Source organism: Nyctibius grandis, chromosome 3, assembly GCF_013368605.1.
Source record: "Nyctibius grandis isolate bNycGra1 chromosome 3, bNycGra1.pri, whole genome shotgun sequence".
Taxonomy (NCBI): Eukaryota; Metazoa; Chordata; class Aves; order Nyctibiiformes; family Nyctibiidae; genus Nyctibius; species Nyctibius grandis.
This window is the reverse complement of record NC_090660.1, coordinates 72,926,600-72,998,688: the sequence shown is the minus strand read 5'-3', so window position 1 is coordinate 72,998,688 and position 72,089 is coordinate 72,926,600. Positions and strand designations below refer to the sequence as shown.

The following is a 72,089-nucleotide window of genomic DNA, read 5'->3' as shown; positions in this document are numbered from 1 at the left end:
GCCAATTATTCCTCAGTCACTGACTGAGACCTTGCATCTTTTACCACATGGTCGATATGGGGTAACTTAGTGAAAGAGGCACTAACAGCTCACAGGCAGATATTAACCACATGGGAGCTGACCTACAGAGAGACCATGTACTATCTCACCTCTCAGTAACTTGCCTTCTGACCATGATTTAAAAACTGAGTATCAGAGAGAAAGTACCTCTCTGAAGCATTTCCTGGCCATACTATTAAATAGAGGAAAGGTAATAACCATTCAGGATGTATATGGCTCTTCCTATTTTCTCCAGATTGCTTACCATAGAAGTTAAGCACAAGACCTGTGTCACAGCAGCAGATGAATGTGAAGGCAAGAAATGCACAATATAAATATATATTAATACTTCCTACTGGTACTGAGAAACAAATTATAATTACATTTGCTGAGCACTGTTTATGGGGGACACTTCTAGTGACCATCTCAGTACTGCTGCAACAAGCCTGGGATTTTGCAAAACCAGAAACAAGAGATGATTCTCATCCCACCTTCCCTTCCCAGTCTCTGAGGTGATCAAATGTAGATGAGGACAGGAGAGAGCAAATGCACAAGCCAAATGCTTACTAAATTACAAAAGTGAAGGCAGAGCACATTTAACATCACCAGCCCAAACTTTTTTGTCTGCTGGAAAAAAGAATATCTACATAGGAATGGGTCGAAGGGAGGATACTGACCTTCATCGCTAAAAATAACAATCGGCACAATCTTTCCCTGTTCTTAAGGGAAGATACCTATTTCTCACCTAAGTGAGCTACCTTTCTTACAGGTATCTAAAACCGCAAATTAGGAGCCCTCTGTCACAAAAGCAACAATGTGTAAGAGAAGGGAGAGCCTGGGCTCTGATATCTAGCCGCATGCCCTACCACAAAAGCCATACATGTGAGATGACATGCAGTGTGCAGATTTTCTTTAATTATCTTTCTACAAATTAGTACCTCTGTCTCTCAGAACTCCTTAATATAATCGCTTTCACTGGACTCTAATTTAAGGTGTGCGGCTGCTGTTCTGTGTGATATTTCCACATAAATATGAGGAAAAACTTCTTTACACTGAGGGTAACTGAACACTGGAACAGGCTGCCCAGGGAGGTTGTGGAGTCTCCTTCTCTGGAGACATTCAAAACCCGCCTGGACGCGTTCCTGTGTGATATGATCTAGGTAATCCTGCTCCAGCAGGGGGATTGGACTAGATGATGTTTCGACGTCCCTTCCAATCGCTAACATTCTGTGATTCTGTGATTTCTTCCAGGTATGAAAAAGGCTGTAGAAAGGAGTCATATCAGACTGTGGAAAAAAAATTTTTTTCTTGTACTGTTTCCTGGGAGTAGTGGCATTATTAACAAGAATAATAATGGTAATCATCATACAGGATATGTATACCTTTATTTATTTCATCTGAATTGTCTACTATGGTTTTCTCAAGCCTGCCAATATAACATTCAAAGAGCCAATTCAATTACTGAAGTATTTTCTATTAAATTAAAAGCAATGTACTTCTCAAAGAAATCATTTATTATTTATAACTAAAAGACAAAGAAACATCTAACCCACAACATCTTTACAAAATCTTACAGCTGAACTGTTAGGCTGTAAACAGAGCCATGTTAATGGGCTCATTCTATAACAAATTACTTAAAGACAGCACAGCAACAACAATGGTAGATGTTAAACTCTTAATAAAATCACAAATCCAAACTGTTCATGAGATGTTAGACATGTAAGTGAAAATTCCCCTATTCATAAGCATCACCAAAATGTCTGGTGTGGGATTAAAGTGTAGTACATTGCCTCCCTCCCCCAAATTCTCACTGTAGCATGAGAGGGAGAAGGTCTGGTATTTATTGGCTCCTGCTATAATATACTACATATATAAGGGGCAACAATCAATACTTGCCTCACAGTGAGGAGAGAGGAATTTCATTCCTGTTTTATAGGAAGAAAAAAAAAAGTAGAAATCTATAAATCTTTTCAGCACCAAAGACCCGATGCTAAAGGTTTTTGTCACTGATATTAGCCTAAGTTTAGGCCCATTCTAACATATCCTGCTCAATAAAAAAACAAGGTTAAGGAGGTTTATTGAAACTGTTAATTTTCATTAACAGGAAGAAACTGAGCCAATTCCTTGGAGTCTGACCAAATAAGTTGACTATAAGACAGTTCCCGGAAAAAGCCTGGGTGTAGCAGTATGTTGTGGGAGGGAAGACCTCCCCCTAAGACTCTCATTTGTCTCTAAATATGTCATCCTTCAAACAGCAAAAGTGAAAACTTAGAAAGGAAAGCCTGGAAGAGGCCTCCAGCCTTCATCTGGTTCATCTTAGCCTACTACTCCTGCACTGCTTTTGACAGATGGCTTCCCAATCTCCTACAGACTTCGTATGACAAGTTCTCACAGGTTTTTAAGAAAGCCTGCTTCCCAGGCTTGGTTATCCTTAGTTTTTTCCTTTGAGTCCTAATTGAAGTCTCCCTCTCTGTAACTTAAAATCATTACTTCTCGCCTTACACATACAGGAAAAGCAAATTGGAACCCTAACCCCTCTGAAGAAGCTTTTTTTTTTTCATATTTGAAGACAAGTGAAACCCAAATTATTCTCTGGAGAGTATATTTTCTTGACATCTGTACGGATGTTTTCTGGAGAACATCTTCCCTACTCTCCTTTAAACTCTATCTTGTCAGTCAACACCTTTTTCAAACACAGTGACCAAAACTTACAACACACTGTTCATCTTGCACGACCACATCTAGCAGATAAGATTTATACATCCATTTTTTGGCAACAGCAGGTAGCTTGTTGACTCATGCAGTTTGCATCCTGTGGATCTTTTTCTATAGATGAGCTTGTTCTTCCCCTTGTATTTATGCAGTTGATTATACATGCCTAAAAGTAGACTTTTCAGAACTGAATTGCATCTTACTTTTTCCCCTAACTCATTTCAAATTCTAATCCTCTCCTCCAGGACATTTCCCACCTCGATGTCATCCATAGATTTAATAAACATATTTTTCATTCTATCACCCCCATAATGAAACAAAACATTCAGCAAGTTGAAACTCAGGACAGGAACAAAATAACCTCCCAAACCAATGCAAAACACAATGTTCTAACTTGAAAACAAACTTCTCTCAGCAAAATTTTTCAGTGTTTACACCTGCATTATAGTAGTTTTGTCCAGAATGTGAATCTGTAACTTACTTCTAAATATCATGCAAGTCAACATCAGAAGCCTGAGTTCTGAAAGTTAAGACTCAGAATATCTATTGTTTTCTCTCTCCCCAGAATGTTTGTCCCTTTAATAGAAATATATTAGACTGATTTAATGTACTTTATTCCCAACAACTCTCCATGATAACTGCATTGCACCTCATTAATTTCTAGGTACTTGCAAATAGCTATTATAATAATTTTCTGTTTGTTTGTTTGTTTGTTTAACCAGGAATTGAAAATACATTGGTTTCTAATTCACAAACTCCTTATTTCCCCCTTTTAAAGACAGAAATCTTATTTGTCTTTTCCCAGACTTCTAAAACCTCATCTACTATTCATGAGATTTCACTTTTTGGAAATTGCTTCATCTTGCCTTTTAAGGAGCTTTGGATAAATATTAGATATTTTCAATTCGGAGGGATCTAAGTCTTCTGAATACTCTCTAACCTGTACTTTCTTTATGTCTGAGAAGTGCTTCTGATTTATCGTCCTTTTTTGTTAATTGTATTAATAACATAAGCATGGTCTTTTTTTGGTGAGAACTAAAAAAAGGAACTCCAGAATTTCAGACTCCATCATATTTGAGAGCTTTCCCTCTGCTTTGAGCAGTGGACAATTTTTTTCTTGCTTGTCTTCTTACTAACAACATAAGATAATTTCTTATTATCCTTTATGCCCTATGTAATATGCATCTTGATTTATTGATCTTGTCCTTTTGACTTTGTCCTTACAGGTAAATCTTATTGTTTTATACTTATGTCTAGCAACTTGATCTGTTTTCCATTTTTGCACAGGTCCTTCTTTTACTCAAGGTCATATGAGTACTCGTGAGTTGTCCACACTTGCTTTTTTACTCTACGTCTAGCCTCCCCCTACACTGGGCGGCTTTCACTTGTGGTCTCAGAGTAACTTCTTTAAAGGTCTGTTGTTTCTCTTGAGCAACATTTTCCTGAAACTTAGTTTCTGTGAAATCTTATCAGTTAGTTTTCTGAGATGACAATGTTCTCCTTGCCTTACCTCTGTAAGTTACTTCAGGTTGTTTGTACAGGAGTGCATCATAAATAACCAAGAAATACTGACTTATGATTTTTTAAGACTTTGTTATAATGTTTTGCCAGTGATAAATGTGGCTTTTTTTGTTTGGAGCACTACCAATGGACAAAAAATAAGTTTTTCCTGGTTAAAAAAAAAGGGAGTCTATTTTTTATGTTATATAAAAGCTAAATTCAATGTTTCCAACCACTGTGTTACAGAAATGGTTATAGCAGGGTAACAGCAGAATAAGAGAACATTTTACTGAGCAGAAACAACTATCTCACGTTCTTTCTTTACCCACCTTCACAGACATCCTGCATTTTTAGAAGATTAAGGAACAGATACTGAGAGGCATAAAAGCAGCTTTAATCATAGCGAGGAAAAGATATCACATGAACAGCTGCAGCTAAAAATGAAATGACTCAAGCAATCAAATGTATTCCCTTAGACAACTCAGGAATACATAGAGCACTCGGGTAGTCTGCAATAGTCCCTTTCACAGTGTCATCTCCACAGCTACTGGGCAGAGCAAGCAAACACCTCCGACCAGCTCAGGCTTTTGGTACAGGCACAGAAATCCACCCCAGGAATTCTGCAGCATTTCAAGGTCAGTCTCGGTGGCAAGGGCAAGAGATTTCCGCAGCAAACGTTCGTCAGTCCTGCGGCTGTAATAACGCGTTGCCATCTGCAACCCCACACCCCCCGAATCCCCTGTCGGCTTCCAAGTTGGAGGCGCCAGGGCTTTTCGTAATTACGCGGTCACACACACGCGCACGCTGCCCAATTTATTTAACTCTTTCTCAGCACTTTGCTAATGAAACAGGGACAAAAACCACAAATGCACGGAGTTCAACAGGAAACTTAATGAGAGCTGAGCAGCAGAGATGAGCTCTCGCTAGTCCGGACATTGCCGAGCACCGGCAGGATGGAGAGGGGAGCCCGGAGGAGAGCGGGAGGGGAGCAGTGCCATATGCCACAGAGCAAGCAGCTGTAAACGTGGGAGAGGCTGCCGGGTCCCAGGGCCTGCTGAAGCCAACAGCTAACACCAGTTTGTGAGTCGCTACCCAGACAATGCCGTGCTCCAGGTTCAGGCTCCGGTGGCATATCACAGCTGAAAGAGAGAGAACAAAATCAGCACTGCAGCAACATTTGTTGACTCTCTTCCCAACTTCTGGCATTTCTCTTAAACAAAAAAAAAAGGCATTTTGTTCTGCTCAAATCTCCTCACTTGCATTTCTAAGCCCCCAAGCAGGCACAGATTACCTCAGGTTTATTTCTAGTGCAATGTGCCTTCCTGAAGCCTGGAGCTGGAAAGTTTGCCCGCCTCTCTGCAGATCCCACAGAGCTTGAGCAGCAGCATGGAGATTTTGCATAACCTCAGCCCAGAGCACTTTCACTCCAGGCTCGCAAAGGTGATAGCTATCCCGCAGCGTGCCACAAGCTGGTGGTGCGAGAATTAGAGGTGGGGGTGGAGGTACAAGGATAGCATTCAAAGCCACAGCCAAGCTCAACTTTCCGTAAAAATTGGGTGGTACAGTGAGGGATGTTGATGAGTGGTGGGAAGTTTGTCACATGGACATTCATGAGACACAAAGAAATGATTCACATCTGGCTTGAGTTAGCAAAGGGCCCACCATTCTCAGATCACCCAAAGGCAGCAAGCCTGTCCAGCTGGCTGGGAGCAGTTCACTGCAGCATTCATCGTTCACTGCAATTTCCAGTGCTTCCACACTTGCATCAGTCTGGCAACATTCAAAACAAAACCTTTTGCAGGGCTGGTGAAACTGCCTAGCCAACATTACCAACGCAAGCTCATAAATGCAGCAGGATAACCAAGGGAGAATCGTGGCTTCACAGTAAGCACTTCTGTCTTCAAAGCATTGCTTTAGGCTTGGCTGGGGTTTTAAATGTGGGCAGATATTTCAAGTTTCACTGCATAGTCAGTTCGTTTCAGCTTAGCCACTAAATATGTGAAGTTTAACAGCAATATTCCACTCTCCAGCCCAAGCAGCTTTGCCTTACAAACCACTTTGTTTGTCACAGCTACAGAGAAGGAAAAGAAGGAAAAGTTTCTTTTAATAAGAGCTCTTAAATATCACAAATCAGACGCCATTCAGGACAAAACTTTCATCAAATTCAGCTCTGATGTAAGACAAGACCTGGGCTAAATGGATGCATTTTCACATACCTCTAGATTTTCTTCAGTTACTGAATATCCTTTTCTTTTCTTTTCAACTTGATGACAGTTCCTGAAATAGCATATACTGGTAGTAAATTCTCCTGAATTATCATACCAGCTATCGCAACTGATCAGTTTAATTTTGACTGATATGTTAAAGTGATTATAGAGGGACTAGGCTCCTGAATGTAATTGAATTCCAGTAGAATTGCGGCACTTAGTTCCTTTCAATATGTAGAAGATTCCAGACCTTCAGACTAAATATTAAAGCTGTTTAAAAAAAAAAGATTGCTACAAAAAAATTTCCAAACTACCCCCCATTTCACTTCAGAAAGTTCTCTCAAATTTACGTCATTTTTCACCACAGAAAACAGATTACATTCAAAAAATAAAATCCTGAGGAATGAGGGAAAGTTTTTATTGAATATAAATCACGAAACATTTGTTTAGCAGAATATACATAGGCCATCAATTTTCATATTTTTGATTAAAAATTCTGACCTGCTAATGAAAAATTAACAGATAACTGATCTTCAATGAATTTAAAGGTAAGATTAAATATTTAATGATTATCATAATATACCTTTCTAGGATTGTAGATGTTTCAGAGCTTTTCTTTTCTACTATGTGAGCTCATGTAGATCAACGTGGGGTTTTTGGCACTTAAGAAAATTGAAAATAATTAATCTGTAATGGCATTGATGGAAAAAAGTGTTCAAAACGTCAATAAAAGTGCTGCTTTAACAGTACTTCAAATATTCTACTTACGCAACTTAAGAGTCACATTATCTGCCAGACTACACACTTTTCCATTAAGATCTATGAAAATCTGCAGGTGTGTAATTACCTGCTCTCCCATTGTTCCCTGGCTGCAGCAGGAGTAGTTTGAACACTACCATATAAAAATTAACGTACAATTTAATGTAACGGTTATGCAGATGAAATGAAAACTTTCCCTAGTTTCTATTTTGTATGAAAAGTCTCACACAAATAAAGCTTTAGTTGCTTTTTCACCAGAAAGAGTTGTTTAAATATTTTCATTAATTTCAAAACATTTCTGATGTATAAAAAGAGTTAAATATCACCATTACAATAATCAACGTAAGACAATAAAATATCTGGAAAAATACTATGAGGAAAATTACATCTCATGAGAACAGTTTAAATACAAGCTCTTTTTTCCAAAAAGAAGGAGACTGTTCAATAAAGTCTTATTGCAGGAGATCACGAGTTTTCATGGAAACAAAGCATGGTTGAAGTCAGAAGGGACCTCTGGAGGGCATCTGGTCCAAGCCCCCTGCTCAAGCAGAGCCACCTACAGCCAGTTGCCCAGGACCGTGTCCAGACACCTTTTGAATGTCTCCAGAGAGGGAGACTCCACAACCCCCCTGGGCAACCTGTGCCAGAGCTTCATCACCCTTGCAGTAAAGAAGTGTTTTCTGATGTTCAGAGGAAACCTTCCTTCACCTGCTGGCAACACGTTGTCCAATGCAGCCCAGGATGTCATTCACCTTCTTTGCAGCAAGGGTACATTGCTGCCTTGTGTTCAACCTGGTGTCCACCAGAACCCTGCCAAGCTGCTTTCGAGCTGGGTGGCCCCAGCATGTATCAGTGCATAGGGCTGTTCTTCCTTGTGTGCAGGACTTTGTACTTCCCCTTGTTGAACCTTACAAGGCTCCTGTCAGCCCATTTCTCCAGCCTGGCAAGGTCCCTCTGGATGGTAGCATGGCCCTCTGGCATATCAGCTAGTTTGGTGTTGTCAGCAAATTTGCTGAGGGTGCACTCTGCCCCATCATCCAGATCATTAATGAAGATGTTAAACAGGACTGGACCCAGTATTGATCCCTGGGGTACACCACTAGTCACTGGCCTCCAACTAGACTTTGCACCACTGATCACCACCCTCTGGGCCCAGCCATTCAGCCAGTTTTCAATCCACCTCACTGTCTGCTCATCCAGCCCATACTTGAACAGCTTCTCTATGAGGATTTTACAGGAGACAGTGTCAAAGGCCTTACTGAAGTCCAGGTAGACAATATCCACTGCCCTCCCTTCATCTACCAGGCCAGTCACTTCATCGCAAAAGTTTATCAAGTTGGAAGTCAGGCATGCTGACTACTACTGACGATTTTTTCATCCTTAATGCACCTGAAAATGGTTTCTAGGAATAGCTGAACCTAGGATTATGACTTTCCCAGGGATCAAGGTGAAGCTGTCCAGCCTGTAGTTCCCTGGGTCCTCTTTCTTGCCCTTCTTGAAGTCTTAGTAAGTCTTTTCTGTTGGAGTTTCATCAATGCCAGAAGGACTCAGACAACACAGTTGGATGTTTTTGGCCAAGGACATTTAGTGTCCTGGGCATGAACAGAATGCAAAGAAAGTCAAGAACTCTGGGATTCCTTCTGGCATTGATTCAAGGTCCAACCAGCTTTTTTGGCAGACTTCTCATTTTTCTGTTCCATGCCTTGTCCTTTCAAGGCAGACCCACAAAATGCAACCAGTATTTACCTGTCTTGCTCATAAACCCTGAATTAATATCTTTATATGTCTACACAAGGACTCAGAAGGGAATCCTCCTAGGTCTTCATTAACTCCACCCATTGCTTGGTCTTTGGTACCATGATTCACCCAAGATCAACAGTCCAGTATCCACTTCTGGGAGCAGGCATCTGCTTTCTTTCCTTACAGAGGAGACCTCTCCTCTATTTCTAAAGCACTGTAGTGTGAAAAAGCAGGGGAAAAAAATCACATCTTTTTGTAACAGCTCAGTGGTTAAATATCCTGTTCACAGCTCAATGATGCTTAGTTGTATTCATTATTCAGGCTTAGGTGTTAAAAGTCAGAGCATCAGGGGTTGAGGCACCCTCCACCCTTGCCATAGAAGCTATCCTACGTTACAAAAGAAGAATTAATTAGCAATGGGACTAGGAAAAGAGGGGGTGGGGATAACAACATGGGATAGTCTCCAGGACACACCTGGACCTGTCCAAGGGAAGGATTTTTAAGTTTCACTCAGTGGTCCCTTTTAAACATTTTATTCAGTCTTTTGAAGGAATATCTAATCAAAGCACCCTAGGATTTCGTAGTCTCTCTTCTGAGATTAGCACAAACTATCTGCTTGCATCTCAAGTGAACTGGATGTGATCCCTCTCTAAAGGGACACAGATCATTTCTGTCAGGCCCAGCTCCTTGATGCAATGTTGAAGGATCATGTTATGTTTCACTTGCCACGGTGCAAAGCACTGGTCCCGTAGCATCTTGCAATCCCAATCCCAAAGCTCATATTCTTCCTGAATCCTTCAAGATAGAGATTGTCACACCACTGCATCAGCATTACAGACAGACAGATGAGTCCCTCAGCAATCTGTATCTCTTACAATCCTTTGTGAAAAGAGCTTGATGCTTTCAAAGATATCCTGGAATATATTTTACATTATTGTTGCCTCCTTAGATAAAAGGGCACAATTAGACCTTTCACTTGGCAGATGTCCGTTATGTGGAAATTACCTCCCAGCTCTCAAGATACCTATGGCCATCAGAGGTAGAGCATGCCCAAACCTGTTGCAAAAATGTGAGATGACTGGTATCAACTGCTTTGTTGGCCTTGTAGACTTTCTGATCAATGTACTTCTTTTTCTGTGTAGAGAGCACAACATGTCCCATCAATGCCATTACAGTTAGTGTTGCTAACTTAAGTTTTATGGAAGTTATTTATAGCTTTCCACATTACCACTTAGGAACTGTAGAAGCCCTACTTGTCTTGTTTCAAGGCAAATTTAGGCTTGTTCTGCCTATGCTCCAGACTAACCAAATTAAAAAATCCGAAAGCTGTTAGCAGGGGATTGCACCCAGACTAATAAACTCTGTAAAAAAATCCAAAAGACAACCCAGATATTCCCCAATTTAGATTACAACCAGATTGTTATTAAGCTACTTGACCTGGATGTAGCACAGTCTTTGCTGTTCACAGCTGAATGTCACTTTCGATCCTGAAGAGTGTAAGTCCCAGGCTTTCCCACAATGTGTCTGACTACAAGTGGATGCTGCATGAGGCAGTAGTAAAAGTCTCACAGCAGGAATTTCCTCCCTCTTTATACCTGCTGCTGTTCACCACCAACCCTGACCAGCTGAAAAGACATCATTTCATAGGAGGTTGCCAAATTTTGCTGATTTTGCTGAAGCAAATTGGCTTATTTAATTTTGATCTTTTCGCAAAGCTAATAATACGAAAAAAGGGAGTGGAAGCCAGGTGATGAGGGAATCATGCTGAGAGCTTTAAATATATAGAATAGAACTAAGAGAGCAATACGTGTATTTAGTAGCTGGAGGAACCTTTTGGAGCACAAGAGAGAAAGAGAGACGAAGATTTAAATTCAATTCTTTTCTTTTCGTATTATGTAGGACTGCAGCATCAACAACCAGCAATTGAGAGAAGAGATACATCATTAAACTTATTTATAGCATTAACTACTTTGCATTCATCCACACAAGTGAAACTGTAAAAAGAAGAAAAAATTATAAAGGGAGTGTGTGATTCTTTCATTAGCTTGTCTGTAATGTTGGATTGGTCCCTAAATTAATGTGTAAAAGAGGGCAGGAAAAAAAAAAAGAATTCAAAGCTTTGCCATTGTAATTACAGCTCTTTAAATATCAAAAGACACAAAGAAAGATTCCTTTTGAAAAGAGTACCGATTCTCTTGGCAAGCCACTATTAAATACTTGCATAAATCTACAGTCTGTATCCTGCAAGTTGAGATGACATTGCTATCATGACTTACAGGTCTTTTCATGTGACTATTGGTGGACTTCAATATTATTTACATATTTTATCAGGACACCTTGATGAGATAAGACACCTTCCTTCTGTCAAGGGTGAAGGGGTAGGAAGTAGCAACTGAGAAAGTTAGCAAGAAAAAGGGCCTTGATCAGAGAGGTCAGCTGATTGACTCGGGCTGTTCCAGGTACAGACTCCGAAAGTCTCTTTGGTACAGCTCAGACATCCAGGTGCAGTTTCATCATGGATTTATCAGTAGCTCCTCCATAGCGCTGCCTATGTGCAAGTACCATGTCACAGCAGCAGACATGTAGCTGCATCCTTCTGTCTTCCAGTTCACACTGTATTTGGCCCCAGAAAGCCACCAAAACTACCAGACAAAACACATTAGTAAAATACCCTCTTAATACGCAGAACAGAGTGGATTACCAGGCATTGCAATTTCTAAATTAAATGCCACAGAGCTCAGCTCTCACCCCCAATATGCCCCTTCTCAGGCAACCTTTGCCCATAGTCTCCCAGCGAGTCTCTGCCTTTGGAAGGGTGGCACAGATAGATCTCATACTTGACACCTGTGAGGATAAACCAATGCCCTTTGGTCCTATACATTTCACAGATTGCAAGCTTCCTTGGGTCCAGTCCTATATGAGAGCAGTAGCTCCAGGCATTGTCTAAAAAGGCCAAATCCCACACTGTGTGGGGTTTCATAGACCAAAATAATGATGCACTGCTCCTGAAATAATTCAGAAGCAGGCTTTTTATGAAGCTGAACAACTGCTTCTTCAATGTTGAGGTCAATACGTGTGTGAGCAGGTTCTAAGGGTTTTTCAAGGGGCTGGCTATTTCCTTAGGCTGCAGCCTCACAGCTCTCAGGCTGCCCAGCAGAAGTTGCCCTGTTGATGCTCAATAGCCACAGATGCCACATGGAGCACAGCAGCATTAAGCCTTGGTAATAGCACAGCCTGTGTTCTGATTTGACACTTTCAAAGAAAATCCAGGGCACAGCTCATCAAATACACAATGGAAGGAGAGAATGCTTTGGTGAAACACAGCAACTTTTCCCCAGCTGCTAGAAATATAAGCCAATGCCCAGAAATGGGCACTTGCAGGACAATTTTTATGAAGCAGGGAAGCTGGCTGCCTGAGTGCTCTCCTCTTCTTGGTCTTCAGGCATGCAGTCAGAGTAGACCAGATAAGGCACCATCTCTTCTCACTTCCAGGTTTTAATTTTTTTTAAAGGTAATCCAGCTCCAAGGAGGGAGGTACAGTGTGACCCAGATAGTCCCCCAATGGGTATGACCTGGACTACTGGAGGGAAACAGGAAAGGACCACCTCAGACTTCATAGATGGGACATGGCAGAAATGTAGACCGCAGAAGTAGCGTGGGGCACACCACAGAGACCTTCTTCCCATAGCTCATACTCAGGTATTGTGGGTGAAACAGCTAATTATTAAGTAAGTTCAATAAATTTACAAAGCCAGCTACACAGTTTGGGCAGTATCTCTGTCAATGGTTCATATTTGAGCAAACTAGATTTAAGATTCAGTAGGAAGAAAAGCGGCTGCTGTCACAGATGCCCTTACCATCAAAAATACCCAGTACTTTTTCTACTAACTTGCCTGCTAGTGATGAAGAAAAAGTTCAAGAGCAGACCCTTGAGGTACACTGTATTGCCTGCTTCTAAGATTGAGTTGACATCATTTAGTACAACCTATGTGCATTCTGCTTCGCAAGCTAACAAGCCAATTAATTATGAAAGGCAACAGGTTTTGGCCTAAAGCCAAATTACAGTGGTGTCATTAGTCTCTGCTTTGTAACAAAATCAAGAGTCCTGCCTGGATTACATTCTCCAAGCTCTTCAGTTCAATGATACTGTGCTGTAGGACTCCAAGTAAGTGCTGACACTTACACACACACCGTAACAGCAGGCGCAATGATAGCAATAATCATCCCATATTTGTAACAGATTTTTCACCTTTAAGTGTTCAGAATCTCTTTGAAAAAATGTGACCTCAAACAAACAAGCCTCTCCTGCATGTCTACCCACCTGAAGACGAAGAGACATCACCTAGGCTAATACATAAAGTTTAGCCTGGAGGCTGCCTATCCACCAGCAGCGCTCCTACCCCTAACCACAGCCTATCCCTGCCCTCAGCATTGCCCCCATCTCTGCATGCCCTTACCTTGGATTTTGTAGATTATGCCTAAAGGTTGATTGCTCGCAAATTTAATTTCAAGGAACAGTATTATTAGAAAACAAGCAAAGACTCTACACATGACAAATATTTTGTTTCAGTGAAGATACTGATTTTATATTTAAATTAGAATATTATTTACACTACAAAGCAGATCTGTTGGGTGTACAATATACATTTTAAAACTATACACATGGTGGGGGGAAATCAATAAACTCTGAAGCAGAGACACAATTTCAAGCAAGATGGTGATGCCCTAAAGATTTTGCCCAGTTAGGCAGCACCTCTACCACAATACTTGTAGGTTTCCCTCCTGAAATATCTTCACTTTCCACCCCATTTCATCACCCAGCGCTGCTGTGATACCCCCTGGAGTCACTCGCTGAATTGCTGAGCAGGCTGGAGAAGCTGCCATGAGCCTCCCAACCCATCGATGCACCATGCGTGGCCCAGTGATACGAGCGAGCTGGCTGCAGCAAGCCAAGCAAATTGCTTTATTCATAAACTGTAAAGGCTCAGTCTGAGTTTCATTCAGTATTATTATAAAGCGTCACAGTTTAAGCTAGCAGGATCAATGGCTCATCTCATCTGATTTCTGTGTAATGTGAAACAATGAGAATTCACCCTGTGACTTCTGTGTTGCTATTGCTGCTTCTGATAAAATATTATACAAACATATTAAGGAAACCAATAGAAAACACCTGAGATGTCTATCTACATTAAAGTTTTATTACTTCTGGGATCTCAAAAGGCTTAGGAAACATCACTGAACATTGTTTCATACATACTTGTGAAAGGGTAACATAATAAAACCAGGTCAAACAACACTGAATATTAAATTTAATGTAAAGTATGTAAAAGAAATAAATACAGGAGGTGCTGGAAGAATTATTAAAAGCAAAAGAACAAATAACTGTGCCTGTGATTGTGGGGGTTTTGCTGAGTTTTTTTTGGGGTAGTTTGCTGTTTTTTTAACTGGCACACAAAATCATTTTACATCCAAGGAAAGACGCAATTAATTTTCCTCATTTTTTTCTGACTAAATTTGCAGCAGCTGAGAGATTCGTTATTTCTAACCCTCTTTAAAAAGGGACTTATAATGTTGCCATCTGTTGGCATATGACAGATATAGCATCCCACGATTTCAGACAGAGTCACAAAGATGCAGAAAATTAAAGGGACAGATGTGAGAAATACGTGCTCTCATTTGGTTCCAGTGTTCACATCTGTTCTCCTCAAAGATTTTTTCAATCATATAAATCTATCCTCAGAAGCTAGTACCTTGAAATGTTATGGCATTTCTGGTAATCATAAAAAAGCATATTCTAGTAGAGTTTACTGCATTCCAAAACATCACTGGATTCATAAAAATCTGCTTTCCATCAACAGGACACAAAGTACATAACAACATTACTTGTCTGCTTAACTTCCCTCTCCTTCACAAATCACGAGCAAAAGGGTAGGTGACTGATGCAGCTGTAACAGAACTGCAAGCACACAATTTCAACAGGTATCTGCAGATACTGTATGCTTACACAACACCTCGAAAGGGAATCAGCATCTCTTTCTCATGGTCACTGTACACTGCCCTGTCCTGGTGTGGATCACAGAGAGCATTACCCGTATCCTGCTGGTGTAAGGGCATTTCTTCTCACTGAAATGGTTGCCTGCTGTTGCAAGCACATCTGTCTTCATTTGCAACGTCACTCATTTCTTCTTACAGTGCTTTTGACAGGCTGGCTGCTAATGCTTCCATCAGCTGTAAAGATTTTTCCCTCTCCCTGCTTCCCTGTCCCAGCCCCTCTACTCATGCAGCACCAGCCATCTCTGGCCCTCTAAGTCCCTTTACTGTGTTGGACAGTCTGAGACCTCACCCCTCCTCACAGGCAGGAGATGAAATAACCACAAAACCAGACCAATAATTTGTTACTCCTCCCTCTCCTACCCTCATCTTCTACCTGTTACCCATCTCTTCCTTTGGATTTGAACCTTGCATATAATTTTCATCCAACAAGGATTAGAAAGCACATTTCCCCCCCCTCATTATTCTGTTAATTGGAGTGGGGTCTAAGGGTACCTGCCTATTTGTGAGACACACACATATGCTTCTATGGGCAAACTTGTACCTCCTTTTTTATTCACAGATAGGTTTTAATGGTGAATAGAGAAATGATGCTCATGGTTTTATTTCACCTTGGATGCAGTGAACCCATTTTCACCTTAAGTACAACATACCTCCTTCTCTGTAATACACTACATAAATTGTCTCTCAAAATGGCAGTGCCGTCAAAAATTAAAAGGTATAATACAAAGCAAACAATATTGGAGCTACATATGCACGCTGATAATTCACGTGAACAGTTTTCAGTATTTACAGAAAGCACTGACTGATACAGTTCGCTGGTCCCATGAGCACTATGTTAAATCATTAAAGTGTGAGCAGTCTTTATTTGTATTGCAATCATATTCTGTATCCCCAGCCCAGAACCCTGGTGTGCTCAATACTGTACAAACAACCACCAAATCATGATTTGCATTTTTACGTGATTATTTTTCCTCTAAGAACTGACTTAATCTTTGACAACTCCTTATTTTTCTACATATTTTCAATTATTTAGAAGCAGAAAATGACGTGCAGGCTACCAAATGGAAGACAGAATTCCTCTACAGTTTCTGTGTGAAACATTGAAGTAAGTTGAAGAGTCTAACTACTGCATATTTCAGAAAGGCCAGTAGTCTATATGAATTTCACAATACATGAGCAATTACATGCTTGGCTTTAGCTGATAAGAGATACTTGGCAACAGGACTGTTTGGTGCTTCTTGCTCCCCAGCAAAATGAGTGTTAAAATGTAATGGAAAAATCTTTTCCCCAAAAAGATTCTGAATTTAAGACCAAAGCATTTTTTTGTAGCAGCTGGTACTTATCACTGCCTCTCTAAACATGATAGAAGCTTAAAAACAACAACAGAAGTAACCACAGCTTCTTAAATTTCAGATGCCAGTAAGTAGTAGGACCAGTGATTCAATATATCCCTTCTGTGGGTTGCCCTCAGCTTAAATCTTGTGGCAGCACAGCAGGGCCATAATTTGTATTGCCATGAGAGGCAAACCCAGGGGATAAAGAAAAGACAGTAAAATTAAGCAAAATTAAGGCTGTCACATCTAATGTGGAGTCTCTCAGAAGTACTTTGTCTCATACTTAATTACACTTAAAAGTAAATTATATTTATATATTTACTACAATTCAGTCAGAAAACAGGGTTAGGCTAGGATTTATTACAGAGAAATGTGCACTTGCAATACGTGGCATGGAATTTTCAAGCACCTTTTCCTTGCAGATAGAGTGAAGATACTTTTTTGGCATGTGAAGGAAGAACATATCACCTATATCATCTTCTACAGAAGGGAAGAAGAATACTAGTTGTCTCAGCCTCCTCCTACTTGACTTCCTTGACAACATCACTCACTGCTTCCCTGCCTATACAGCCAATCATTCTTCCAGTTCCTAAAAATCTTCTTGCAAATATGACCATGCTCCTTACCTCACTGACATTCTGCTGAACTTCTTGTCCCCTCATTTAAACATCTTCCCTACTTTCCTCTCTCTTGTTGCTTTATTGTTTTCTTTTCTTGTGTCTCCTTCTGCACTCCTGGTGATAAATTCAAAAGTTTATCTACAGTTAGCAATTTCTCCGCTATTTTCATGTTTTCATCCATACTGATAATTCTGTGCAAGACCTCCCACTTACTTATACAACTGCCTGTCTCTCAAATGATTTTTTTTCCTAATTAACTCTAAGACTATGAAGAATAGCTACACATGTTGGTTTTCTTCACTCAAAATCCTAGCTGTGGTAGAGATTAATGTCACCTAAGTTCAGCCAACTGACCAAAAAGTCTACATTGAAAGTCTAGAAGCAGTAGGCTAGAGACTAGTAGTTTTAAACTTCTTTACACAACAAAAATGGAAGAGCCTCTGGGAGTTGTTTCCATATTCTTAAGACCTGAGTCATGACTGGAGACCACTTGCCTCTTTCCCTCCATTCACTAGTAAGCAAGCTCCTGACGCAGGTGTGGTGAAGCTGAGCTGATGACTTCAAGAGGTTTTGAGAAATGCTTGGTGCACTTAAGAAATAAGGTGTTATATAAAAGAGAGTCATCATGATATCAGACTTCAGGTGCACTAAAAAGAAGAGCCGAAGCAACAACCGAATTTATGAGGCACCCTATTCTGTCAGTCTATGTTAGTCAGTCTCACATCTTGCCTGCTGTGTCAGGGACATAAGCAGAGAAAGACTTGATTTTCTGAATCCTGAAAGCCTCAAGCACAAACAAGGTACTGGGATGTACCTGGCACTGTCAAAATTAAAACAATTCTGGCCTTGCATTGAATGCAATTTTATAATTTTTAATTAACATCCAAAAATCAATAAACTTTTAGAGTGCAGGCATATTCAGCTTTAGAGAGCAGTTGAGTAGGGGGTTTTAGTGTGAGGCTGAAATACTTTCTGGCATCTATATGTTGCCAGGCATGACTTATCAGCAGAGCATATTGTGGGAATGGGCACCCTCCTCCAACCCTGGCCTGAGTGGGAGGAGGCTGTGCAGTCAGGACCTATATGCGCTCCTGCAAACAAGAGGTTAATAGCTTATTACACCCCCCTCCAATAAAGCCACTCCTGATAAGTGCAGAGTGATGCATCCTTAGAAATGAAAAGTTACCAAAACAAGTCAATTTCAAATCCTGCATCGTGGTATAAACAGATTTTTTAAAAAGACTAATTTACAAATCAGAAAATGTCCACCTGGTCATTTCTAAAAGTAAAAACGCTTGAAGATGCTCAATGCTCCCTTGTCACTAGGGAAAAGCTGTATAGAAAGTACTTCTGTTGATTGTATTAGCATCCGTTTTCATTAATACCCAAGATGGCATCATTTCACACACTAGAAAAAAGTAATTGCCAAAAACACGCTTTCAAAAACGTATCAATTGATCAGAAAGTGCTAATGAGACGAATCAACTTCTGCAGACCGAGGGGAAATATGTTCATAATCCCCTCGCAGCAAGAAGACACTGAGTACGCAGCAGCCTGCAAACAGCTGTAGCAAAGCCCTTTTTTTGATGGTTGTGTTCGAACACTCCTACACCGCTGCCATCTGCTGGCAAACAGAAAACACAAGTTTCACTTTAAAAAATTAAAAAACTAGTAAGTGTTTAACCATGAAGTTAATAAGGCTGGAAAAGGAAGCATGGCTGGAAGTAAGGCACTTGCAAGGTCCAGGCCTGCAGCAAGGCACCTGCCTTCGCCACACCACTGGAGACACCCCAAGCTTGGAAAGCGCATCGCCTTCTGCCAGAGGCATCAGCAGCACTGAGAAATATTACTGCCCCCTCTTTATTCTCCTGCCCACAAGAAAAAACAAGTCTTAAATGTTTCTCCATTGAAGACAATAACAAAGCTCCTCTTGACTATTACAGGTGCTGCAGGTGATAGAATCATAGAATGGTTTAGGTTGGAAGGGATCTTAAAGATCATCTAGTTCCAACCCCCCTGCCACCGGCAGGGACACCTTTCCACTAGACCAGGTTACTCAAAGCCTTATCCAGCCTGGCCTTAAACACGGCCAGGGAGGGGGCAGCCACAGCTTCTCTGGGCAACCTGTTCCAGTGTCTCACCACCCTCACAGGAAAGAATTTCTTCCTAATATCTAATCTAAATCTACCCTCTTTCAGTTTAAAACTGTTCCCCCTCGTCCTGTCACTACATGCCCTTGTAAAAAGTCCCTCTCCAGCTTTCCTGTAGGCCCCCTTCAGGTACTGGAAGGCTGCTCTAAGGTCTCTCTGGAGCCTTCTCTTCTCCAGGCTGAAGAGCCCCAACTCTCTCAGCCTATCTTCATAGGAGAGGTGTTCCAGCCCTCTGATCATCTTCGTGGCCCTCCTCTGGACTCCCATGTCCTTCTTATGCTGGGGGCCCCAGAGCTGAACGCAATACTCCAGGTGGGGTCAAAAGCACTGACCTGATGGATAATACTTTTTTTTTAAACTGTTAAGATGTGTGATCAAAAGAAGAAACAAAAAGACAATGTACAATGCAAAGTCAATATACTACAACATTTTCTTCCTCTCGCTAGTTGGTTTAGGTTTTCCATGAAATGCAGAGGAGTCTCTTGTGACAGGCACAGCAATACATGACAGAGACCTCAACAGACTTTCCTGGTAGCTCTGAGTTCCAAAGTGCTACATAATTTACACAAAACATTTACAGAGCAAGTTCTTCATGATTTGCCCTGGCCAAAGGGTGGGTCAGCTGATCAATACAGATTGGAACATCAGCAGTGAGCTTTTCCATGCATTTCTTTGGGATTAACTGATGAGAAGGAAAAACATTCAGTTCTGAAAACCCAGCTACCAGCCCCAGAAACATCATCCTTCACAGATTTAGAACTGGTTAAAATTTTTCAATTTAAAAAAGTGAGATAGGATAGAAAAAAAATAATAATTATTATTATTATTTTTAGCAAACAATTTAAAGCCAACTCTGGGACCCTCTTTTGGGAAAGACTGTAGCTTTTGTGTCTAATGAGTTTTCAGGATTTATCAATAGAACAAGATTGTGCCTTAAGAAACAAACAACAACCCTGAAATTTTAATCTGTAAATTGACACATCTATGTTATTCATATTATGACAGGATCTAGGAGACTCGGTCATGGACCAGAACTCCTTTTAGCAGTAAGACAGTACAGAAACCTACAGGGGGCAAAAAAAAAAAAAAGCATCCTTGCCTTACCATTCAGGGTTTCTAAGGTAACAGAAGAAATACAATGAAGTAACAAATGGTGGATTCCACCCATCCCGTTGGCCAGTGACTCATCCTGGTAGCAATGGCAGGAAGTTTCTCTGATCTGCCTTGTGTTCATATCATGAAATGCAGCGAGCCATGCTGATGTCTTGCCATGGACAGTAGACACTACTTATGGATGACTACTTTAAACTAGGCAGCTGTATAAAAGCCAGCTGAACCTCAGCTCATGGTGGGGGGAAGTACAAGGAAGCCAGATACTGCTGGTCAGCATCAGCCTTTCTGGTCACATCACCTAACAATACTTTATAAAGGCACAGAGAAGATGAAGATTTTGAAGGAGGGTATGGAGATAAGTTGGTAGCACGAAAAAGAACGATGGTATTTATAAGAAAAATTAAAAGATAGAAAGAAATTGTCATCTGAGGCTACGTCAGAGGAAAAAGTTGGCATATCGCAGTGAAAGGAAGAAGGTGGGTAGGCTGGGAATGAGCTGTGAAATGAAGCTTGTGTGTGATGTGTTAAAGAAGTGATAGAGTCTAAGCAATGGCCTGAAAAACAAAAATCTACATTTCTTTCAGCTGTCCCCTGCACATTTGAATAGAGTAAAGCTGCAATTCCCATGCCCAGACAGATGTTATAATAACTGACACAGAAAATTAGAAAAATGTTACCTGTGTAATTGGATTGAAAAGACCATCTCTCTTGGAAATACCAGAAAAATCTGCAACAATTGGCTGTAACGTGCAATAGAGGTAAAGAGGATATCCAAAAATATACCTTCCTTTATAGGTCTGAATGAAGTAAGAAAGCAAAGCTGCCTTCGGAGGTAAAAATGGGATGTGGATGTGTGGATATAAAACAGAAAGGAAAGTTTGTCTTCTTTTTATATATTATATTTATGCTTTATATATATAATATGTACATGTGTAAAATAAGACGTTTGTATTTATATATAAAGGCTAAAAATATAGACCTTTTGGGGATTTGAGTTAATGGTTGGGCATTCATGAAGAGAGAGCAAAGATGGAATGAGGTTTTTTTTCAGGCAGGGAGGAGAACGCAGTTTGACAACAGAGAGTAAATTCACAAGTGTAGAAATAATAGCAATCTCTGACAAATACAATTTGACTAAAGCATCATTCATTTAATTAAAAAAAAAAAAAAAAGATAGAAGGAACAGAGGAATAAAAGCTAAAACCAGACCGGATTTCCAAATAACACATAGTCAAAGTCAGTCTTATCACTGCTAAAAACAAAACTAGGAAGAAATCATCAGGACCTCATGAGAGTTGCTTACGAGGAGTACAACGGGAAGAAGCAGAATAGGAAATGGCCTCACACAGAACTGGAAAAGAAAAGCAAAACCAATAGCAGGTAGGACTTCCAGTGATGTTAAAGAGGCCAAAGTGAGGACTGTAGGGAAAAACCCAAGAGCAGACAAGGAAATCAACACTGATAGATTGACAGAGAGCAAGCAAGGGAGATGTACCTGAAGAGCAGTGCTAGAGAAGATACTGTGACAGCTGAAAAGAGGGAATGAAGCACTGGAGACAGAGGGCACGGTTTGCTAAAGAAAAGTTAGGTGAATGATCTTCTGAGGGAAGTTTGAAACAAGATTGTAGATCAAACTAAAGTATAAGAGAAAGAAAGCATGCAGCCAATATAGAGTGGGTACTTGATACCAAAAAAAAATCTGAAGCATTAATTCCCATTCAAGTCAAAGGAAAGCATATCTACAGTTTAGTTTTTTGGCCTATGATCTAGGCAGTCTCAAGAGATCAAGCCTTCTCTTTGCCCAGGAGCTCAGCTTCCATGACCAAATATTAAAGCATGTGTGTTATGGAACATAACTACATAAATGGAGCATCATAGAGAAGTAAACAAGCAATATGGCATTGAGCAGGGATGTTGCAAATGAGGAAAAACACCAGCATTTTCTTTCAGTTTGGGTCTGGAGTCTACCCTGCATTTGAATTAAGTGTCAAGATCAAACGTGAGTGTAGTTAATTATTTAAAGATACGATGCTTTGGGGGAAAGCCTTGTTTTTTTGATAATTTGTGACTAACTTTTAATCTTTAAATTTTTTTATTATACTTTCTTTTGAATAATATTTTAATCAGTCATCCTCTGAAGTTCCCATGAGCTCCAATTTAAGTATGGTAAATAACATGCTTTGGAACTCAGAAATAATCTTCCATATTTGTAGAGGCTTGGTTAAGTGAGAAGGGGCACGATCTTGTGCCACTGAGCAGTCTGAGCAACCCAGGCTTTGAGCTATGCAAGAGTTAAGTCCAGAGCTCTGAGTATGTAAATCCATAGACCAATCACAAGTGCGATCGGGACGCGTGATCAGCATGTACTCAGGTTACCGCCTATATATTCGCGGCGTGCTTTGTTAGTAAACGAGAAGCTTCCATACTCACATTGAGATTGTATCGTTTACTCCGGACCCCGTCACCCAGCACCTGCGAGCACGCTGCCCCCCGTTTTTCCCCTTACTTCAACTGGTAGCAGAGGATGGTTTCCTTCAGCGTGCTCTCTCCGAGACTGCGGTAAGCAGCGAAAAGGAGGTGTTGGGAAAAAGACGGCTGGGAGAGGTGCTGTTCGGGTCCAAAAAGGGACAGAGCAGACACTGGAAGAGTTGGCCACTCAGCTCCCAGAGTTCAGGTGCTGTTCAGGTCCAAAAAGGGACAGAGCAGACACTGGTTGGTGCTGTTCGGGTCCAAAAAAGGACAGAGCAGACACTGGAAAAAGGGCAGCCATCGAGACAGAGGCTGCAGCCGCGTTACTCGCAGGCATCCTTTTTAAGAGAGGGAGCGAAACAGCAGAGAAACAGCTAATTAAGCTGAGAAAGTTGGGCCAGCGCTGGGGACATTTTAAAGACACAGCGCTTGTATTTTCCGTGGAGAAATGGAGAGAAGTGGGAGACATTATGTGGGAAAAGACTGTTGAGAGGGACCCCGAGGAAAAAGAAATTAAGGAGGTGCGTGGACTCTGGCAAAACATGATAGAGACTTTAAAAACTATGAGGGCAGAAAGAGAGGTCGCCCGCGCGGCTGCTGAGATGCGGCTGGCGCTGCCGGAGCCCACCCCCCCCGCTAAAAAGGAAAAAACTCGGGTTCTGGCTCGTTTCTTCGGGTTACCGGCAGTTAAGGGCATGTCGGCGCCGATAAAACCATCTGTAGCTGAAGTCCGTACGGCGGTAGAAGCGGCGGACTCCTGGGAGCGATGGCGCAGTAAGAATTTAGAGGAGGAGGTTGCAAACAAAGAAACATGTGGCGCTCATAGGACCACGCGGTAAAGGGAGCGGAAACAGGAGGGGGAGGGGTGGTCAGCTCCTCCAGACCCTGCGTGGCTGGCCGGCAGAGAGGCGGGGGGGCTCATCCCCTCCGCGCCGCCGGAGTACCCGCCCCTTCCGCCTTCGCCCTGTCAATCCAGATCGATGGCATCTACACCACCTGACCGTGGGAACCTGGAGACAGACGCGACCGGCCTTTTACAGCAGGTCTTGCGGGAATTACAGGATTTAAAGGTACAGCAACTACAGTCAAGAGCCTTCGCTCCTGGATTACAAAACAGAGACAACTCCAGGGATGCTCCGCTTCCACCTGCACCTAGTGCACCGAGGTGGAGTGGGGTGATTCGTGATGCCATATTAGAAGGACACTGGAGTGCTGCTGCAGATCTAGGAGGAGTAGGAGCTTTTCCAGTGCTACAACAGAATGGAGTAGCTACTTGGGAACCACATGATTGGAAAATTCTCCAACAAACAAATGCTGCAGTTACACAGTATGGAGTAAAATCAGATGCTACATAAGTGTATTTGCAATACCAAATATACAGGTTTAATATTTTTGCCTGTTAGTGATTGTTTTACATGTGTAACGTTTTGGTTGAGATGTTAAATGGTGGAAGAGTACTGTGGATGTGAATGTGGGAAGTAATTTTAATCATGTGTAATTGGTCACAGGGCCTAAGTTGCAGTAATTAACTTGTTGCTGATTTATTTAACAATGCCTTGTTGCTTTGTATGCATTAACGTTTGGGTGTAAAGATTGTGTGTATATCCAACAGGGAGCCACAGTACTTAAATTGACCAACCTAATGTTACAACTGCTTTGAGGTGGCCTATGACTGAAGAGCGACTGCAGATTACTAAGGGACTGGTAGAGGAACAGTTAAAAGCAGGACATATCAAACCCTCAGTCCTTGGAATATACCACATGCTGTATGGTCAGACCAATGATACCTTACAGACTCTGGAACTATCTGCCATAGGCTGGGCCTTGACGTAGCAGGTGTCATCCCACGATTGGAGGAGGCATTGCTCCGAAACACACAAAATCCCCGCCTTGGGCAGTTATTCTTGCAATTACGGTCTATTATGCGACAACGCAGTGCGCCTTGTTACATAATACATGTGCGGAGTCATCAATGGGATCTTGGTTTGGGGAAGGGCAATCAGGTGGCAGACTCTCTGGTTAGTCCTGCTTGCCATATTCCTCCTTTAGACAAATTTCAACAAGCTAGACAAAGTCATGAGCATTTCCATCAAAATGCAAAAGGAATACAGAGACAATTTGGAATAACAGAAAATGAGGCAAAATCTATTGTTCAAGCATGTCCGAGGTGTGGGGCTCAGGGACCAGGCATTGGTATTGGTGTAAACCCGAAGGGTTTGGCAGCACTTGAGCTATGGCAGATGGATGTAACACATATTCCAGAGTTTGGGAGACAAAAATATGTACATGTCACAGTAGATACTTTTTCGAAGTTAATCTGGGCATCTGCAATGTCCGGAGAAAAGGCGCAACAGGTTTGTAAACATTTGTTGGCGTGTTTTGCCATTATGGGGGTGCCAGAACAGATCAAAACAGATAATGGGCCAGCATACACCAGCCAAAAGTTTTGTGTATTTTTAACACGCTGGGGAGTGAAACATGTTACTGGTATACCACACTCCCCGACAGGTCAGGGGATCATCGAACGTACCCATAGAACCTTAAAGGAATATTTGAGGAGACAGAAGGAGGTAGATACTGATCCAACATCGCGGTTGCATAAAGTGTTGTTTACTTTGAATTTTCTGTGTTTGACAGGGGACTGAGAAGAACCACCGGTTGTAGTACATCACCAGCAGTTGAAATTTAATAATAACACCATTATACCTCAGTTACATGTGATTTGTTGGGAACCTGCTACAGGGGAGTGGAAAGGACCGGTGCCAGTGATCCTTAGTGGCCGGGGATATATGTGCGTGGCCACCGACCAGGGACCACTTTGGGTGCCGAGCCGATCAGTAAAACCACACCTCCCCGAGAAATCGGATGGGTGATGGAACTGGAAAAAATGGTTCTTACGGGAGTTTTTGTGATTGCAGTTATCTTGTTAGTGTTACCATGTTTATTTTCTTGTTTGCAGAAAGCTTTAATGAAACTTGCAAATCAGGCCTGGCTTGCTCACAAACAAGAAGGGGGAATTGTAGAGGCTTGGTTAAGTGAGAAGGGGCATGATCTTGTGCCACTGAGCAGTCTGAGCAACCCAGGCTTTGAGCTATGCAAGAGTTAAGTCCAGAGCTCTGAGTATGTAAATCCATAGACCAATCACAAGTGCGATCGGGACATGTGATCAGCATGTACTCAGGTTACCGCCTATATATTCGCGGCGTGCTTTGTTAGTAAACGAGAAGCTTCCATACTCACATTGAGATTGTGTCGTTTACTCCGGACCCCGTCACCCAGCACCTGTGAGCACGCTGCCCCCTGTTTTTCCCCTTACTTCACATATTCCAAATATTATAAACTTGAAAATGTCAGGACACTTTTTTTTCCTCCTTTGTGCAGTTTCTTTTTGTTCTTATAACTTTGGGGAACTGTTCTGGATGTAATGGAAAATACTGTATCTCATTGCTTGTCCACTCATGCCCCTAAACTCTATGACCAATAGTAAAACAAGTACAAAAACTACACCCCATATTTTGCAAGTGTAATAAATGCTAAAAATGCTTATCGAGATTAAGTATATTTTCTCCTAATTCCCTTATCAGTGTCAGAGAAAGTATGGATTTTTGGCTGATTATTTATTTCTACCACTGTTCATTTGGAGGGATTAGCTCACTCCCCAAACTGTGAGGCATTGCCATTCCCATTCAGAAAGTGGCTAATCTAAGGCCTAAAAAAGTTAAGTAATAATGTGATGGCAAATCTAATGTAGAAACTGCATCTCATGACACTTCAGCTTCTACTCTGTATGTTGGACTATATAACCTGACATCTAATGCAATGCAATTCACTGCAGCTCTTCCATCCCACTTTTCAAATAGTGTTTTACTAGTCTAGTAAAAGGTCCCTGGATTAAGTATTTAGAAAGCAGCTATCCTGATTGCATTATCATCAGTATAATTTTTCAAGTAACATGAGATACCTATCGCAACAAGTATAACAGCAGTAAGTAACATCAGATGCATGATAAACTCTTCAACAGTAAATGGTTTAGACCTATCACTTGTAGTTAATCGGTCAAAGAAAAATTTCTGAAAGCAAGAAGTCTCATACTGTGCTTGGCCAATGGAAAAGTCTTCTAACATAGATGAGAACTTCATTCCTACTCATTGTTTTATATCTACAAATGGTCATAAAATCATGCAGTTTCAAAAGACTCAGAATTCTTTGGACACAGTGAATGAAATGAAACCAAACTTGATTACAACCAAATACTTCAATACTGAACTAACAGCAGCCTCTGGGAGAAGTAAACAGATCCAAACTTCATGCAATTGCATCTGGAATTAAGGTAGCGTTCAGCCTTCTTTAATAACATTAAAGTTGAAGGTTATAAAAGATCCCATGGCCTAAGCAATAGTGTCTGAGAAATCTAGTAGTAGGCATCAGCAAACTTTGATGCCACTGGCTCAGGTGAGATCTCAGCCTTTCTGAGGAGCAACACAGGCCTCCAGGCATCAGAGCAACATTCTATTTCAGACATGAAGATTTAGCTCAAAGTGCTAGCAGCGAACTACAGCTCAATATCTACAACAGGGGACCACGGTTTATGGACTACAGACTACTTCAATAAGGGACCAGACTCCAGAGTGGACTGACATCCTCAGTAAGTTCGCAGACGACATCAAGTTGAGCGGGAGTGTTGATCTGCTTGAGGGTAGGAAGGCTCTGCAGAGGGATCTCAACAGGTTCAATTGATGGGCCAATTGTATGAGGCTTAACAAGGCTTAGTACCAGGTCCTGCACTTGGGGCACAACAACCCCATGCAACGCTACAGGCTTGGGGAAGAGTGGCTGGAAACCTGCCTGGAGGAAAAGGACCTGGGGGTGTTGATCGATAGCCAGCTGAATATGAGCCAGCAGTGTGCCCAGGTGGCCAAGAAGGCCAACAGCATCCTCACTTGCATCAGAAATAGTGTGGCCAGCAGGACAAGGGAAGTGATTGTCCCTCTGTACTTGGCACTGGTGAGGCTACGCCTTGAATACCATGTTCAGTTTTGGGCCCCTCACTATAAGAAAGATATTGAGGTGCTGGAGCGAGTCCAAAGAAGGGCAACAAAGCTGGTGAAGGGTCTAGAGCACAAGTCTTATGAGGAGCGGCTGAGGGAACTGGAGTTGTTCAGTCTGGACAAAAGGAGGCTGAGGGGAGACCTTATCGCTCTCTACAACTACCTGAAAGGAGGTTGTAGTGAGGCAAGTGTTGGTCTCTTCTCCCAGGTAACAAACAATAGGATGAGAGGAAATGGCCCCAAGTTGTGCCAGGGGAGGTTTAGATTGGATATTAGGAAAAATCTCTTCACTAAAAGGGTTATCAAGCATTGGAACAGGCTGCCCAGGGAAGTGGTTGAGTCACCATCCCTGGAGGTGTTTAAAAGACAAGTAGATGTGGTGCTTAGGGTCATGGTTTAGTGTTGGACTTGGAAGTGCTAGATTAATGGTTGGACTTCATGATCTTAAAGGTCCTTTCCACCCAAGATGATTCTATGACACTTTCCATGCATAGCACCAATCAATATTATTCCAAATACAGACACAAGTTGGTTTGTTCAGTTCTTAGTTTGGTTTTGCTTTTCTTTTTAGTGCTTTGCTAATGAGCAACTAAGTTGTCAAAGTTCGTAGAGTGACTTCCAACCTGATGATCTCATGAGTGTATGTCTGCCCACAGGAATAAAAGTGCCAACAAAATGAGTTGTTTATCTCTGGGCCCCAATGGCAGAGTACAGCTATGAAGGTCAGACGTTACATTTGCAAGAAGTGACAGAGTTTCAGCATCCACTTCATAATTTTAGCAGCTGTAACTGAAAACTATCTAGGCACGCAAATGGCATAAGGACAACTACACACAGGAAGATGAAGGTCGGTGTAGTGTATAATACTATGTTGTCACGTATATTACTACATGACAGCTGGAACATAACAAGGTCAACCTGTCACCGAAAAAAAAAACAAACTTAAGAAAGTAATTACAATGGACAGACATGCCAGAGTGCCCCAGCTTTAATTTGATGCTCTATCTAGGAATTAAGAATGGTAAGATTAGTTTGCAGAAAAAAAATAATTATGTCAACAAAACTACTGAAGTAAAAATAAAGGTTAATTCTGATGTTGTATACTGGAAATCTGTGTATTAACCCAAATGTTGTTTAAAATAGTCATCAAAATTCCTCAACTTTCTTTACTTCTCATTACGTTTGGGTTTTTTTTTTTTTTTTTTTTAGGTTAGAGGCTTTAAATTAATTGTAAGTTCTTAGAACTTCAGGTTATTAGATTTTTGCATTTTCAACTCAGGAACTGTTTCAAATCAACTGTAAAAATCCACAGACAACAAAAGATGGCCATAATTCTTCTAAGAGGAAGATGATAACACTGCCAACTATCCACCAGCAAATGGGTAACTTGAATGAATGAATGAGAGCAAGAGTGAAAACAAACCATGAAGATGGTATGAAGGTTGTTTTAGTTGAAAGCACTCTCTCATGCCATAGACATACATTAAAATAAGATTTTAAAAAAAAGATTTCTCTCCTTTGGCAAACTTCATTTTATTAACATTAGAAAATTTTCAAAATAAAAACATCAAGATCAGGAATATCTGTAACTGGACTTGTAAAAGGTCTTGGTGACCTTCTGAAAAATAAAATACACTTCTTAAAGTATCACTTAAGTTCAGGCACTATACATTTAAGTAAAACATCGATAACCTCAATTAAAGAATTAGCTGGTATAATAGGATTTGAAATATAGTTACTATACAGAGTGTAAATTTTTAATTTTGATTCAAACAGGGTCTTAAACTGCAGTTAAAAAAATTATTTCTTTAACCTAAAAACGAATGTCCCCAGACCTCTGCATATCCGTTTGAATGAACGGCAGTGGAAAAACTGTTAAGGCAGATAAATTGTTGCAATTAGATTTCAGAAGGAGCAGTCTTTAAAAGGCCAGAAGCTTACTGCTCCTTCCTTGCTGTCCAATGCAAAATTCCATCAAATCAGAGTTCTGGCAGAGTTATTGAATTAAAAAAAAAAAAAATGAAGAGAAGACTCATTCTGCTCAGCATTAAATTTTGATAAGCCTAAATCTCATGAGTTTAGATGTTAATTCAATCTTTCAGAAAATTAAAAAGCAAGAACAAGCCCATGTTTTGATGCTCCAATTTCAGAGCAAATATCCAAATCCAGGCAAAACATAAGATTTTGTTTTTATTTTGAAGTCAGTGCGAGTACTTATAGTAACCTAAGACTATATGAATGCCCATAATCTTTATTTTAATTGCCTGTGTTTTCTTTACAGAGCTCTACATTCACACATTTCTTCCTGGAAGCATTATTTTGTTATTTAGAACAAAGACTAATAGCTTCATCAAAACCAGAAGAATTTTTATTATTTCTATTTCAAGAACATGATCATCATTTGTGGGTACAGAAATATTGCAGGATCATACCTAACAGCACACATCTCATTCATTGTATTGGAATCCTGTTGAAAAGTACAAATTTCTTCCCTTCCCCAGTGATTAGTTAACACGGATGTCAGAGCTGGACTTGTGTATTATTTTGACTGCACATGACTAATGTCCACTTCAGAATCTCTTTATCTAAGAGTTTGTGAAGTTAATTTAGACACACCCAATACAACAGATACTAGAACATGCAATATCACATCTGGGCTTCTCAGCTGAGACATCCCAGAGGTCAGCACCGAACCAAGCACTCAGCTTCCCCTGATTATGATTTTCTACATGCAGGTCTTTTACAAGGAGACCTTCACTCCTACCAGTTCCACAGGACATCGACCTGTTTACCCACTTTTGTTCCGTCTGGACAGCCACCAGCCCTACCAGCTATGGGTGCTGTGCAGTTATGTTGCTTATAATTTACAACTGAAAACCATTTTGGTCTCTTCCTCCATTACCTTATATTAATGCTTATATTAACCCTTTGGTTCACACTATATCCAGAAATCCCATGTTCTGCTTCTTCCAAATACAATACTACACAGCTAAGCACAGACAACCCCATGATCTCTTGCCTACTCATTTAACATTTGGTAAAAACCACTCTCAGGTGATCCAGAGAAGTCTTAGGTCCCCAGGATAACAGTACTTGATGTTTGTCTGCCTCCCTCTTGGTATTTTCCTATTCTTGAAAACTTTCTAAAGTAAATTTTGAACTAAATCTAGCCTCAAGCCACAGGGACTCAAGAAGCTGCTCTTTGAGCAGCAGTTTACTTCATGATTAATATATCAAAGGCTTACAGAGGATGCAGATCTCCTCTTTAAAATATGTCTGGTCACCACCTTCTTGCAGACCTTTTACCTCAATTAGCAGCAACCAGACAAGTTAATCTTATCCCTGCTAGGGAGGAGGTTTGCTGTTGTTCAGGAACTGGCATAAGCAGGACCTGGACTGCCAATACAGACCCTCTCCCAGATGCAAATGCAACATATCACACCACCATAGTCAGAGGCACAGGGTACTATAAGAGCAACCCAAGCACAGGGACAGTCTAAGGAAGCTCAGACACCAGAAAACAGAAGAGGATTAAGACAACACAAGTGCTATTTAAAAATTCTTCCCTTTTTGCACTGCCTCTGTGCTGCAGCTCTTGAAGGAGCACATACATCTCATCTACTGCACAGGGACTTTCCATGGTTCTGGAAGCTGCAGACAGCAGATTCAGTTATACAACGCACTCCAAGAAGCTCATATTATATATGAACCCTTTGGCAGCTTAGTTTCCCATCTAACTTTCTATGTTTTAAAACTGCTGCCAGAGCTGACATACAGGGAGTTGACCACTGCACCAAAGTGACAGAGTCAGCAAATCCGTCCCCCCTTACAATACGTTTAGCTCTATAAGTGGTATAGAAGCAGAAATGCCAGCATGAAAAAAACATTGAACTGCCTGGCTGCAATTAGGGCTTCTAGCATGTCCACAAAGTCTCACTTCCATCCGCATTTAAACTCTGGACTCTCATTTTTGTGTGCACATATACAAGCATAGGTTTTTAAAACTCAGAACATAGGTGTTGGTCCTGAGTGCATTTTTATCTTCAGTTAAACCTTTTTCCACCGACGCCTAACTGATCTTCAGTTCAATCTTTTATTATTCAAGAAATATTTAATAATTTGCACTGAACTCTGGACTGATTTCAAAGATCTGACAGATCTCTACAGATTTCTGTGCACCAGACAATGACTATGAACCATCCTTTAAAGGACATTGAAGTTTTCACTCTTCATATCCAAACATTAAGGATCTTCAGTGCCCTTTGATAACACGACGGATCTGCATGCAGTCTGCCCACATAGGTAAATGTTAAAAAAAAAAAAAAAGTAGTTTGTTGAGGTCCATTCCAACATCAACATTTGTCAAAAAACATTCGGTAGCTCTAGAAGGTACACCAGAACAATTGTGAAGATGGGATGGCAAGAAAAGCATGAAATGAAAGTTTCCCCTCAAAGACACAAGTAGTGTTCAAACATTGAATCAGCATTGTATCCTAGGTGTTTTCACAAAAAAAAAAAAGACCAAAACAAACAAACAAAAAACACAAAACACCAAAAACAAAAAACAAAAAAACAAAACCTGTGAAGTGAAGAAGAATAGCAGCTTTTTGAGACTGATGTGCATTCAGGATGTAACTAAACATGAATTGTCACGAAGAGTACATGTGATATGTTACTACTACTATTCAAAACTAGAGAACCGGTATTGTGTGACAGCAGAGTCCTGATGCAGACAAAACACAGTAAGAGTGCTAAACACTACTTCTGAGGCAAGCATTATAATCTAGCTCTAGTTTACAGGAACTAAGATGCCTGGAGTAAAATCTCAGCTGGCATCGATCTGCTCTAGGCAGCTAACTTCATCTTCCCACCTCTGCTTTCTCCTCCCACACCTCAGTTTGCGCCGCACTGTTTGATTCGGGGAACACATGCCTCAGGATATTTGTGGAGACAGCACGTAGCACCATGAGCTGGCATTTTTTGTTGTGGTTTCTAGAAGGTAATAGGAAGAGTCAATAATAAGAATTTAAATGCCTTTTTCTTATTACCCATTTGCTGCAGTCTATCTGTTAATAAGTTTTTTGAAAACATGGAAACACATTTTGTGCATGTATGGCTTGCTTTTGGAAACTTCTGTTAATGTTCTTGCAGAGCCCACACAGCTCCAGGCACTGTGCAAACATATGTGAATATATATACTGAAGTAAATACAAAACAGTGGCAAGATATATCTGTAGATACAAAAAAGAGGCCACTAATAATACAGGTTAAAAATAACACAGGTTTATAGCACAGATTTTAGTAAACAATATTGCACATTCTAGTAGAGTGTGTGCACGTGACAAACTACTGTCATTGATTGCTCCACAAAGTTATGTTCTCAGAATTTTTTTAGAAAGCTGCCCAGAATGCTGATGTAATCAAATACCTAGCACATCTCAATACCGTAAGTGACAGTAATGTAAAATGTATTGAACTAACATGGATTTCTTTTCCCCAAAATTTTCATCTGTCTATTCAGTCAAATGTGAAGGGGAAAAGTGCTAACTTGAAGTTCGCGGGTTTTTTCCTTTAAAACGGAAGCGACCAGACCACATCTCAATGGCTCCCTCTGCTGTCAAGTCTTAAAAGTTTCTTTATATTTGTAAATTTATTTTTTTTTTTTACTTTTTTTTTTTCCCTGCCCTAGTCAGCGAATATCTGGTATTTTCACACATCACACAGTGTTTTGACTTTGAAGAGTCAAAGACACCTTTATCCAAAAGTAAATTCCTCAAAGTGCAAATAAATACCTGCTTATCAAGGCTGGAACAGTAGCATCCCTTCATGTTTGCATGGCAGCTATGCACAGTATCAGGAAAAAAATGTTTATGAATAGTTTATCATCTTCATCACCAGCTTTGGGATCGAGCTGGATTTAACTGCAGACAGAGATATGGATTTTGTCTCTAACAAAGCCAGAACACTTTGCATGAAGCAACTGTGTCAAAGAGAAGCAAAAATTTCAAAGCTATGGGAACAGTCCTAGAGACAGAACACATTTCTCCCAAACCAAAAAATACTCCACAACCAATTAAACAAGCTGGAGAGGTATAGTGCCTCTGGCAAGCATTTTGCCAGCCCCAGGAGACAGATGGTGGAAGTCACCTGGCACAGGCCAGTAGCAAAGCAGCAAAATCCTGGTGTCTTGCCACACAGCTGACAAGGACTTGTCTGCCTCTGAGCATCGCAGGAGGAAGCTTAGCAACAAGCACTCCATCAGGGACCTAACTCCAAGCCACAGAAGTCAACAGGTCCCTCAAAAGAACCGGAACGGGACCCCATAATCTGCTCTCCCACACTTAAAGAATGAAGAACTCTGGAGGATGTCATTTATCTGCGTTCAGCGCTGCGTTCAGCTCTGGTGCCCCCAACAGAAGAAGGACATGGAGCTGTTGGAGCGAGTCCAGAGGAGGGCCACGAAGATGATCAGAGGGCTGGAGCACCTCTCCTGTGAAGACAGGAGAGTTGGGGCTCTTCAGCCTGGAGAAGAGAAGGCTCCAGGGAGACCTCATAGCAGCCTTCCAGTACCTGAAGGGGGCCTGCAGGAAAGCAGGAGAGGGACTTTTTACAAGGGCAAGTAGTGACAGGACGAGGGGGAATGGTTTTAAACTGAAAGAGGGTAGATTTAGATTAGATATTAGGAAGAAATTCTTTCCTGTGAGGGTGGTGAGACACTGGAACAGGTTGCCCAGAGAAGCTGTGGCTGCCCCCTCCCTGGCAGTATTCAAGGCCAGGTTGGATGAGGCTTTGAGTAACCTGGTCTAGTGGAAAGGTGTCCCTGCCTGTGGCAGGGGAGTTGGAACTAGATGATCTTTAGGGTCCCTTCCAACCCAAACCATTCTATGATTCTATGATTCTTCCCAGCAATGTACAAAAAGGGAAGGTAATAAAAATCAACGTTTTTCTGCAGCGCTTGGTCAAAACACAGAAGTGTAAGTTTAAGAGGAAAGCAAAATACTTGAGTACTTCACTTTCTAGATAGTCTGTGGAAACCCCCTCCCCCAGGCACACGACGTGAGGCGGGCGGCAGCCGAGGAGGGACCTGCTCGGGGAGCTCAGCGCTTCCCTGCAAACTCTGCTCCCGCCACCTTGGCCGCCTGGCAGAGGCACGGGCTGCCCAGTGGCACATTCCCCTAATGCTTCCCTAAAGCATATTTGGTGCCTGAGATTAATGGAATGACTGCAGCAAATATTTCCATACTAGTCACAGAATTTGCCCCAATTGCTTCCATCTTCTTTCCACTCCAAACCCAATACCTCTCAAACCAGGAGCTATATTTACCCCTCACACACTGCAACGTTTGACGGTCTCATAGTTCTAAATTAAGCAGCTTCTGTCATGCCCAGGACCAGCCGTAACCCTTCTCTGTCGGGTCTCCACATCAGACTTCTCTGTGCGTTTGTGGCACTCTGTCTAAACCATACCTAGATGTACACACTTAAATAGACAGCAGTCATCTCGCTCATCTGATGGTGAAATTGAGATCACTGGGTGTTCCTCGCAGTACTTACACCACTTTTCGTTTGGTATGTATTTAAACTGGTGGAAGACAGTCTCTCTCTCTCTCCCTAAACTGCTAAGGTAGCACTATAACAGCTACAGTCTAATTTTGCCTAAAGATTATACCCATCTGCATCTGTCTCAATTGCCTTTCTCCATGAAACATGCTAAAAACCATCACATTTTCACTCTTCCTATATCCTTGGCAGAGCAAAACTATCCTCTAGATTTCAACGTTTGTTTTCTTTTTACTCCTTTCCAGTACATTTTTACCACTATGGTATGCTAATTCCCCCACAGGAAGCAAGTCTAGTTTATTCTTTGTAAAGCTATACAAACACCCTAATTTATTACTAACAACCTCTTAGCATAAAATGGATTTGCTTTCTAGTTTTTACTAGGCTAGGCTCACACATTAAATTCCACCCATCCAAATTCAGATAATACTTGCAACATCCCAGATTTAGCTTGGAGGTGGACCACCATAATCTAACAAAAAAGTCTGAAAGAGTTTTTGAAATATTTCAAGTAAAATATGCCCAAACAATAAGATAGCTCCATATTAAAAATCTCTCAAATGCCTTCAGTTAACTATCATGGTTCTTTGCTATCAAAGCCTATATCCAGTGAATTTAAGATTGGTCTTATTTACCTAGATTGCAAGTACAAACGACTTCATCAGTTTATTGCAGAGGTAGATAATACATGCAGGCATCAGTGGAGGAGAAAAAAAAACAAACAAAAGCCCCACAAAAATTAGAATGCCCAAAAAGTTAAAGATTCCTTTGATAGCACTACAAGGTGCCTTATAACACGCTAATATAACAGTGGTCTACACATTTACTTACCCTCCAGGTTAAATCTTTTGACACTCATGTTTGTAAGAAGTTGCGTATTTATTTCCTCCAGTTGCTGCATGCTTTCTGGTTTACTGGTATTACTTTCCTGACTGGCAGAGCTGGAAGGAGCAATTTTCATACAAGAATTGCTGATATTACAAAGCCAAAAAAATTTTGGCCCATTTATACCTGCCCCTTCAACATATTTGATGCTGGAAAGAAAGGAAGTAGAAGAGGAATACAATTAGTTAATGAGGCAGTTAGCAAGCCCGTCCTCCGTGCTTTTTCAGACATGAGAGAGAACAGAGACTTCCAGAGCTCCTCTTGCATCTATTCCAAACTCTGCCTACAGAGCTGGAATAATTATCCTGACTTAGGATTAACTGAGTGTCAGAAAGTCTGAAACAAAAGAAGTTCATGAAACTTATCTTTACAGTATTTGCATGCTCAATTAATTTATTCCCTAACCCCTGCTAGGCCGAGAAGTGCCTACATGACTGGCATGAAACCAAGGCATGAAGATTAAAGGATGTTTGCTGTTCAACAGCAAGTCTGAGGTACCAAAACCAGAAGGCCAACCGTATCCTGGGCTGCATGAAAAGCAGCATGGCCAGCAGGTCGAGGGAGGTGATTCTGTCCCTCCACTCTGCTCTTGTGAGACCCCACCTGGAGTACTGCGTCTAGCTCTGTGGGCCCCAACATAAGAGGCTCCAGAGAGACCTTAGAGCAGCCTTCCAGTACCTGAAGGGGGCTTGTTAGAAAGATGGGGACAGACTTTTTAGCAGGGCCTGTTGGAACAGGACAGGGGGAAATGGTTTTAAACTAAAAGAGGGTAGATTTAGACTAGATTTGAGGAAGACTTTTTTTTTTTTTTTTTTCAGTGAGGGTGGTGAAACACTGGCACAGGTTGCCCAGAGAGGTGATAGATGCCCCATCCCTGGAAACATTCAAGGTCAGGTTGGATGGGCGTCTGAGCAACCTGATCTGGTTGAAGATGTCCCTGCTCACTGCAGGGGGGTTGGACTAGGTGACCTTTAAAGGTCCCTTCCAACCCAAACTACTCTATGAAAACTGAAAAAAAGACAACGCTGTCCCCTCCTTTTCTATAAAGATGTTAATCAGTGAATTATGCCAGAGAACTGTGTATACCAAATTTTTTTGTTTCACCACACTGCAGATGCACTGGCTGTCCTGCACAGGTGTCGGATGAGGCAGTCATTTTGTTTGCTCGCCAGGTGGAGGTAGACTCTTGCACACTTGAAGTGTTCCTGCTCCAAACTCACCAGACATGATCCAGCTGTGAGCGAGAAGCCTGCAGCAGGACAGTGGTGCTGCTCAGCTGGTCGGTCTGGTTGAGAGCAACCTGAGTAGCAGAGCTCATTGCTCTGACCCACAACGGTGTGGACACTGCTCTGTAGGAGAAGTGGGCACACAGGCAGCAGAGGTGAGTAACAACATTGACAGCCAGATGAACACTTGCACAGATATCAACCTAAGACCACAAGGTATAAAAAGGACTTTTTCCATCCTAGCTCTCACTGTCTGATAAGTAATAAATTAACTTGGGTAAAAACATCTTTATACCAGCATTAGAATTATCTGAGCTCTGTGTAAATTATAGTACACTTGAAATTCACACTCTGTTACAAAAGGGCTCTACCTCTGTAAAGAAGGCTGAATACTCCAGCTAAAATGTATAGAATAGAAGAGGTAATATCCAAGAGCATCTCACCCTTGTTCTGGAAACAGAAGTTCCTGGAAGGAAAACCTAGATTCCTAAGCACCATTCCTTTATTTCAGAAAGTATTTCCTCCAGCAATTACACTTCAGCCAAAAGCAAAGGATCCAACTTTCACCTGGGAACAGGTTTTCCTCTGCTAACTCCTGCACACCCTGACACAAGCGTGAGGAAGAAATCAATAGGAAAGAGCAAACCCAAGGCAGTAACTAACTCAACGTCAAGCACATTCTGTCTTTGTACAGGAATAGAAGCCCTTGATTCAGTGGGAGTGCAGCACCTGCGCCCATCTAACTCCTATATTTAGTTCTCCTATAGGTTGCTTTAGTATGCTTCCTCTGGAATACCAAACACATGTAAAGATGGAAACTTCGACCAAATTCTCTCCAAAGGTAACTAATTGCTGGAGCTCAGAGGTATTTTTCCAGGGGAAAATAGAGTGTGGAAAGTCTGTGCACAGTCCTTCTAGACACACCCAGTAACTGAAGCTTGCTAACCGCATTTCTGTCATGTGCGGTATAGATTTAATTTTGCAAAGTAAATGTCATTTTGCCATAGAACAACATTCCATTTATCACCTTGATAATTTTTCATATTTGGTTAAAGGTTCTTTTTAACAGAGAAAATCCATGCTTAACTTACTTCTTTTGAGAAAGTTCTCAATGGACTCTTTTGCTCTTGTCTGCCAAATGAGTCATTTTTCTACTGCAGATATATTGATAATTTTTTTGAATGCTTTGCTACAGAATTTTTCTCCTTTTAAAGGTTTTCTGAATCTATTCAGCTTGCATTGAGCTATTTATATAACTCACAAATCATAAGCAACTGAAATAATTCATTGAAGCAAAAATCCAGAAAGGGTCTCGGTTCAGAAAGTCGCAGCTATCTGGAGGCTGGGGGAGCACACTGGAGGCAGACGGTGCTTTCTTTGCTCTTATGCTGTTCTTGAAGTGTTTCACCACTGGTTGCGGTCGGAGGCAGGGTATCAGATTAGCCAGATCTTTGGTCTAACTGGCATATCCATTCTTATATGACACAATTTGTGGGAAGCTTTTGATTTTAAAATATCTGCAAAAAGGTCTGGGTTGAAATTTCAAAGTATTCTTGCAACAAACTTCTTGAACTTGTTAAAATTTAGGACTGAGGTATCTTTTCATACTTTCTGGATCTCAGTTCAGGCAATAAAATGAAATTGTTTTATTTACATATTTTGTAATTTTGTACTCCTGCATGTTTTTTTGGGTTTACATTACGATAAGATTTTAATTTGATCTGTACTGGGCGTTAGCCTTGGTGCTATTACTGACCAAGGACTTTGGGCTAGACTTAAGTCTGTAAAGTTTTGTAATTATAAAGAACATTGCCTCAGAACTTTCTGAGAGAGTCCCATATAGATTGTGAGAACTACAGAATTAGATCCACATCAACCAGCAGTGAGCCTTTTATTATTAGTGATGCCAGATAGATGACATGGGAAGGCTAAAACGGTCTTAAACCTCTCCTGCAAAATTTCATACTCGGAGGTGTAGTCTCCCTTAAGACTCAGCACTTCTGTTCTTGTCTTTGAAAAGCTGCACAGAGCTCATTCTTTAAATTTTCCAAGCAGATTAGTGGGTAAATTACTTACCAACCTGCATGTTTCCCTCTTGACTTCCCTCCTCAGGCAAAAGAGATGCAAGGTCAAGCTCTTACCTTTGTGTGGAAAGTTGCAACCCTCAGAGAACAGCAGCCATCCTGGGAGCAGGCACCCATACTTTCAACTCCTTCCTCCTATCTGCATGATGAAATATCTGTGCTACAGTTCTTTTCTCCCAGGTCAATCAAACTTAAGACTGAAAAATCCCCAGTTACTATCAAAAAAATTATTTCAAGATCCCTTTGCATCCATTTCTACACCCTATCTGCAGCTCATCCTGTATCTCCCCCACTAAACCCTTCTAAGTCCCTAATACTCCTCTACCTTCAGTGTCCTTTCCCTAGAGTTTTCATGTATCCCACTGCTACTGATCTCTAACCCTTTTCCCACTCCACAAAAAAAAAAAAAAAAAAAAAAAAAGGGTAATTATTTGCTGCCAGCACATTCTTCCCTCAAATATTCACGTTTCCTCAGTCTGTCTTAATTACAAGCTTTCAGGTCCAGGGACATCCATTTGTGAAGAGTCTAGTGCAAGTGTCTCACCTTTTGCATGTCCTTCAACTCTCCTGTAGAAAATGTGATTTATTATAATAGGATTATTACATTATCAATTAAACATAGATGAGTTGATGCGTGCTGGTGGTTGACTAGATGTAAATGTAAGAATTACTGCATTACATTTTCACATTCTGGCTGAAGATTTGTTTCTCTAAAAATACGAACAGGAGAAATTTGTGGACACTGATGTTTGCAGAAATAAGCATTTTAAAGATCACATTCAAGATTACCTTTTGACCACCAAGTGAATAACAATTTCTCTTTCTCCAGCAGTATTTTGATATCAGCATTTAAGAAAAATCAGCTACCTTATTTAAATAAACCTTACCACATTGAATGAGTTAAAAGTATAGCACAATAAGTAGCTGTTCTGTTCTGTACACCTCATCACACTATTATCCCAGTGCTTCATTAAATAATTAACTCCCAATCTGTACTCACAGGGTATTTTTCTCCCTTGCTTCTCATACATTGTTTGAAAGACAAATACTCTGTAGCAGGGATGGTCTCATTTGGCATCTCTGGTAAGTCTCCACCTCACTGGTACCTTAACTTCTGAGGAACAGAATTATAAAAAAGAGCAGCTCATTTGGTCCAAGATCTGATACACGCAAAAGCTCTGTTTCAATTCTCTTTTCACATGCTCATTTTGAAAAGTCAGCTGCATGATTTTCCAGGGTCGCCCAGGTAGAAGCACCTCAGACTGACAGTTCCCTTTGCACATTCCTCCACGGGCTGGTAGGTGGCCTCTAAGCTCCCAAACTTCAAAACTCATTTGTACAAATATCTGAATTACACAAACTTTTTCCTGCACTGCTTTTAGATCTTTCTGGTGGATTTGAGGATGGAGGAGAGGGAAGTACTGAGAAATACCTTCCAATTTTAGAAAAAAATAAAATTTGAAACTGAATTTCTCCCAACTGAAAAATAGCTTTTTATTCTTTGTAATGATTAGAACTGTAGGTTTAAGATCAGCAAACTTCTTCAATTATTAAAAAAACCCCACACACGAAAAAAAACAAAACACAAACCCACAACACAAACTTAGCTCCATACTCAACCAACATACAAATGCAATGCAAAACTACATCTGGAAAGCTATTCTCAATTTCCTTTTACCTTAGGCTTTGTTGGTGTGTTTGCTCCCTGCAGGTGGGAATATCACACAATTCCATCTGTTTCTCATTTTCTTGAAAGATTTCCCATTATCCCTCCCACTTGTTCCAATCAAATAAACCAACAGCTCTTTGTTCTTTCACTTGCCACTGGTATGACTGATTAATTGAATTGCAAGGAATGAGAGGAAATCATCAAAAGAAAAAGAAGGTAGAAAGTCAAAGTGTCCTTTCGAGTGTATTTTCTGTTGCAGAGAAAGCAGGTAGGCTCACTGAATGAGATTCAAGTTCCTCAACAGTCACAATCTTACTCTTAGATCTAAAGACAGACACTAAGTGAGAAACTCCATTACACTGTGGTGTAATGCTGCAGAAAAGCTGAGTTTTAAACAGAGACTTTTTCAGTCTACCTAAAAAGTCCTGAACAGGCTTTCAAGACAGATTTGAAACAGAGTAAGCTAACTAGAACTTGCAAGAGAGTTAGGCAGTGAAAGTATTCAAAACACAGCTTGTGTGGGAAACCTTCAGTATTTTTTTTAATCTAATGTAGGACTTAATCGTATTTCATTATCTTGTCATTTAATCAGTATGAGGATAAAAAATGATGCAACTTATCCATATAGCCTGCTCCAAGGACTAACAATTATTCACAGAAATTAACTAGTAATTGAATAACTTCTTCAGATAAGCAACTTAAAATAAGCAAGACTAGAAAAATCACTGACCATGAAGTCAGCTGGGGAAGTCTCACAAACAGCAATGATGACATAGGGCAAGGGAATGGCCTATGCACTGAACACAACTAACTTTCAAAGCCTTGGTAAATATATGGCTTATTTAAAGAAAATGTGAAATAGGGAACCTTATACTGGAGCACAAGTTAACTCTAAGACTGTAAACTGATGTAAGGCCAAGAGCAAAATCATAATGTGAAAAGTGGAAATAAATATATATGTGATAAATGAAAAGAAAAAAAAACCCACAACCCAAAAAACCCCAAGCAGACCAAATTAGGAGTTCAACTGGACTACGTGAACATACTTAATTTTAATTCTTTGCTCGAAAGATTCTTCCAGCATCTGAGAAGCTACACTAAAGTGTTAAGTGAAGAATCAGCCTCACACCACTCTCTTGGCTGTTCAACATCCTTTGTCTCGTACAGCTGTTAGTTCTCTCTGGTGTTCCAGCATTTCATCTGCTTCTCAGGTCAAGTATTCCTGTCTCCACCTTTGACTTGAAGTTTTACAAAAAAATCATCAATATTCACTAGCAACCCAAAGAGCAGATGCGATAGTAATTTATTAACATTTAAAATAAGCATAAATTTCAGGAACTAAAAACTTCTCTGAATTGTTCTGCATGTGGTATTCTTGAAATCAAAGAAGATCAATACAACTGAAAGACCAAGTATTATCATAAAATATGAAATTGAATGGAATACAGCTCAAGTTAATAGCAATTAAGTTACATTAACTTGAAGAAATTAAATACAGGTTTACACATTTCCTGACGAAGCACCACACTTCACAAGACCCAGTGAAGCATCTCATGAGAACTAAGCTGCAGGCCAGTTAAGCTGTTGAAAACAAACTGGCCGCCAATTTAAGTAAAAGAAAAAAAAAAATTACAGTAAGAATTTAGTAGCAATGTTTTCCAGAGAACTAGCAGAAAAGGGACAGATTTAACATCCAATGTATTCCAGTCACACAGCACAAACATCTGAATTTTAACCAATTTAACAATTCTGTATTCCTGGGAAAAAGAAAAAAAGACATCTCAGTCCTTTCATCCTCTATTTTACACAGCTGCTAATCTGAACTGATGCAAATACTTGTAAGATTCTTGGGTAATATTGAACAGCAGCTGCATATATTAATGCTTGCAAAATAAAATTTCAGCTTTTTTTTTTTTTTTAACAGTAGATATACAATTACAGCAGATAATGAAAGATCCACAACCTTTTATCTTACCCTTTTGCTGAAATGTAATAGCTCAGCTCAAACTAAAACTAAACCTCCATTTAGCTTGCTCAAATGCTTAGTTTGGAAACTTTTATTTCTGGACTAAGCATAAAGCAAGGATTTATTTTTTTTTAACATCTGAGGTTCTTTCAGACGTTTGCAGGACAGGAAAGAAAGAATGCATAAATTCAGAGTTCAAGATTAAAGTGTAATGCTTCACATATGAGGGCACAAATCAAGACAGCTTGTTCATCTGAAAGCCCACAAACTCAACTTAAAATACAGTCATCAATCTAGAGTATCTTGTTTCATTTTACATGAACATCCACTTGATTCTCAAGATGCACGTAAACTTGTGCAGGCAGATGAAATGTAGTATCGCTGAGTGTATGAAATTCAAAACAACAACAACAAAAAAAGGTAAAGTTTCTCGATGTTACAAACTCATTTTACAGGCAAAGGAAGTTAATTCAGTATTAAGATGACAAGTGCAAATGCACACAGGATATGCAAACTGCTTATAAACTCTCACTGTTAACACGTCGGTTACCACCACCACTAAAATTCAGAAGAACACTAGAGTGGACCCTTGTATTTAAATAACTGTATGCCCTTTAAAATTGCAATGAAATCATATGTCTTTCCACCTTCTTAGTGAAAATGCTGCAGAGTTAACTTAAAAAAAATGGCATATACCACATGGGAGACAATTCATCCAGTTATTAAAGCAATATTTCTCTATTTACATTGTGGTAAACTGACTGAGACAGACTGAGACAAGCCAAACTCAGCCAGGAGACTTCCTCTTCCAGAGAAGGAAATAAGTGGTCAGGAACTTTTTTGTAGATTGTAAAAACAGCATCCCACGCCAGGCTTCCCTCAAGAGCATCCAAAGGAAGCAGCAGACAAAAGATGTGACAGTAGAGTCTTCCCAGAAAGGGCAGGGAAGTGGGAAGGAATGCTTACTTAGATAGAAGCAAGAAATTCACTGCCTCTTGAGTGTCTGACTAAGGGCAGATTTCTGGAGGAAAATACTTGAAGACCCACCCATTTGCACTCTGCTGCAGTGTGGCAAAACAGCTTCTTGTGAAATATGCAGGGAAATCGATTGGAGGAGACATCCAACTGGTGTTTGACTTCTGTTTGTCGGATTTCCAGTTGTGGGGAAGGACAAGGTCAGAAAAGAACAGGTAATACAAACATTATGCATCCCCTTCTATTAATAAACAGCAAGTTTTATTATTAGTATTTGGCTTAGAGATCCCTGGACACTGAAAGTATCATGAATAACAATGCTTCAGGATTATCATGTGAAGAGAAACACTGTCAAAAACCTGAACTGGATACAATTTTAACTTTGTGAACTGAAAGGTCCATATTCATCATATTAAAATGCACTTTATTAAAATATATAAAGTAGAACAGACAGTACAGAACAGATGTTGAGGGAAACATGTCAGCTGTACACTAATATTGTAATTTTATATGATGCCAAACTGATTTACTCAAAATTCCTATGATCCATAGAGAAATTCTTTCCTTTCCCATGCTAAACTACGGTGGACGCATCAGGCTGAAAACAGAATAAATAAGGATGCGAACAGGTTACTTTTACTGAAACTTTCAAACAGATTGAGTAAGATCAAATGGTCAATTTTCATGCCAAAGAATTCTCATCCAAGTTACCATACTCTAATGCACAAAAAAACCCAAAATTTAAATCAGGTTTTGCTGCAACTGAATGGAAAAGAACTGCTCTCAACCTCTCTGAATTTATCAGTAAATTATATGGATCTTCACCTGGCAAAAGAATAAACAAGACACTGAAAAAGTGGCGTGTATTTCCTTAACAAAGTGGTTGGAAAAATGAGTTCAAATGGCTTTGAAAACAACATAAAATTCATTCCTAAAGGATGATTTGTATTTGAATGTCTAGAATTATTCATTTAAAAATCAGTGCTGCAGAAAATTCAAAGACTGTCCACACTGGATTTTCATTGTGCCAGAATCAGCTGAAGTATTTAAATATCTCTCTAGTGAAAGAGCTCCCAATAATTTTGAAAAATTTAGGTAACTGCTACTTACAGAATTCAAAACACTATTGCTTCAGGTCAGTTTCAGCTAGGAAAGATGCAGTGATACCTGTACATCAAAATAGTTTGTTTAAAACTTTTTTAAGGAATATATTTCAAGCATGTAAATTCTTCTATGATATAGAAAGCACTTCAAAATAGAACTTTGACTAAATAGTGACAAATATTTAAGATGCTTCCTCCTAAATATTAAGTTACTTGCACTTGACCCAGAGCTCAACATTATCTTTTGTTTGATGCCACAGATTTGTCTGGGACGAGAATCATTTTTGCAAGGGGCTTTTGCATCTAAATTTTGCAGACAGTGCATTACAAAACTGCCAGAGTATCCAAAAAGAAGAAAACAGAGCAAGAGGGTGTATAGAAGCAAGTATTTGATAAATTAAGCCTTGAATAGCAAAAGACACGAAGCAGTGAAACTTGTCTAGTTGTGAGTATCAAGTTTTTCCTGATCCGAGACCCTCAAAATAAAGTAGTGTCAATGTTTTCCTTAAGGCAGCAACCTGAGCATTCATCTGACAGGAATCATCTCTTGTCAAAGTCAAATACCAAAAAACCTCTGTTAAAGATGCTGATGTTACAAAGTCAAGAGCCACTCAAAGATTAGCAATGCTCATACAACTTTAATTTGTCCCACTTGTGTTGGTAGGACAAGCCTTTCAGCAATAACTTTTCTATATGAATTCTCAGGTCTCTTCAAAGGGGAAAAAGTAGTCAAAACGGGAAATACTCAGCATTTCTTCCCCCCTTCTGGTATCACTAAGTGAGTCTCATAACATCATATCTCACTGTACACTACTGAAATCTTACACTGAACACAGAATTGATTTTTTTTCTTGGGGAGTCTTTCCCAGTTTTAAACATTCTGCTGCAGCTCTGGTTCACCAACCCATAGGTGTGTAGTTACAGTGCAGCTAAGCCTATTCAACAGTGGGCACCTGCTTCTGAAAGGACGAATCTCCTTCCTTCCCCTCCCACCATCTCCCTTCTAAACACCTAACCTCACGGAGAACTGCTCAGACCATTAAACCAGCAGTATGGATCAGTATGGATCACAGGAAAACAAATGCTGACACAAAGGAGGAGGCACCAGGAACAGAAAAGGGGCTCCACTGACTCCTCCATTAGCAACTTAGCAAGCAGCCATTACCACAACTTCACTGTACTGAAAAATCAGACCAAAAAAAATGTATTTCTACATTTATTTGAGATATTAAGCACCATTCCTTTTCTTTCTGGAGGAAAAGAACTCGTGCATAAGGAAGCTGAAGGCTAGAAGTTTCACATGTCCATTAACTAGTACAGCACTCCATAGCTGATTTTACAATGTTATATACTATTTTTACAGTACTTTATATGCACATAAAATTCCTTTTAATTTCAGCTGCACATGCTAAACTCTCAGCAGTCGGCAAATCGGTCGCAACATGACTAACACCATCAGCAATGAAACTCTTCTATTTGTAGATTTGCTAACAATCCTGGAACAGTATAAGAACTGTCACAGCTCTCTACATGTGATCACCTCCTTCTCTCACAATCCTGTCTCATCTTCCAAGCTTTCAAAGTCTGCAACAGAGCGATGAACCCATTTTATACCAAACCTGATTCAATCCAAGAGCAATGCTCATGCTATTAGAATAAAAGAGGCAAGGGGTAAAGCAGGAAATACTAACACAGCCTGCAAAAACATGAATACTGCAGTGGAAGCAAACTAAGGTTGCACATGCAATCAGTTCCTGAATGCCTGACTCTTAACAGTAGCTTTCTTTTACCTGGGAACTTCTGTGCATTTTCCCAAGATATTTTTGTAACAAAGAAGCAGAAACCTGATGATCCCTTGAAGGATCATCAGAAGGACTACATTCTTTGGACTCACAACATTGACCTTTGCCACTTCAACTGATCAATGACAGTTGGAATAATGGACAGTAATCCATAAATCATCCAACAGAGGGAAACAAATAGCTATAAAACTTGTTAGCAAGAAACAGAAATGGAAGCAGCAATTTTTGGGCTCAAGCCAGATTTCATAGGGTTTGGGCTTAAAACCTTTATCTCCTGGTCTCCTCTTACAATATGCACTTTGCTTATCCCTCCCTTAGTCCACTTCCTATTTGTTATACATCTGCATTTAAGTGAGATTGCTTCTTTTCTCAAAATATGGGAGGGCTTCCCTTTTGAGCTTCCAGAAAACTGGCAGTAAAAATTAAGATTCATATCTCCTACTCTGCAGTCCCAAACAACACTTTAAATAATGAGCAAGAAATAAGTGTGTACTGAACTTTTTGTGTTTGCAAGGTCATAAGAGTGCAAGGGGCTTAAGAAGAGAGAAAGTAAAATCTAGCAAAATAGTCTGTATTCAAAACAAACCTTTGCCACTTAAGCTCCAGAACTTTGATTGCCAGAATCTGTAAATGTAGGACTCGAAACACAATATAAACTTCTGTGTTGGACAGTAAGACATTAAACATGTTCAAATAATATGTGGTATTGCTATTTTAAGCTATAACATATCCGACTTCTACATTGCCATTCTAAAAAGAGAAAGCTATCCCTGGAGTTTGGTACAGGCTGTTCAGTATTTTGTACAGTCAATACACCTACTTAACATTTTTTTCATATTCTCTTCCAGCAGATAGAATGTGTTGCTATATAAACTGAAACAAAAGATACAATTTTTAAAAGTTAAAAACTAGTATAGAATTACACAGTTTAATACGTATTCTAAAATTCTTGTTGCATGGTTCTAACAAAAATCATGTTAACATGGCTATGAATATGTCATCTCCATGGATCAAAGTATTTTTCTCAAAATATTTCCGAATAGGGGAAAAAACACCTGGATGTTGGGACAATGAAACAAAAAAAATTTGAGAAACAAGAGTATATGCTTGCTAAACAAGAATTATGTTTATTTAGCTAGTGAATCACCTAGAGGAGTAAATTTTCACTTTCATGATAGCAATCTGTCAGGCTTGCAAACACCCAGAAATAGGAATTAAAGATTATTTTAAATGTAGTTATAAAGGTCATAAAAAGTCTGATTTAGACTGAGGTACATTTACTCAAAACTGAGATTCATTGAGTGGTAGCAAACAAACAGTTCCTCAGACAAATGCACTTTTTTCAGTATACGTGTTACAGAAAAAAAAAAAAATAAAGAACTGTGCATTAACTGGTGGTGTCCACCAAGCTGCATATTAATATTCTCTTACACCAAACAGTTTGAAACAAGGGAAATGTCATTCTAATATAATTTTATGTTACGTTTCATTTGGCTAAACTGCAGCTTAAAGTTGCTTTGCCATATTAAAAGATTACTACAATAATTTCCACGTGAACATTTAGACTTGAGTTTTACTCCAGGACTAAATATGGCATGATTTGCTTTTAATCCATTGAATAGCTAAAAACTGACAATTAAAAAAACTACAACAAAGAAAAAATTAAGCTGAAGCAATGTGAATCTCACATCATTGAACCACTTCTAATGGTTAAATGTTAGTATTTAACAAATTCAAAGAGTTAATGAATCCTTGCATTCGTTCGGTCTCCTGTGTCTTAGCTAGGATGCATAAATACAAAAGACAGCAGATACTGGTAAAAGCTTCAGGACAGAAAGTGCTTGACGAAGGTACAGTTCTCAAGTGTGTTTGGTGAGAGAGTATAAGGGCAGATGCACTGATGAGAACCATTACAAGAAGAGTCAATTTTGTGTTAAAGTGTTCAAAGATGTCACCTTAAGCAGAAAAAAGCTTTAATAACGTCTTCTTAGACATATTAGGCATTTCCAGAGTCTACATCATTAGTGTTGTAATTCTAGCAGGACATCTCCATATAGTTATTGTTTGTTTCTATTTCTCTCCTGAAAAAAAGAAAAACAAACAAAAACAGAAAGGAAAATCATGTTAATAAACACAGTTCAAGATTATCTGCTTTCCACTCATTAGAGCGGCTGCATTGCTTGCCATTTCTCTAAATCAGGCAACAAGCTTTCAAGGAAAAAGCTTCACTTTTTTTCAGGAACATGAAACATCTGGTTCAAGTCAACTTCTTAAAAAAAAACACAGAAGTATACATCAAACTAAAGGGCAAACATTTTCCAAAAAACAGCTATCAAAAAGAAAAGCTTTTATAATGTTACTTTTAAATAATTTCCAATAAAATATATTGCAATAAAGTGAACTGAGTAAGGAGACCAAGGGACCTACAAACAAGGCAAGAAAGAGGTACCCTAAATCTTCTGCTTAACTTGTCAAAAAATACTCTGCATGAATATTTAAATATTCTACTCTCAATCTGTTATATACCTGAAAAAGTAAAGATGACGTTGCCAAGTGTCTCATTCAAAGCCCACTATAATAAAATGTTTCAATGTGCTTAAGATCAAAAGGTAATGGAACAAGTTGGCCCAGTAGCTCCTCCTCCATACAAACACATTGCTCAAATGGCGAGAAAAAGAATTTAAAAAAAAAAAAAGCCATCCATACTTATTTTTGAAATTACTTTTAATAACAAAATGCAAAATCAGTGAGGTATGAATGGCTGGAAAAAAAAAACCAAACACTTGAATGCAAGCCTGAGTTGCAGCCAAGACCATATTCGCTACAAAGCCCTCACAGCATTGTGAGATGTTGCATTTGGTAAAAAGGAACAGAGTGTGTAATGTCATCTGTGTAATACAAACGACGATAAACAACTTCGTACGGTTAAGGGCTAAAATACTAATTGCACTGTATCTCTATCAGAGACTAACAAATTCTTCCCCTGTATTACAAGACTAACAGCATAAATAACATTTTCAGTGCTCTATTATCATCCTCCATTCTCTCTACTTTGTTAAACATACACTTAGGCATTACGATTACCTCTAGGAAAAAATAAAAACAGATCAATAAACTATGTCTCATTGCCTTCATTACATATCTTCTAGATTGTAAAAACACTGTAGTATGACTAAGAAACTAAGAATTTATCTTCCAATAGCTCTTCCTTTCTTAATACGTACAACTGAGCATGTTACATAAACGTTTTAAAATACCTTCACAGAAGAGAGGCCGTTTCCCTCCCCCATTTAAAAGGAACAAAAAACTCATTTCCAGTATTTTTATTATTATCGTATTACACAGAGTGTTATAAATGGAACATAAACATAGCAGGGAAAAACAAAGTAAACCAGGAGGCATTTGAACAATAATTTCAAAACCACTCTGATACCACGCTGAAGCTTTTTTGTGCTAGAAACTATTTAGGAAAAGTGCAAATTAGCATATGAATCCAAATAAATTCTGCCAAAAAGACACTATAATGAAAGCAGAGGATACATAACATTTATACTGGTTATCAGAGTACAGCTGATGCCCTCTCCAAGACAGACCTCCGAGCTGCTCCAAGATGAACACCGAGAAAGCAGAGCTAGCACAGAGTTCTTGGTCACAATAAGCAGCTCAGGGTCCCTCTATATCTAAGATTGTACATTCTCTAGGGCAAAACTTGAGTATATTTAAAGTGAGAGTGACACTTGCACTATTCTGCTAGAAATCATTTTTTCCTAGTTCAAAGAGACATGACATATTTGCATAGTAAGATACGGCTTTTAAAATGTGAAATTGACAGTATCAGTCGTTAATACAAACTGATACGTTAACAGTCCATGTCTAGGCTGAAAACAGATGATCACTGGCCTCATGCCTCACTGTGCGTGTAAGGCATTCAAAAATAGCCTGCTCAGGCACATCTCAGATTATTCCTCTACTATCAGCAGACTTCAGCTGGAAGAACTGCACAAAGTGCTGAAAAACACTACTGCGGTGTTAAGTAGTAGCCTATGAAACTGCAATGTTAAATAATGAAATATCAATATTTGAACAATTTTAAATCCTACCTACATACAAATAAAAACATCGGTTCCTGCCCATTTACAAGTATTACATATGTAATCACTGAGTCAAGCTGTCTAGAAAGCCTCTCTCTGTTCTGCAAACTGCAGGATAATAAACTGACCGACCTTCTGCTTTGTGTAGCCTCTGAACTCAAAATGCATTTTAGTTCATAAAAATTCAAAGTTGAAAGGGAATTATATCCTGACTACCCGCCTCCAAAGGATGAAATAAAGGTGTTACAAATTTCAAGTCTGTTTTAAATTCTACAGAGTTTGGAAAAGGCTTCAAAACAACACAGCACACCTCTCCTGTAGTCTCAAAGTTACATATTACTACATTTACATTTAAATACTTAAATTGGACATACAAACTTGACATTTTTCAATGCAAGTGAACAGCAAGTTCTTCAGATATTGGTAGCAGTGACATTTGGCACTCTGTACAACAAAATGGACAGAGAGAAAACCTGATTTATTCCAAACACGGGTAGTGGTATTATACTCAAAAGCAAACTAAACCCCCCTGCCACAGCTCTAAGTCAGATCACACTTGCTACCACTGCCTTTTCCCATCTCAAAAAGTACTCCTTTTCTGGCTTTTTTTGGGTGGCTTTTGTTTGATTGTTTGTTTTTGTATAAACAGTGACTATAGACAATCTAGCAGAAGACTTTATCCCCAGCAGGTTTCGACCCTCACAGCAGAGGAAGTTTCCAGCACACTGACTGAATTCCACCACTTTTCCCTTTCACCCAACATCTCTTACTTCTTACATTCAGATGAGCAAAACCTTTGCTATATCTCTTGCAATGCTCTTGGATAAAAAGCTTCTCCAGTTAATTTAAGTTCCCTACCAAAAGCCAGCTTCACTTCAGAACTCGCCAGGGTCAGGTTACGGGGCTTTAGGGGGAGTTTATAAGCAGGACATGGAAATTATGCACCATTCGAATTAGAACAATGTGGGAATGAGATGGTTAAAGGTACCTGCCAGCTGCAGACCATGCAAATAACTTTCTACACAAACTGACAAAATCAAGTGAAGGTAAACCTAAAAATGTTTGGGCCTCAGAAACATGCATCAATCTACTGCAAACAAAATATGGAATTAACTTGGTCTGAACCGCGAGGCTTACTTCCAAATTTCAGTTCTCTGAATTCAGATCCTGTGCTGAAAAGTAGCTGCAATGTAATTCATCCTCCGATTTAACAAAATCTCTATGCTATCAAAATTTCGAAGTTCAAAACAACAAAAATGTTTCCTGATCTGATTTGAAAGAAACTACTGACATGCACACAACACTGACTTCTAGAATATTTTTGTCAAAAAAAGAAGGGAAATGAAAAAAACCTCATTTTTCATAGCTAAAATGTAAATGGTAGCCTAACAACAACAAGCTAGTACAGTCCTCAGCTGTATTTTTTTTTTTTTCTAAGATCCCACAAACTGAAGCTCAAGGTGAGGGCATGTAGACCTGAAAGGACTTTGGCTTTTTTACATAGCAGTTGCAAGTGCAAGCATTTCAAGGTGTCCACTTCGAACGCTATCCAGGATTATAAACTTGCACAAATTGCAGATAGCTCCCACACACACTCACCTCCAGCACAATCGCCTACACTTGCAAAAACTTTTGCAGCTTACTGCAACGTGCAAAATGCTCATGCCTGAAGCTATCTGCTTTGCCCCTCTCCCAAGAGGCAGTGTTCCCACAGCAGCTTCAGAAGGGAATGCGTAGCACACCTTAGCTGCTTCACTGCAAACTGCGATTTAATCTTCAGCTTAAAAGCCCTGCTCATCTGCAATGTAAGCTAACATGTCAGACTGCATTCTGTGAAGTGAGGCGCAGGCATACAACTCCTCTGCCAACTCCACTGCGTGGGCAGAAACACCTGGCAGAGGCAGAACAGACAGCTGTAGAGGTGGTGAGAAGAAGCCCCAGCAAAGTTCACGAAATCTCATTTACTAATGGCATGAGCCATAATCTGCGGTTCATTGCAACCCGGTGTACCATCACAGCTATGACAGCATAAACATTGACTGTAGTGCTTGAGAACCACAATAAAAAACAGATTACTGAGAAAAATGAAAAATGCTAGAAATAGTTTACTCCATTTATGACAATGATCTCATTGGCTGATAACATGAACTACATTACTGAAACTTTAAAATTCTGTAAAATAAAGGTCCTTTTTAACTTCTCACTCTTGTATTTCAAACCAGAGAGGGTAAATCTCCCGAAGACAGAGATTACCACAAAACCAGATAAAAATATTTAAATATATTTTTCTGAGAAGCACTTCTGGGAATTCTGGGCAGATAGGAGGGAAGGATCAGATGGGGAGGATCTCTAGAAGCCTTATATGGATCTAGAAATTTTTCCTGTGGAGATGCCATCCTGTCGTGGTTTGACCTGGCAGGCAGCTACCACACAGCGACTTGCTCACTCTCTCCCCGTCCCCCAGGGAATGGGGAAGAGAATTGGAAAGGTAAAGGGACTTGTGGGTTGAGATAAAAACAATGTAATAATTGAAATTAATAATAACAACAATAATAATAGTATAGTACTAATAAAAATAGTATACAAACAAGTGATGTACAGTACAGCTGCTCACCAACCGCTGACTGATGCCCAGCCCGTCCCTGGCTAGTGATCGCAGAGGAGGGAAACCCCGAAACCGCAATTCCAGAAGAGAGAGCGAGCGACTTCCCAGCCAGCTCTCATCTATACTGAGCATGATGTTGCATGATATGGAATATCCCGCTGGCCAGTTTGGATCCGCTGCTCTGGCTATGCTCCCTCCCAGCTTCTTGCACACCGAAGAGTCCTTGATTTCTTGGCGACAACTAAAAACATCAGTGTATTATCAACATTCTTCTCATACCAAACTTCCATGCTAAGTCCTGAACACAATGCTACTAATAAGAAAACTAGCTCTATCCTAGCCGAAACCAGGACACATCCTCTCCCTAAATACTCATTTTCTCCTATTCCTTATCCCAACATGAAAACTACAAGGCACAAATTAAAAATCAAAGTCAACACAGCAAATCAAATGAGGTTCTACAACTCCAGAACAGTTCCTTCTCCCGGTAAGCCTTATGAATTAATACTCATCTGAGACCCTGCTGTTGCAGATCATTTGAACTCCAGACAGTAAATAAGGCTTTTAAGCATATAAATACTAAGAAAGTCTGAAAATCTGAGACCTAGACTTCTAATTTATTTATTCTTCCTATTAGTTCTGACTGCATTTTGTTTACTTCAATCTCTGAAACCTACTTAGCAACAGTAAAAATGTGAAAAACTTACAGTAAAAAGGTAAATAAATTTAAATTTGAGCAGACACATGCATTGTTATTGCAACACAGACAGACCATATCATTTTATTATGGTAACGATAAAGGTAATAATAATGTAATCCATATCTGAAATTCCACAGCACACTAAATAACAGGGTATGAATATTCAGAAGGCAGAGGTGGGGAAAGAAACCTAACAAACACGCAACGAGGAAAGGCTCTGCAGAAACCAAGCTTGAACACCATGAGCCAGAAAAGCCCTTCCAGTCTTGTTTACCCAGCTGGATACTTTCAGTGATGGATTGGCCAATTCTAACTACAAGTAGCAAGTGCTTCCTTTCAGTGCTGTACATAGTTACACATCAAAATACCAGATTTTAATTAGCTACAAGACAGCCATTTCAGCAAGTTCATTATAAAAAAAAAAAAAAATAAAAAAAAATATCAAGCTTCTAGATCCTCATCATTGTTTGTTAACAACGCTCACAGTGTAACATCGGCTTGTGAAGACTGACAACAGATAGCTTCTAACTACATCTATGGCAACTGCATTGAGTGACGTTCACTGTCCCAGCAAAATGAGCAGAAAGATGACTCTGACACCTTTGTTCTTTTTTCTCAGATGCTCATGGACAACTACAAGAAGTTCTTATTTAATTGCTCTGCTAAGGAATCTATAGTAGCCTTGGAAGGGAAATAACATCCACTGCAGGGCCTACAAAATACACTGGGGAAGAATTCCTCAGACAATTTTTCTTTAAGCCTCACCACTTATGCTCTTTGCACATGTGTAACTCAAATACCAGTCTGCCATGAGGAAACATGAACTTATTTTATATTGGTTTCTCATTATACTCTATATGAAAGTGCAATGTACATGCAAGTTTATTTCCTTTTTCACAACTGACTATGATCCCTAGATACAGAAGCAGAACAATAATTATAATTACCCATCAATATTAAGTACACTACCAGACCTCTGAAAAGGTGCTCACAAAGAACTGGGCTCAAACAGCTCATCATCTGATACAAATTCTTGTAATACATCATTTCAACTACATGAATCTGAAGGTTAAAGCCAAACAATTTTGACACAAAACTTAAACAATCCTAGTTCAACTGCATCTACAGAAACACCTTTACTAAATATGCAAGATCAATATGGTTTTAATGTGCCATTTTTTCCAGCAAAGCACCACCAGCAATCTTCACTCAAGTTCCTGCTAACTAGCCTGTCTATGGCATGAATCAATGAAGCAAGGTCGAAGTACTGCATGGACAGTCACACAGGTTGCGACTTCCTTGCAATACACAGGCATATTTCTTCCCTGCAAACTGCAGGAAAAGCACCAGTGTTGTATTCAGTTTGTTCTTAATAGAGCAGTGCAATCCGAGGAGATGTAGCAGGAAGCAAAAGGTTGCTGCATGAATTTTAACAGCTATTCATGTATACTCAAGGTTCTGCTTTTGCTCTGGAAGAAGAGATTTAGAATTACTCCTTTGCACTAAAAACCACAATTTAAAGACACACCATTTAGAAAAGGTGGAGCTCTCACAGATCCAGCTCAATTCAAGTCTGAAGTCTTGTCTTCGGCAGCTGCCTTCATATTTAAGAACACTAAAGAATTAGATTTCAAAAATGACTGGTCTCTTAATCATTAAGGTAAACCATTTGGTTGATATTCCTAACTTTTCCAATAGGGGTCCCTATTTTACAGGAGAAATTGGTCTTTAAAGTCCCACAGTCAGAGAATTTAAACCCACTCCATAAAAAGGACTCTCTAGCTTTGATTTTGCAGGTAGGAATTTCAAACCAAAAAGCAAAATATGACAAGATCTATATAAGTGTTGCTATAAACTAAGACCGCCTGTGAGTTTAATTACATGCCATCTCTTTCATGCAACAGTCCAATATTGCACTTTGCCCGCTGCAGCATCTTCTCCCTTACTAGAGAAAGGCAGGACACACCACTACTCAAACTCTTACATAGTCACTCTGTACAATACCGTATTTTAACATTGAGCCCTCTCCATACTATCCCCATCCTGTAATAAATTCTAAATACTACCTCTGAATAGACACAATTGACTCTACCAAATGCACAGAGAACATGCACATTTGAAATCCACGTGTCTATAACAAGAGAACTCAAGTCTTTTTAAAGTATCTCCAAAAGACTAAAGATGCAAAAGCAAATGAAGACACTGGCACATCTTCATGGGATGAAAATTCTGGATCAGTATGTCTAAAATTACTCTAGCTCCTAATAATCCTCTTCTCCTAAGATGAGGGGTACATATTCATCTCATGATCTTCAAGGGAGCAAAAACGTATCTTCTGTTTCTACTTTCTGACCATATTGTTTTTTCTTAAAACAGACACAAGACCTGCAATATCATTTTCATTTATAAAGATGAAACTGTAGATAAACATCACGTTCAAGGAAATTGCAAAATAACGGCCCTTGAAAGATCATCAAAAGCATACAGGAAATGCACAAGTTTCTCAGGAGATACTACATAACCTGTTTTATTTACTGTTCTGAACCTCTTTTAGACATAAATACACAAACTTTTTAAAGCTGTCCAGTACAACTATTATAACATTTAAAAATGTTGGTCAAGTACCTGTTTTTCTTGCCTTATATAAGAACTGCAGATGTATCTATACCTGACTTTGACATTATAACCTAGTAGTTGATGGTTGAGGCGTAAGGGGAGGAGGATGCATCTACAGTTCACTCTTAATAGATGTTTTCTCACTTCTCTCCTTCAAGATATTTTAAAGAAATAATATCAGGTTTTTTTAAAGCATAAAGTCAGCAATGTCCTGGAGTGGAAAGGATTTACACTGCTTAACACTGCAGCCTGATTATGACCCAATTATCAGAGAGACAGGTTACATTAGTATCAGAATGAGGGGAAAAAAAGTGAAATTACTCCTTTTGGGAGTCAGAAAGTTTTAGCTATATCAAAATTCCTATTACAAGATATGTAGTACAACAGGAGAAAGCTGTTTTTTAAATGCTAATTTACCTGCCATTTAAAGGCTTCCTGAAAAGTAAAAATTCCAAATGCAAATTAGATATATACAAATATACTGAATTCCTCTATCTTCTACCATGGATAAAAATTAATTATTTTTCTGAACTATCTTACTAAGAAAACCATCTAAAACATTCTACAGTTACATAGAACCATGATCTTTTTTTCCATTATATGCTACAGAAGTAGAAATCTGCACTAAAAAGCACCAAAAGAAGTCCTATGACAACAGCTAATTGCAGGTTAACAAGCCACCATCTGAGGGTGACAAGGCTGTAATCTTCCAACAACTGTTTTTAATCAGAGTCACATTTTATTTTGATCCATATATTTACTGAAGATCAGGTACATAACTACTAATACAGATTTTTTTCTTCTTTTCAATACCTTTTATTTTCCTGATGTAATTACATGCTCTTAAATGACATATTTTAAGACTTCAGTTTCATTTTTTTAATCTTATTGCTATTGCTTTCTGTTGAAAGACAATCAAACATGTTTTTAAATAATCTGTACACAAATGTGCGCATTTACGCCACAAAACAGTTCCAAGTAAGGACTAATACAATTTCAGGTTATTTCAATATACTACTGACAGAACTCATGAAAAACATTGCTGATTTCTTTGGTCCTTTGGTGAAGGATCACAGCACTTGCATGTTTAAAATAGGATACCGGAACCTGAGCCATAAGAAAAGCGTGAATGATCACTGCACAAATTCATTTGCAATCCCAGCTGTAGACATCTTACGCACACTGAGGTCACATCAAACAGCGGTAGACACTACTAGAGTTCTAGAGTTCTAATATTTACGCTTAAAGAGACTACTCAGTCATCTGCAAGTAACCTTTATCAAATGGCAAAGTTACTGAAGTTCCATGTTAATCACAGACTATTCATTGCACTTTTATAAGTATACTGCCGTATTTTAATAAAACATACGGCTGGGTCATATTGGAAATCAATTATTGATCCCCCTGGGTTGTTAAGATTAAACTTTTACAGGCAATTATTTTAAAATAAGTTAGCTGGAATGATGAACAGTTATAAAGTAAATTAAATCCATAAATCATATGCTGTTTACTATGTTTAGATCACTGGCTATATGAAAGTTTGTTACCACCAATGCAACAATAAAACATTAACTGAGCTTTAAGGAACATGTACATGACTACTGCTGCTTGATGCATTTAATATTTTATTAACAGCAATAAGCACATTTTCATGACAGAAACACTGGAAACAAAGCGATTGCCACAGCTGCCACAGAAAATGGGCATGAACTTAATTTACATAGTTCTACTGGCACTAGAAAGTGCACCAATTTAAATACAGCTCCATAAAAGCCTAGCTGGCACTAGGTAATAAAGGATTACTCAATTAACCATAAACCAGAGCTTACAATACTAATTGTTGCATTTCCAAACTATTCTTGAATCATATAAGAGTTTACAATTGTATGTTTACAAATAAATACAGGTTGTTTGTACACTGTGTGATAAAAGAAGAAACCTAGAGGTTTAAAGTTAACACTCAATCATAAGAGAATGATAAAGATGAACTCTCTGTAGCTGTCATTAGTTTAATTTGGACTTCCTATATTTTAAGTACGTACTCATTTGCTTAAGGCATATCTCAAATCCATCTACAAAGAGAAAACCTCCTAACTACATATGCAGCTCTGAAGTTATTTTCTAAAATTTGTCACAAAAGCCATTTGTACGATGCTGTAGAAGAATCAATGCCTACTATGCAAGTATCTTGACAAGCATGTTTTCTCCCAATAGTATTGGGAAAGGTAACTGTTAACAAAGAAATGCAGAGTTCAGTACTTGAGTCATACAGATACTATATGTTTCCCTGAAGATATTAAACGGTAGTGTGACTTTATTACACAAATACGCATAACCACAGTCATCTAGTTAGAGACCTACTAAATGCTGAATTTAGTACTTTGAATTTTAAGCTTAGCAGACACAGAAACAGTACCAATAATCTACATTCCCCCTCTTCATTACATTTCATGGCTTTCATCTACTGCTGAGGGAACAAAACCACGAACAAAACACATCATCTTCCTGAGCTGCTAAGGCATGTCTGAATTATGACTCCATTGATAAGGTTTTTTTCCACAAAAGTAGATACTTTTGAAGCAAATCGGTTATTTGTGAAGTGTCTTAAAACACGAAAAACAAAGAAAATAGTGAAACATGAAGGCTACAAACGCGATAACCTTAGTCCTTCTGAAACATTACCAAAATCACAGTGAAGTTGTACTAAAGCCTAAGAAGGTCAAAGTTTTCCCCTTACATTGATTAGTCAAGAATGCGGCCCATCCTCCCATCATCAAGATGGCATGGAAGTAACAATACTTATTTAGGGCATATTCAGTTTTCCTTTTAGGAAAAAAAAAAAAAAAAAGGACTAGGAATGTACAAGAAGGGTGGAACCACTGCAGCACTAGAAACCTAAGACAAGTAAGGAGGCCATGAAGCAGGTGAAATTCTTACGCAGCCAGAATTGTCGCAGCTTCAAGAAATGAACAAGTTCAGAACTTCACATCCCACAAGGCCCCTAATTAGCATAAACCCTAGACTTGTGGGGTTTTCTATTCAGTAGGTGGGGTGACAGTATAGATGGAGAGCACTACCAGCAAACTGCACTGCTGCAAACTCCCATTTCTGAATACCTGCACATCATCTAACTGGTACAATAGTTCCCGAAATGTTTCTAACCATGAGACAAATCATATATTTACAGTTACTAGCAAGCCTGGAAAGAAAATAAATATAGCAAAAGTAAATATTGTGGCTAATGGTGAACAGAAGTGTTATGAGTACGGAGAGTACACACAAGACAAAGCAGACAAGTGCTGTAAAACAGCTTAAATTAAATGCCTTTTTCCCTTGTCTGGTTTTCTGAAATACCTCTAAAACTAAAGGTTTCTCTACTGATTTATCATAGGGATATTTTTCTTCACAGAAATGAACTACACATTACTTTTTTTTAGGAAATGCACTATCAGCACTGCTTTTCACAGTAATCATGCTGTTAACATTTCGTTAAAGCAGATTTTGAATTGAAATCTTATGCTAAATAAAGTAAGCTTCTCTTGTAATTTCAGGTCCTTTTTGTGACATCCAGAAACCATCAAAATCTAAACTAGGAGACTTCAGTTACGGATAATACACTCAGTTCAGTTTTTGTTTACTTTGAAGAGTAAAACATGTCAGAAGCCCACTTATGCAGGCCTATGGTAGTATTGTGGTTAAACACGTGCCTGTGTTAACAAAACAAGTAACAAGAATTTAAATTTTTTCACTAAGAGCCAGTTATATCAAGTACAGACACCTTGGGTAGAAAGCATCACCTTCCAATTCAACACTGGCACACAGAAGTTCCAGTTATATGAAAAACAAGGTTTCCAAAACCAGAAAAAAACAGGAGAGCTGCTATAGTGACATTGATTTCTTACCCTACGCATGGCTTCCTCCTCCTCTTGACGCTTCTCATAATGTGCAAAGTCATCAAAGATTGAGGTGGTATGCTTGAAAGTAGCAATTATTTTAAGCACTTGCTTGGCTTTTTCTAGGGGTACCTCTTGAGTGTCCCTCGAATTGGTAACCGGTTTGTTGTCATTGTTTTCCAAGCGAATATGCCGCAGTTGGTTATTGGGAACGTCTTTGACAAAGATCCATTTGACATCAAACTTCCCCTTCCACTTATCCTGAGACCAGACACCAGCATATGCATTGTAGTCCACAACAGACTTCATCTCAGCCACTCCACAAAAGTGTCCACTGCCATTCACACTGAAGAGTAAATAGAGTGGGCCTTTTCCATTCAGGGAACGGTAAGCAGCATCCAAGCGCTTATTACCATGTTCAGTACTACACCAGATAGAGTACTTAATGGAGCGATGAATATCGTCCTCTGAATAACTTTTGATTATAAACACACGTCCATTCTTCAGATTCCAATCGAAGTCTTTGGGATTGTAATTGTTTATGGCCTTTAGTTTCTCCAGCACTGGGTGCACTTCCACGCCAGAAGGTGAGGAGTTGACAGATACAACACCTAAACCAAAGTTCTCACTACCAGCTCCATTGTTCTGGCTGAAGCCCACACCCCTATTACGAGGAGCTACCCAGCGGTTTTGCAGCTGTTGCTGCTGCAACTGGTGAGGCTGGGCCTGCTGCTGAGGTCCTTGTTGCTGTTGTGGTTGCTGTGGCTGAGGCTGCTGTTGAGGCAGTTGGCTTTGCACCAGTGGTGGTGGTTGAATTAATGGCTGAGGCTGCTGGATTATAGTCTGAGGAGGCAGTACTGTTTGGGCTGGGGGTGCTTTTACCACTGACCCTTTGTCATCCCAAGTTCCAATATTCATGTTGTGTTTTATAGGTGGTGGTGGTACAGCAGGGCCCCCAATGCCCACATTACCTTTAGGCTTGAGTTTCGGCTGAGGTTTAGCAGGCTTCCTTGCAATGGCAGCCCACGAGGTTGGTTTAGGTGCTGAACTGCTAACTGGGGGCACGCTGTTTGCTGCAATGCTTGTCATACCTGTACTGCTCAGAGCTGAACCTACAGTTTTTGTTACAGCAGCCGTCATATCTCCACCAATTTTCAGTCCAGTCATGCCTTGCTCAATGCTGCTAATCCCAGGCACCTTGCTCAGAGTATCACTGCCAAATCCAGCCTGTCCATCTGCTATGGCTCTCCCAAGAGAACTAGGTGGATAGCCATAGCTGCTGCTGTAAGCAGAGCTTTGCGTTGATTGTCCCTGAGATCCACTTGTCCCCCATGTAGAGAAGTCTGCATTCCCAGGAAAAAAATTAAATCCATGCTGCCCGAGAAATGGAGGGGTATTTCCTAATGCCCCAGGTTGACTAAATACACCATCGGGTATGTAATGGTGTTCACCATTACTCATCTGTCCATAAGTTGTCAAGTATGGCATTGGAGGGTCGCCTGCAGTTGACCATGCTGCTTCGCCTAAAGAGTATGGAAATCCAATGGATGGAGCATAATAACTAGGCATATATGGGTCTGACATTGGTGGATAGCTGTTACTCTGCAAGAAAATAAAACAAAAAAAATCAGCAACATAGACCATTACGCTCAAGGCAAAAAAACCTGTAATACAGTCCAAAACATTTTTAAAGATTAGATTAATGCATTTGTAACTTCCACCATTCCTCCCAACATAAAAGATGAACAAGATATCTATTTGTTAGATATGGCCATTTTTTCCTCAAGAGATCTTTTCAAAGCACTGAAGAGCCCCATTTTTTGTAATATATTAGCTTTATTTTCAGTTACTGGGCTAGGCTTAAAATGCCTCCATGTCAATAGTATTAAGAAAATAATAAGCTACTTAAAAAAAACAAGCCATAACTGTAGTTTCACAAATACAGAAAAAATAGCTGCAACTATGATATAAAGCTTTAGTAGTCTTAGTGTTTTGTCAAATTTCTCACTTCTAATTGGAGACACCTGCCAGAACATTACAGTGAGAAGGATGCAAGGATGCCTGTTTGTTTCAGGAGGAACAACAATCAAACATTTCCACACTATTGAGAATGGGCATTAAGTACAACCTGTGGTCTAGTAGAACGAAGTTTGCTAGCTAAATTCAAATCGCATTCTCAAGACTCCTGGCAAATCACAGAATTTACTTCTTGAGAAGGTAAAGCTCCAAGACATTTGAAGCACTACCCCCGTATGATTTCTGAAGTTGTTTTGGGGAAAAAACTGCACATTATCATCTTTTAGCTGATGCCTCCTTAATGTTGTATTATTTGAAAAAAATGGGAAGACAAGCAAAATTCTCGAAGCCTTTTAATAATTTCCACTTTCTCCCTCTCCGAAGACCACTACAACTTACAAACTTCACGTAATGAATATGAACTTTTGACTACAGAGCCAATTCACAGCGCTGAAAATAAGTCATTAACTTCCTGGCAGAAGAGTTATACCAAGCTGTAGTAATGCTAAGCTTCAATCTATTATGCCATCAACTGTGAGCTACTTCTACCAACTTCAAAGGAAATCATGTCCAAGCACTTAATGCTTTCTCAGAGCCAATGAAACTCTTGTTTTGAACTCCATCCAAAACATGATGATTCATTGTAAATTTAAGGTGTGGGGGTTTGTTTTGGGGTTTTTGTTTTGTTTTTCCCTCAAGCTTCTTGTAACTGCATCTTTCTGAAGTCAAGAGCGTAAGCACAACAGCAAGCGACATCAGAGCACGCTTTTTAACTGACTCTTTTCCAGAATTATTAAAAGACTTTACCTGTTTAAGATATCATATGATAAGACAAGATACGATATAAAATTATATTTCAATGGATAGTCAAGCAAGTAAGTAATGCTAAGAAATACAATCAAAAAAATTAATTAAGTCTAGAAGTCAGCTGAACTCCAAAATTAACTTCAAGATAGTAAACAATGTTCACTTACCTGATTTGTCTGACTACTTAGATATGGCTCAAAATCATCATCATTTACTGCATCCTTTTGATGAATCGAACCGTTTTGTACTGAAACTAAAAGTAAATCTGTATTAGGTATACTCTCTGGAAGATCTATGATGCACTTTTAATCGAGGTAACACTTCTTAATCGCCTGTACATTGAAATACTTGTGTTTCATTGAGACTGAACATATTATTGTTAAGCACCACTGTTTAAAATTTAAAGAAAATAGCTCATTCTATTGATGATCCCAACCAGATCTCAGGAGAGGTCTGGAAAGATGGCAACCAGAGCGGACTACTCCTGATTACTCTTTCCTGAGCTCCACAGACAGAGGAAAAACCATAGGCACACCTTATTTGCACAAGCAGTAAATCCAGCGTTTCCAGAAGTACCAGACCAAGTGCAAATGTGCAGACCAACCAGAACAGACATATTCAATAGGTTCAGGGAAAGCTGCAACATACAGCTTTCTCCTGCCAGAAGGAAAGGCAGTTACTCACCAAGACAACCATGAAAGGCACCACTATTCAGCTCTTTAATTCTGTATTTCCTATATAACTATTATACTGCACTGCATTAGTGGCACAACTGAAGCTCTGAGGGGACAAAGTAGAATAGAAAGAAGAGCGCAAGTCCCCAAAGGTGATTACAATCCTTTCCCAACATATATGCCATGATACACTGGAATCTCTTCCTACTTGCTCTTCTTGGCCTCCTACTACCTTTAATTTTACCTAAGGCATTACACCTACCTGGGATTTTCCAGCTGCCCAAATTACTTGAAGTGTCTCTCTACCCACCCCCAGGCTACTATTCAAACAAAGTCAAATTGCACAAATTTCTACTAAGTTCCACTGTTTCCCATGGTACAAAGCAGAACCGGGACTTAAACCAGCCATTTGCAATTATACAAGTTGAAGATCTCTTCTCCAAAATAAATTACTGCTTTTCCAAATGCAATTTTTTTGTTATTTATCAAATAGGTTCATTGAATGGGAAAAAACAGTTTTAGAGTGATCAATAAGGTGCACTGAGAAACCACGACAGCAGAAGTTACAACAAAACAGCAGATTTTCCAACAGCTGGAGACACTGATTTAGGAGCAGACTCCGTGGTCTCCCTCTTTTAGCAAAAGCTTCTGAGAAGTATATACGACCATGTAACTGAACACTAACTCCAACAAAGCTGGAGGTTTAAGAGTGGGGTTTTTTCTGTTTCACTGAGGGGTTTTTTTGCCACCCAAAGCTCACATTGCAAACCAAGTGGTGCCTGGACCAATTCACTTTAATTTTTTCTTGACATTTGACTTCAACACCTCTAAAATAAACTGCCTTCACGGAATGAAACTACCTGAAAAAAAAACAAATGACAAAGGAACAAATATAATCACAAGGAATAACCAAAATTCTGGAAAAAATTCGTAACTCCAGACAGCAGTAAAAATTCATAACTTAACACAGAAAACAGAAGATTTTTTTTCAAAGCAAATATCTGTGAAGGCAGAAAGCACCTCATGTTTTGAGTATCTTCTTGAAGTTTTAGAAGTCAGAACACTTGACACTTCAGTTATTACAAACCGGCACAGTGCATTTGTATAGTAGCCACAGCCAAATATAACCAGCAGTGGTGACCACAATGGGTTTTAAAACTTCATAGAACAATATTCCTAATTAAATACCAAATTTAAATTAACATTTGGTGTTGGGGGTTTTTTCCCCATAAATAAAGAGTTACAGTAAAGGTCATTAATCATCCTGAATTTACACACAATGGTAACATATTAATGACCTGGAACACTATTCCTCTTTATATTTGGCCCAGTCACACAGGGGATGAGCCTCAAAATTTTTTGTCCATGCCATGTCCATTGCTTAGATCTAACCAAACAGTATGGAGAGCACAATTCTCAAATACAATTTTGTTATAATTAAAAACATAGATGTCAGCATACAAGTTTCTTAAAAGCATGCAACCACAAATAAAGAAATAAACAGCTGCATGTCAAGACTAGAATCCTATCAAAACTAATCTCCTCATACTGACAGCTAATCTTCGTAAAACATGCATCTGCTGTGTTTATTGTTTCAGAGGTATCTAAAGGTCACTTAAGACATTTTTGGTTTGCCATTACAACTAACATAGAATGTTCTTATATTTTCTTTCTTATTAATTCTGTATTGAGATCTTAAGTCAGTGGCACGAAATAATAGTTCTACACGGCCATCTTTCCTAGTAAATATATACATTTCCCAGTGAAATAGCATCACCACAAGTATGTTGCTTTGGCTTTTCATTTTAACTTTACATAATATGTTAATAATGAAGAATGTAGTCCATAAACATATTTAACAAGAGCAAACAGATTAAGATGCATGCCTCATTCCCAAAATCTGACATTAAGTGTTCCAACTAAACACAGCAGTGATGAAGAATACGAACTGAAACTAATCTACGGTTATTAAAAACATCTGTATCAATCCAACCCTGCAAATACCATATACTTCCGCGAACACTGCGAGAACATACGATGTAATTAGATATCGAGAAGAAACAATTCATCAAATAAAGGAACTTAAAGCTTCTATTAACTGCTACTATCCTTTGAATAACCACTTGCAAAATGTACAAATGATGGCCAAAGGCATAAGAATAAATTTTTCATTAGAAGAAGCCATTACACCTTGATTAATGTGGAGAACAAATACTAAAAGAAACATGTAACCTTTCATTCTTGTTTTAAACCTAATGCTTACATTTAAACCTTCTACAAAGCCAAACATTATATACATATATATGCAAACACAAGTCAGCACTTTCCTATAATAGGTGTGATACATTGGCACAACAAACAAAAGGGTAAAAAAATGAGTTTCAGGAATGCCAGTTTCTACCCACCTCCCCCCCCTGCCCCGCCCCGTAAGACGTCATTTGATTTCTGTTAGTTCTGATGTTTTATGTCAACTGTACCGTAGTTGACAACTAGAATAAGAAAACTTTCAAGACAGGATAATTTACTGATTCAAGTCTCCGAAATACCAACATTAATATCCGACACAACAGATGGATAGTACTGTCCTACACACCTGAACTTCAATCCCACAAACTCTGGTCAAGGGAAACAGCACAATACACCAACTTATAACCAACTGGAATAAAGCATCCAAAACATTTTACTAGACAAATCAGCTACCTCCCAATATCATTTGCAGGCCTAATATTTTTTGTTTCAATATGAAAAATACTCTATTTCCATGCATACACTCCTTATACTGCTTACTCACATTGTCTCATATGCTCTACCAGACATGTTGACAGTAACAGAGTACCTGTAAAGTAAAGAGGATGACAGAGTACCATCCTCTTTAACATTATTACTCTTATGCATAGAACCAACTTCAGATTAGTCTGTTAACTCAGTATCACATCTTCCCTTGAAGCTCCTTTAAGCTGGGACCTATCATGACACCTGAAAGAGATTACTGTCTGCTAACATGTGGTCAGTAAGGATTACCAATAACAGACTCAATTTATCCTCTTGAAAAAGTCCCTAACCCAAAGCCAACAACTTGTGCTACACTGTGCCACCATCTTCAATCTCCCAGCCCTTTAATCTAATGCTAAATCATAACTTAGTTTCATTAAATAGATGTTATACCAAATAATTTAACAGAATGGAGGAGACTGTTTTCTCTCACTATAGTTTTCATGTAGGTCATGTTCTCACCAAGAGAATACATACTAAATATCCATTATTTAAAAGGATGCACTCCATAAACATCCAGGTTCAGAAATGCAAAAATCTATTCCTTACATAGCAAACTAAGAGATGTGTTTTGATTCAAACACTCTGCAGCATTTACAAATTATAGCACACAAAAATATGCTAACATAAATAAGTTAAACTTGACTTGTGCATTTTCACTATTAAGCTGCAACATAACACCCAAACAGAAATACTTAATACTTCCACTCCAATTCATATATACGGGGTATAGTTCAAAAACTACTTGTATGATTCTCTAATAGATGCATTTCAATAACCTCATTAAAACTGAGATATGGTAATCCAAAGAACATGAAGCCACAAACTACTTGCTAAAATGAATCTGACTTCTGCTCATTTAAGGGCAACATGGAAGGTATAAACACAAACTATTTCAAAGACACAAAGAACTAGTTAAAAGCTCCAGTTTGTGGAAAAAAGGTGAAAGTACTAGAATATGAGAGAATGACCAAACTGAGAAGGTCTGAGGAGGTCAATACAAGTTCTTTTTCCTTTGAACGCAGAGAAATTAAAAGGAACAGGCCAAATTTAGCAAGATTCAGGAGCCATGTGCCACCTCATAAGTGATACACGTAGTAAGAAGCAGATAATCTGCACATAGACAGAATAATAAAGTATGTACGACGCTGCAGATAACATTAAATGGCAGTTCACAGAGAACAATTAGATTAGTACAGATAATGAACATCGGGGGGCAAAGAGTACATGAGCTCCAAAAAAAAAAAAAGCTTCTTATCTGCATGAAGAAATAATAAGCATATTAACACATGAAGGTAGGTGTGTGCATGCTATTCTATAGCTCAGCTTTCTGAACATCTAAGAATTAAACGGGCACAAGTGCACTAACTAGGCAAAAAGAATTCCCAAATAGAATATTAGTCTTTATACCAAAGATAACAAATTCCAGACCAGGAATAAATTGCAAGATATAATCTGAGATGCTGTTTACGACATACTTGCCAAGAATTTTAGAGAGAAGAATATCAAGTAGTTAGTTCCTTGTTTCTGTGGGAGAAGAAACCCTACTGAGGTATTTAAAACCTAAGATGTTGACAGAAACATTAAAAAAGTAGAAAGCAAAAGAGCCTACAAACACTGAAAGAATATTCTATGCTGATGCTAAAATTAGGAGAAAAGCCCACAAAATTTCTGAGAATAAGGAAGGTGCTGTGTTCTGCTCACAGATACAAGTAACTACATAGTTATGTGGCTGTTGTCTTGCAAGCTAAGGAAGCTGTTCAAAAGATTCTTCCTGATGATTCTAGTACAGCGATGCTATTCACCACAGAAAGGCCCAAGGTATACTGTTAAAAGAGATTATACAAGTATATCACAGTCAGCTAAAAAGAAATAGCTATGTTATCATCTGACTTCTGACATTAATCTTCATTTGCAAAATAAAATATTGTACATTGATGTACTGCTGTGCCACAGTAAAAATGCTTGGAAATAACATTTTGGCACCCAATTCCCTATCATCTTGCTCTGAAATAAAAGACATCCTATAGCTACATTCTCTTCCCACAACTGTCTGAAGACACATTAACTTCCATAAACAGCAATATTAGAGATTTACACAGAAATACAAGGAACCAACTTACCTTTATTTCCCTGTCCTTTAGGTCTCTGTATATAGGAAAGTGGGAAGAAAAAAAAAGCAAAACAAATTCAGTTAGAATCTTCTAATGTTCACTTCAGGGTAATTTCATTTATTTGCCAATTCTGCTCTTTTCAACTTAAATATCAGTTTAAAGTATTATTAAAAATATGCTGTTATAAAAATATGGTATTACATGAAATCATATCATATAAAGTATTACAAAAATACCAACAAAATTATTTTAAAATTGAAAGAATTTCACCAAAAAACATTGAAATAATCTAGTCTTTTACAGCATGTGAAGCTTAAATGGTGTTGAAAACCTAAACAAAAAATGAATTTTGATTGCCCCCCACACGCCCCCCAAGAAATATAAGCAATAAAGAAAGCTAGTAGCTTAAGATTACTGCCAGTACTAGAACTTCATTAGAACTTCATTATCATATGTCATCTTTTAAGTTGACTGATGGGTACTTATCAGAGAATAACTTACAATGTCTTGCTTTTTAGATATATACAAAGGAATACACAGTGATATTGTAAGCTGAACTACCAGTTGTGCATTCCTTGTCCAGCCAATTACATCGAAAAAATGATACAGCCTGTATGAAGCTTTCACACAAGGAAATAATACCTTAAGGACGATTTTTTTTTTAGGATTAGTCTTTACAAAACACTGTTAATGTGTCATGCACTAAGAATCACTGTAACACTACAAGTTACAGTATCCTTAACTCCTCTACAGCAAAATAAAATAGCTTAGAAAAACAAATGCTAGCCCATGAAAATATAATTCATCTTCTCACATATGTACAATTAAGCACAAGTAGGTCTCCAGGCTCCATCACTTTCTAACAATTTTTAGTCCTGAAAAACTCAGTATTCAGAGGTCTGAAAGTTTAGGAGCCAACCACCTCCATCTTGCTTTTATGTGCATCTGTCTCAGAGTTATCATAAGGCTGTCCAACACTGCTCCATCTAAAGCTGCACTGGCTAGTCACCTCCCTCTCCCAAAAACAGAGAAAAATATCTGTAACCTTAAAAACCCCAACCACCTCATCTTTCGGGACGAATCTAATCCCGACACAAAGGCATGCAGAGACCAACAGGAGACATGGAACTAAAAATATTGGGAAGAAAGAGCCTTCGTGGAAGACAGAGCAATGAAAAGCTGAAAGATCACTGAGCTAGAAATAAGTGCATAAAAGGAAACGGGAGAGCATGCACAGAGACAAAACAAACAAAACATTAAAGGCAAAGAGAGAAAATAAAAGAAGGCAGGAGACTACAGGGCCAGAACTTTTGGGGAGTGGCAGACGCCCATGGAGGAAGCAGAGACCAAGACAGAACAGCTTCCAGCCAGAAAGGCAGCAGAGGCCTAGCACAGGTAAAAAATAACAAACTCTAAGCTCTATGAGGAACCAACTAAAAAAGTGCAGCACAGTGCACGGAGAGAAATAGAGAACAGCTGGAAGAAGCAGAGGCCGCGGCAAAGGAGCAGAAACCAGAGGCCCGAAGGGAAGAGAAGAGACTGAGAAGAGAGAAAGGCACGAAGAGAAAGGATGCGGTAACGAGGAGCCAGAGAGAATTAGGGGTGCGCAGGGCGCCGCGGGGACCCCGGCACCAAAGCGCTCCCGGTGCCGAGAGAGGAACCGGGAGCCCGGAGGGGCTCGACCGGAGAGGGCTCGCTTGCGGGACGAGAACACACAAAGGGCCGGGCCGAGGGGCCGAGCCGGCGGGCCGGGAGGCGCGGGGCTGAGCGCCGGCGGGCCCTGCGGGCGGGGAGGCGGAGCGGCACTGGCGCGGCACAGCAGTTATAAATAGGGGCTGTCGCGGCTGGGAACAGGGCCCGCCACCGCGGGCGCCGCCGGCTCCGACTGATCGCCGCTCCCCGTGGCGGCACGGAGGAAAGGAGGGAGGAGGCCGCAAACCGCGCCGCCCCGGCGGCGAGGGAAGGTGCAGGTGGCCGCCCGGCCGCCGCCTCCCCCGCCAGGGCTAACGACGGGCCAGGGAAGAGGAAAGGGTAGGGAGGGGGCGGCCGCTCCCCCCGCCCCGCGGCCGGTACCTGGTCGACGCTGGTGGCTGACATTCTTCACGGGGAGCCGCGATCCCCTCGCTCCGCTCCGCCTGGGCCTCGAGTGATTCCGCACACCGGGGCCGCTCCTTCGCTCGCTCACTCGCTCGCCCGCCGCGCCGCTCGCCGCCGCCTCCTCCCCGCCGCCGCCGCCTGATTGTCGCCGCCGCCTGGGCTGGCTACTGCCGCCGATCGGGTTCCCGCTGGAAGGAGCCGTCCGGACGCAGCGCCGCTTTCCCCCCTTGCCCTGGGCTCCGCTTCCCCACAATGGCGGACGAGCTCCGGCTCCCACTTCCGCTCGGCGGCGCCCTGACCTTCCGCTCCCCCTCGCCGGCGTCGCCGCTGACCTTTCCCTTCCCGTCCCCGCCTCCATGTCACGTGGGGAGGGAAGCAGTCCCGCGCGCGCCCGCCCGCCGCCAGCGACTCCCATGGCGCGGGGGTGGGGCCTGCGGCGCCCGGCGCGGAATGCGCATGCGCGCGGTGGGGCGCAGGCGGAAGAAGTCTGTGCCTCCCGTCAGCCACGGACTGCGCACGCTCTTGGGGGACAGCTGAGGAATGTTCCGGGAGGGGGCGAGAATAGCGTTAATTGGCTCTGCCCCACTGCGCATGTGCCGGGGGATCCGCGGGGGGAGTGCGCATGTGCGGGAGGCGGCTGGCGGGTTGTGCTGGGGTTGGCGGCGCTGTGGGGGATCCCGGCCCGGCAG

At 39.9% G+C, this 72,089-nt stretch overlaps 1 protein-coding gene across 1 annotated transcript; it reads right to left on the bottom strand.

Annotated features, from left to right (window-relative positions):
• Positions 1 to 44,349: 44,349 nt before the first annotated feature.
• YTHDF3 (YTH N6-methyladenosine RNA binding protein F3) lies at positions 44,350 to 71,741 on the bottom strand. The gene is made up of 5 exons (XM_068396169.1): positions 71,377 to 71,741; positions 69,313 to 69,337; positions 63,911 to 63,996; positions 60,930 to 62,522; positions 44,350 to 49,096 (listed from the first exon to the last, which is right to left on the bottom strand). Exons 1-5 carry the CDS (start codon positions 71,398 to 71,400, stop codon positions 49,073 to 49,075), a joined length of 1,752 nt encoding a protein of 583 aa, XP_068252270.1. The 5' UTR covers positions 71,401 to 71,741; the 3' UTR covers positions 44,350 to 49,072.
• Positions 71,742 to 72,089: the final 348 nt, after the last annotated feature.

What these genes read in the sequence shown, in the direction of transcription:
- YTHDF3 (XM_068396169.1), bottom strand. Translation starts at nt 71,400, where the DNA reads ATGTCAGCCACCAGCGTCGACCAG. An exon ending in TAAAGGACAGGGAAATAAAG is followed by an intron (nt 63,997 to 69,312) that starts GTAAGTTGGTTC and finishes ATTTACTTTTAG; the next exon opens with TTTCAGTACAAAACGGTTCG. An exon ending in AGGAGGAAGCCATGCGTAGG is followed by an intron (nt 49,097 to 60,929) that starts GTAAGAAATCAA and finishes TCTTTTTTTCAG; the next exon opens with GAGAGAAATAGAAACAAACA.